This window comes from Apium graveolens, chromosome 9, assembly GCF_009905375.1.
Source record: "Apium graveolens cultivar Ventura chromosome 9, ASM990537v1, whole genome shotgun sequence".
In the NCBI taxonomy this organism is placed as follows: Eukaryota; Viridiplantae; Streptophyta; class Magnoliopsida; order Apiales; family Apiaceae; genus Apium; species Apium graveolens.
The window spans coordinates 273,109,585-273,181,673 of NC_133655.1; the positions used below are offsets into that span (position 1 = coordinate 273,109,585).

General features: G+C 34.4%; 3 protein-coding genes and 1 pseudogene across 3 annotated transcripts; 3 read left to right on the forward strand and 1 right to left on the reverse strand.

Annotated features, from left to right (window-relative positions):
- Positions 1-1,522: 1,522 nt before the first annotated feature.
- LOC141686358 (protein TOC75-3, chloroplastic-like) lies at positions 1,523-3,866 on the forward strand. Its single transcript, XM_074491397.1, has 5 exons — positions 1,523-1,544; positions 1,664-1,677; positions 3,147-3,395; positions 3,542-3,691; positions 3,801-3,866. The coding sequence occupies exons 1-5, from the start codon at positions 1,523-1,525 to the stop codon at positions 3,864-3,866; spliced, it is 501 nt and encodes a 166-aa protein (XP_074347498.1).
- Positions 3,867-6,318: 2,452 nt separating this feature from the next.
- Positions 6,319-7,674, reverse strand: LOC141686359 (uncharacterized). The gene has a single exon (XM_074491398.1). The coding sequence runs from the start codon at positions 7,672-7,674 to the stop codon at positions 6,319-6,321; it is 1,356 nt and encodes a 451-aa protein (XP_074347499.1).
- Positions 7,675-27,066: 19,392 nt separating this feature from the next.
- LOC141687100 (protein DETOXIFICATION 56-like) lies at positions 27,067-28,993 on the forward strand. Its single transcript, XM_074492259.1, has one exon. The coding sequence runs from the start codon at positions 27,300-27,302 to the stop codon at positions 28,821-28,823; it is 1,524 nt and encodes a 507-aa protein (XP_074348360.1). The 5' UTR covers positions 27,067-27,299; the 3' UTR covers positions 28,824-28,993.
- Positions 28,994-39,000: 10,007 nt separating this feature from the next.
- On the forward strand, positions 39,001-45,109 carry LOC141686360 (protein DETOXIFICATION 56-like; annotated as a pseudogene).
- The last annotated feature ends 26,980 nt before the right edge of the window (positions 45,110-72,089 follow it).

The following is a 72,089-nucleotide window of genomic DNA, read 5'->3' on the forward strand; positions in this document are numbered from 1 at the left end:
GTCAATTCAAAAATATAATTATGAGAACGAAGGGTCATGTCATTTATATTCGGGATTTGATTGAGTTGTTACATGTGGTATTAAAGTCGACTCTTAAAAACTTGATTCTCAATGTTTCCATAGGCATATATTCAGAGGTGGGGACACAAAGTTAGTTGCTATTAAAGCGATACAATTCAGACATATGGGCTGTCTATTCAGCCTGAAAAAGACGTTATAAGTTTATACGGGGAGTTTGTAACAACTCAGTCCCACATCGAATAAATTTTAGATGTCTATTCAGATTTAGGAGTTTATTTGGGTCTGTGAACTACGCAAGTTGGCTGCATTGGGGCCAGTACGCTCACACTTTATTTATCAAGTTTTATTTAATGGACCGTGTTTTAAATATTACATTAAATGTGTTTATAGGTATTTATTGCATATGTTAACTTCAACTTTGCTCAACATGTTTACTAGTATATATATATATATAATTATATATAATTATTTAAAATTTAAATATATACCCTAGGTATTACTTATTTACTATTTTAACCAATAAAATTATTAAACCGTAAAAAATACAAATTATAAAATAACAAATATTGAAAGTGAACCGTGCATCGTACATGATTTTTGGTCATTCTATTTAAAAAATAATAAGCAATAGCATTATATTTAATAGTATAATTAATTAATTATCATTTTACCCGAAATATTTTACCTTTTTTTTATTGAAACTATTTTATATAAATAATAACGTTTTTCCAGACTTTTTACACTTTGCACCCCTCGAGGGATGCAAAGTGAAAAAACTTGATTTTTAATGGTTTTCGAACCCTTTTAACAGAACTCCGTTAAAAGGGTGCAAACTGCAACTAACTTTTAAATTTATTGGGTGCAAAGTTTAAATAATTAAAGTATAAGATCAAAACGAAAAAACACCCAAACGTAAGGGGTGCAAAGTGCTAAAAGCTCTTAAAAAATTATATTTTAAAGCAACTATCATATTCTGATTTCGGATGGGATTCTTTTAACTTGGCTTAAATTTCATATCGTCTAATACAGGATAGTTCAACCAAAAATTGGTTCAGCCTTCTCCACATGTGTGTTGTACACACTTACTCTTTAAGCAAGTAAAATATCATGGGAGGGAGATGCATGGAGGACTAGTTTTGGACCATCTTGTCATGCTTTAGGATACTTTCTTTCCTTTTTGACTTCTTAATGCTCCTCTCTAATTTTGTAACCGTTGGTACAAACTCTGCAGACAGATTTCCTCTCCCCGATCCAACGTAATTTTGTAATACACTGTACACAAAGTTTCAATCATTGAATGTCACTTGTTTTGTTACTTATTCCTTTTCCTGAACCTCCTTTTTCCTCTTAAATTTATTATTTTTCCACTGTGAATCCAACATCCAGCTTCCTGATCTTATCGGCCAAGCAGCCACATATTTTTTTTTTGAATTGATTTGGAGCATAATTAAATTAATAAATTATGTAAAGACTACAGAGCATACTAGCGGAGGGTTTGCAAATGGGGAACAAGTGGAACGCAGGTTGAATTAGAATTCTTTTTTTACTAACTGAAACATAAGGAAAATGAAGATTATGAATCATTTTACATGCCCGGCACGGTGTAATGTATGATTTGATATTCTTGTTGTTTTTGTTATAGATGCGAAATGGTTGGTAAGTTGTATTCAGGCCTCTTTTGGAATCAAATTGATTAATTTTCAATTAAATATTAAAAACTTTATATTTATTATTTTAAACCTAATAGGGTACATATAAAAATAAGAGAAAAATGGGTCCTAGTATACTTTTATATAACTCCATGAGATTATAAATTTCTTCAATACAAATTTAATGTCATTTTTATAAATATTTGAGAAAATGTTATAAACTCAGGTAGTACCTGAGATCAAACTCAGTACATGATTTTCTAAAAATAAATTAGATGTACTTTTTAATCATATAAATTTTTATATACTTTTTAACAATATAATGCTTATAAATTTAAATCAAATTAAAGTCATTTTGACTAGTTAAAAGTTAAAATAAATATGTATTTAGGGAAATAATGAATATTTTATGAAATAGGCATAGACATTAGTTATTTTTTGAACTTAATATTACGGTTACATTTTTTTGGTTGGAATATTACGTTACATTTTAAATAGATTAAGTTTAAGGGATTAAGTATTCCTTTCCTCCTATGTTCACTACAAGAAAAATGCAATCAGACAACGGTTAAAAAAAAATACCGCTGTCCTAAAAAATACAACAACGGTGAAATGATTTTGCAAAAAAAAAACAGTTGTGTGAGCTTAAGGACAGACAATAGTTATCTATAAGTTCAAAAACTGTTGTCTTTGTTATGCCCTCCCATGGAATCAGACAACAGTGTGCAAACTAAACTGTTGTCTTAGAATACTAAGACAACACGCTAGAACTGTTGTTAAATAACAACCATTTATCAGATTAAGGCGATGGTTTTGCTGCTTATGTTGTGTAATTTGGACAAGTGCTTATTCTTACCCTTGTCTCATTAAAAATCAAACAACTGTGCGTTTATAACATTGTTAAAAGGAAAGGCCACATATAATGGTGTTTTAAAGCATTATATTTATAAGATTTACACGACGGATTTATAACGCGTTGTCTAAACACCACACTTTAAAAGATACTTTTAGAGGTTGTTTTGAATTATTTATTTTTCATTCTCCCTCCTATTTTAATTTAATCTCCCGCAAAATTTTAACAACTCAGCAGTTTACTTTTTTCATCTCTCAACTAATAGACAACGGTTTGAGATGTAAAAAACTTGTTAGAAACTCAAACACACAATGATTTGGTTCTTCATGGTTTAATAGATTATCTATAAACTGTTGTCTCTGAGTAATGTTAAAATGAAAAAAATGAGTTGTATATATGTTAAATCCCCAGAAAAAAAATACAAAAGTAGCCAACCAATGACTACCTAACAAAATATCATCCAACCAATATACACTAGCAAAAAACCCTCAATCAAGTTGGCAAATCAGAATATTTCCTCAAGTCAACAACTAATTTCAATTGGATAATTCACAAACCAAATTACTTATTAAGATGTTATGTAAGCTTACTTATCACACCCAACAAATAATTACTTATTGCAGAATTTCACTCGTCAAAGCAAGTTCACTTATGGAATTGTGATGGAAGAGATAACAACACGAGATGAAAGCAGTAATATATGTCCAGCTGGGCAAAGGGTGTTGCCAAGTGGAGGCGTAAGTGCTGATGGACCTCCGACAACCCTCAGTGGCACTGGCATTGACCGAATGGCATTCTTACAGGCTAATATAACAAGAGACAACACAAAATTTGTCAATGGAGCAATTGTGGGTGAAAGAAATGTATTCCAGGTAAGCAAATTGATAAAAGTTCATAAATAAGTAAAATATCAAGAGTATTTCTTGAAGAAACTTGATGAGTTGATGTTAGATGATTACTGAGTATTTTCTTCCTCACTGTGTCTTTCTAATACCCGTGTTCTTGACTTTTTCTGCAGCTAGACCAGGGTCTTTTCATTGGCAGTAAGTTCCCGTTTTTTAATCGTCACCAGCTGACTTGGACCAAATTCCTCCAGCTGAAGACAGTGGAAGAAGGTGCTGGTAACCCTCCACCCCCAGTAACAAGTTGTTGGCAGAGAAGAAGCAGGGTATCATATATTGAACACCTTATTCGATCAGAATTCCAACCAAAACCTTGAAAAGCGACCAACTGTTTTAATTAGGCATGTCCATAAAACCAATAATGCAATCAAACAGGCTTTTCCACGAAAATGGGCAAAACCGGGCAATGAAATCCGGCTCAATAATCACATTGGTCACTGAAATAAAAATAAAAAAACTGAACATGGTTACAAATTTAAGATTAACAGGGTTTATGGCCCATCAACACTACTGTCCAATAATTAGATGACACTGAATCCAACATATAAATGCCAGACAGTCCAAACAATCAAGAAAAAGGGAGCGATAAATTAGAAAATGACAAATTCCAGTATGATAAATCATTTATAAAAATTAAAATAAACTGCTAACTTCATATATATTAAAACAGTAATCGTAATTGACACTGATTAATTAAAATTATCAAATTTTGGCAAATAATAATTCGAGAAATAAAAAAGATTTATGAATAAATAAATTATAGAAGGAAGAGAGGTAACTCATGCTGGGGTAATTTTCTAGACAATTTAACTTAAAAAGAAGGTAATTTTTACCATCATGGGAGTTGAATCCATTCATCTTCGTCCCACATATAACTAGCTTTTTCCTCATCAAGTTCGTCAACATTGGGAAATATTGGCAAGTGCAGCTCATTCTCAAGTTCTATTTCTACTGATCCATCATTTTCATCGTCACATTGTTCATAACAGTTCTTTTCCGGTAATTTCAACACGACATACCAATGTTTTTCAAGAGGATCATCAATGTAACAAACCTGCTTAACATGTTTCCCTAGCACGAACAGATCATTTACGAAACCTAATTTGTTCAAATTAACAATTGTATATCCCAAGTCATCTACCTTAACCCCCTGGTTCATATCTACCCAATTACAACGAAATATTGGGACTCTAAATTTGTTATAGTCCAACTCCCATATACTTGTTATAACTCCATAGTAGGTCTGTGTAGTATGTTCAATATTCTTCTCCTTACCCTGTACAAGCATTGTATCTGCAACGACACAGACACCACTACACTGAACTTGTCGAGTGTCATCACGCTCCTTGGTGCTAAACGTAACACCGTTGATTCTATATCCGCTAAATGTAGGGACATTCTTGTTGGGCCCTTCAGCAATCCACCTTATCTCCTCAGGTATGTTGTTATGGTCATCCAACAATTCTGATTCAATCTATTTAAAACAAATTGATAAATATTAATTATGATGTTTGCTTGAATAAACAAATAACAAATACATTTACCAGAAAAATATAAACTAGGCCTATTTATGATGTTTTTATTCAAATAACAATTATACCTTTTTCCTGAACCATTTGTGAAATTCTGCATTTTGCTTGTTTTTAAGCCAGACTTCATCATTTTCATGTTGTTGGTATCTTGTCATCAAAGATGCCATATGCTCGCTGCGAGAAAAATCACTTTCTTTAGTATATTAATCAAAGTGCAGAAAATAATGAAATAACACACACTTAAATATCACTAACTTACTCAAAATATGGTCTAATGTTAGTTGTATTTTGGAGAAAACACAAATGTGCTAGATGCAAGTCCTCATCGCTCGGCTTTATCAATGTCGCACCAGATAGAGGTCTTGCATTCTGCTCATAATTTGCATTTTGAGACACTCCTTCGGTAGATTTTTCAAAATTCACCAAACACTCCACCGCCTCTTCTACAACGTATGCCTCAGCAATACACCCTTCGGGATGAGCCGGGTTCCGTACATATCCTTTAAATGCTTTTAGATATCTCTCGAAGGGATACATCCAACGAAGGAATATTGGCTCACAAAGTTTAACCTCTCTCACGAGATGAACTGAGAGATGGATCATCACATCAAAGAACGAAGGGGGAAAGTGCTTTTCAAGCTGGCACAATGTTTCCACTAACTCACTCTGCATTTTTTCCAACTTGTCTACATCGATCACTTTACTGCAAATTGCCTTGAAGAAAAGGCAAAACCTAATAATTGTGCACCTGACTTGTTTTTGTAATACTGATCGAATTGAGATTGGAAGCAAATGATGCAATATCGTGTGACAATCATGAGATTTCATTCCAACAAGCCGAAGATTTTCCATGTTTACAAGATTCTTAATATTTGAACAAAATCCATCTGCCAACTTCATTTTAAGAAATGATGAGCAAACTGTTTTTTTTCTGCATGCGTTAAGTTCTATGATGCCAACGGTACCTTTTCTTTCTTTCCAGGAGTCTTTGTCTCAGCTCCGTTCTTATTCCCATTTCAGCCATATCAAGACGGACAGATTCCCTATCTTTTGTCTTCCCCAGAATATTTAGTAAAGTTCCAAGCAGGGCTTCGCATATATTTTTCTCGATGTGCATCACATCGAGAACATGCCTAACTGGCAAAAATTCCCAATACTCAAGTTGGAAGAATATTGAAACCTTTTTCCAAACAGGTCGAGGTTCACCTTTCTATTATCGTGGTTGCCGTTGTTTCTTTCCAAATACATGGGCCCTTAAATGTTGTACTCTTTGAAAAACCTCTTCTCCGGTTAATGGAACAGGGGCGACCCCCTTCTCCACAGTGTTATCAAAAGCTGATTTCTGCATTCTATAAGGAAGATTACGGGGCAACCATCTTCGATGCCTCATAATCTTTGTAATTAACCAACCTAGTAGCTTTTGTTTCATCAATACAAATAGTACACGCATTATACCCTTTAATAACATTTCCTGACAAGTTCCCTAAGGCAGGATAATAACTTATTGTCCATAATAAAATGCCCCTAAGCATGAAAGACTCTTTCTTATAAGCGTCGTACATTTGTTTCCCATGCCACAACTCTTGCAGATCTTCTATTAGTGGTTGAAGGAACACGTCGATATCATTTCCAGGCTCATTCGGTCCAGATATTAACAAGCAGAGCATAATATACCTTCTCTTCATACAAAGCCATGGAGGAAGGTTATAAATTGATAGCAAAGCAGGCCAACTTGAGTAATCAGTACGGTTTCCATGAAAAGGATTGAAACCATCGGAAGATAAAGCTAATCGAATCCTAGTCTTTGATGCAAAATCAGGCCATTTTTGGTTGACATCCTTCCATGTTATTGAATCAGTTGGATGCCTCATTTTACCATCCTTTTGTCGCTCGGTGTCATGCCACGTCATGTCCTTTGCAATGTGAGGTGTATTGAATAAATTTCGTAATCTTGGTATCAGTGGGAAATACCATAGAACTTTAGCAGGGACCCCTTCAAGTTCATCTCCTTTTTTGTTCAATTTCCATCTAGAGGCCTTACATACGCGACAAGTAGTCTGTTCTTCATCTAAATCGCCACGGTATAAGAGACAATTATTCGGACATGCGTGTATCTTTTCATACCCCATTCCTAATGCACATAAGGTTTTTTTTGCTTCATTGAAGGAAGAAGGGATGTTGTTGCCTTCCGGAAGTAAAGAGCCAAGTAATAACAGAATATCACTGAAGCATGAATCAGACATACCATGCTTCACTTTCAAGTTGTATAACTGGACAAGAGCTTTCATCTTAGTGTACCTCTCACATCTAGGATAAAGAGGTTGATGTTCACCTTTAACATGGTTGATGAAATCAGAAGTGTCGGTTTTGTCAGAACTTTCATCAGAAGACATATCATCGTCGTCGTCCTCGTCATGTTCACCCATTCTTGAGGTGCCTTGATTGATAGATTCCGAAGTGTCGGTTTCATTAGAACTTTCTACAGAATTATTCTCCCCGTGCCATATCCAACGTGTATAAGTTTTATCAATACCATTTTGAAAAAGATGGTTTTTAACTATCTGCGCTCTCCATGATTTACTATGTGCGCAGTTTACACATGGACAACTGATTTTTTCTGCATTATAACCATTCTCAAATGCAAATATTAACAAATCTTCCACTCCTTTTTTGAACTCTTTTGTTCTTCTATCCGCTTTTAACCATGACCTATCCATCTTTTAAAAGTCTGAATAGAACCACAAATTCAGACTAAATTATGAAATCTTTATATTTCCCCAAAATCTTTATAACTGAACCCTAATTGAAGTAAAAAAAGCATCAAAATGAATTCAAAATAGAGGACTTATATAACCCAAATTCATAAATTAAAGTACTTACCTGTCCTTATAGCTTCTTAAAAATGAATTGTGAAGTCTTTATATTTCCCCCAAATCAATACGAACCCTAGTTCAGAATCACAAAAAAATGAATTCATCAAAATGAATTCAAAAGAGAGTACATATAAACCCGACTTCATAAAAGACTGTACTTACCTGTTCAAGTGTGAAAAGAAATTTAAAACCCGAGTTCTTGATGTCTTGGAATCTTGATGTGACATGGATTTGATATCTAGATTTGAGGACTTGAGGGTATGAGCACGATTTTGAGCATAGATTTGAGAGTATTAGCACAAATTTGAACATAGATTTGAGAGTATTATGGATTTGAGAGCACATGGACATGGATGAACGGCCTAACTACCAAGTAAATAAATGTGTTCTTGTTCCGACAGATACATATGTCTGAACAAATATATGTCTGAAATAAAAAGTAATTAATAATATGTTTAAGTATCAACTAAATTGTTATATAAGAATTACATGGCTCATAAATTAAAATATTTTGAATAATATTAATTTATTTATTTTCTAGGACCACAATAATTTGGATTTTATGTATTTGAATAAATTAATATAGAGGAATAAATTATATAATTTATTAAAAAATAAATAATCACAAATTATTTTAACGAAATAGTATGTCGGTAATAAGAATATCGAATTTATATTACACGAAAAATTGTGAAGTTGTTCTTTAATAGATATTAGTGTAGTTTGAATCGTTTAGAATGTCTTTATTATCATTTTCAATTTCAATATTTTTTATATTATTAGTGTTAAACGATCGGTAAATAAATCATCTAATTATCTTTAGTTTGTTATTTGTTTTTACAACTTGATCGTATCGACAATTGGGAGTTCCGAACTATATATTGTTTTACACAATGGTGTTTTTGAAAAACTATTGCCCAACACTAGATTAAACAGTTGTTTTGTAAACTGTTACATATAACTCACTAGCGATAAGTTCGACTTTTTGGAGTTGATATCCCCTGTTTATCGATATTTTCTAAATTTGTAAAATATTTTCGACGATCCAATTGTACGGATGTTTAAATCACCCTTTCAATGATCCAAACATATGGATGTGCTTCGAATATGAATATGATTATCATATACAATATTGATACCTTTTCTAGAAAAAGATGTTCCGATGTGTTTTTATATTAATCGAATCTTTCTTATTAAGCATATTCATCAATTATTCTAAACATTATACTTTAAACCCTATCTTAACCCCAAATATTTTTTTTATTGTAGGTAACCCGCAGCCGCTACCCTTCAGGTGCACACTGGGTAAACCCTACGGGCTCACGCAATAGCCTGCAAACTACGTGAACCAAGGTAAACCGCATTTAGCGACATACTCTAACTCAGGAAGCATAATCATAAATTCTCCTCCCGTGGGATTCGAACATGTGACCAAGAGGATAGTTATCCCCTCTTTAACCAGCTGAGTCAACCCTTGCGGGCAACCCCGAACAATTTAGAAAATTACTCTTTCAACTACTTTGTTAAACTAATTTGTTAGCCCCTAGTGATCCTTAAATCGTAACCGTAACCCCTTATAAGTCACCTTATCAGTCGACCCTACTTATAAGTTGAATTTATGACTTATAAGCTGATAAGTTGAATGTTAGTAATGACGTACTTAGTAGCATGTTGATTGTATCATATTTAATATTAGTAATTAATTATATATTTTAATAATCCCCTGTTCACTAAGAGAGTTAAATACACATGTTTACATTAAAAATTGGTTCATAATATTAAATGTCTAGATTTTGTATTCTGTGTTGGTTAATATTTTATTTTAATATTTTTTATCCTTGGATTAGTTTGTCAATGAATGTACGTATTAGGTCCCCTGTACCACCAAGTAAACTAAGTTGTCTCTTGTGCATGCAATTGAATCTATTAAATTAAATATATTAAAGGATGAATGTGCTTATAACTAGTAAAAACAAATTGGTGTTAGTTGTGTAATATTTTAATTAAAGGATGAATGTGCTTAAAGGATGTATGTGCTTATGGTAAAAAATGTTACTAAATTTTTTGTAGAAAAAGATGAAGGAGGAGAATAAGGAAGAAAACTTAAAGTTGAAGGTACTAATGATGTGTTAACAATGGCGCTCGGTAAGCCTGAGCACGGAGGCAGAGTACGTGGTCAGGGAATTCATGTGAAGCAGTCGGTTTATTTTGATCTTCCGAGGGAAAAAAAGCGAGGACAGTGGAAGAAAGGGTACGTGAGGCAATTCAAAAGTACATGGCAGAGGAGACTCCAAAAATTATTAAAGAGAGAGATGCATTTTGGGCTGCTGAATTTGAAAAATACAATGCACATTCATCGAAAAATGGTGTACAACATGATGGTAGTCCGAAACCAAATTCCCAGCAGGCAAGCTGTCACTCTAAGGGTGGGGTTGATGTGGATGTGGATGTGGATGTAGGTGTTCATAAAAATATGACATTGATAGATAATTTGTTTGTGGATTTAGCGGTGGAGCTTGAGGATAATAAAAAGGTGGCGGGTGAGGATGATAATGGAAGGGCTGTTGAGGAAATGAAAGTGGATTCTTCGGGTGGTTCTGTATGCCGATTGGCTGTTGGATCGTTGAGCAACATTGTTGCTTGTGCAACAATTGATGAAGTACGCGTTCCCGAAGGACATGAGAAGACTATCCATGGAGTAAGTCTTGGAGAAAAGAATGCAAGGGTGTCTATCACTAAAGTCATTCAAGGAGATGCTAAGATTCCCTTCCCTATCGGGGATGAAATTTTGACTGTTCAAGAAGCCATGGGAACTTTTATTGCATGACCGAGAAACATGATAATTGCAGGAAACAATAGCAGTACTTCTCATGTTTTGGCCGCCAAGGTCAGAATGCTTTTTTAGTATGGTTAATATATGTACTATGTGCTTGTTTAGTCTGTTTTTTTAATTATTTTTATTTGCAATTGTTTTAGAAAACCAAGAAAGCCCATGCTAAGAAAATGAAGAAAACGTATAAAGTAATTGAAGATGTTGAACCAGAGCTTGTTGTTCAGATTGGTCCAAATTATCCTTCTGCAATGAAACGTTTGTGGACATGGGCAAAGGAAGCCTTGAGTGGTGGCCGAACAATTTCTTTTGAGCTAAGAAAAGAAGCATTTGGCTTTACAAAGAAGCAAATCATGTTCTTATCTGATATACATGCAGTGTGCTTTGGAGGTGAAATGGCCGGCTCTGTCATTTGCCTTTTTATTCAGTAAGCTTTTCATACAAAGTTTTTTTTCCGGAGTATATAGCCTTGGAATAAATATGACAATCTTTACTAAGGACTGCTTAATTTAATTTATAGCTTCTTGAATGAATATGTGAAGAAGCATAAGATGGTCAACATGATTAGCTTTGTAGATCCGGGCATAATCGGTGCCATTGGATGTGGCAGTGCAGTGCAGAGGTCGCGTGAATTGTGTACAAGATTTAAAGATTCTAGGAAAGGGCAACATTTTCTCCTGCCGTACAATGATGTGTAAGTATTTTTACTATCCCAAGCTATTAAGCTGTTAAGCCTTGCCAGTTTTTTATTAATTTTTTTCAAGAATTTAGCTTTTATTTTTAAGGAATGGGTTCAATTGTATAGTTAAACTCAATAATATTTGTTGTTGAAATTTATATTAATTGCATTGGTTCAGTATAAATGTAATCAAATGCCTTGACAGTTTTGAAGTTAATATAAAAGTAATCAAATGCCTTACAGTATTTAATTGATTTTGTTACTAGATGTTAGGTTTGTTTCTAAGACGGGGGAAATTGTATAGTTCAACCTCATAATATTTGAAGTTCAAATTTGATGATAATTGTATAGGTTCGGTTTTAAAGTTGATTTATTTACCGGAATTTAAATTTTATCAGTATGAGCCTTCAATTTTTGATGTTATACCTGATCATGTTTATTACAGTAAATTACACTCTACTAGTATCACATTTTGGATTATTTTTCACAATTAGTGAGTTTAAATAATTTTTAGGTTGATTTTAATTCAATAGAAATGTAATTTTTTTTTATGATATTTAAGTTGTTTGGGTGACAAAAAAGCATCAAATTTAGGCTTTACTATTTAACAAGCACCTCTGTTTATTTTTCGTAGCAACCACTGGACCTTAACAGTTGTCAATCCAGACGCAAAGGTAGTCTACTATATGGACCCTCTTAAACGCCGAATTGCAAATGGAGAATGGGTGGATGTTGTCGACAGGTAAGAGTTCACGTTATAAAATTTGATTATTAAGTCTTGACTTATAAATCTTGTCCGACCATATTTTGTAGTGGTTATTTTATGTTTTGATATATCTCATTTTGGTTGCAGTGCCATTAAAATGTACAAGGAGGATTTGAAAAAGTTTCCGATGAAGAAAGTATTGTGGGAGAACATGGCGGTATTTATTTATTTTTGTGATCATATATTAATTATGTTATTAAAGGAGACTGGATATTTTAAATGAATTTTTGTTTGATATTTTAGGGAGTTCCAGTGCAGACCGGGAACAAGGATTGTGGCCTGTTTGTGATGCGATACATGATGGAAATCATTCATGATAAGGAGCTGGACTTTGCTAATAAGGTGATAATTGACTATCTGTGGGCCTTTTCATCCACTTTGTATTTACTCTTATAAGGGCAGAACATGTTACTTATACAAAATTTTGGATGATTTTTCAGTGGCTGCGTAGATCAAACCTGGTTTACACTGAGGATGACATCAACGAGATCAGGGTTGAGTTTGCAAAATATTTTATGAAACATTGTGCAAGCTAGGTCCTCGCCTTTCTTTTCTTTTGAACTTATCGTAAACTGGATATTTTACGTATGTAGTTGGTGACAAGTAGACTCGTTTGAACTTATCATATATTGACAAGTAGACTCGTTTGAACTTATCGTATGTTGACAAGTAGACTCGTTTGAACTTATCGTAAAGTGGATGTTTTATGTATGTAGTTGGTGATAAGTAGACTTGCGATAATGTATTTTGTGTTCGGTGGATTGCTGGTAGTTTGGTAGGTAGATCTGGTTGTTTTGGATTGTTGAACGGATGGATTATGGTATGGTATGGATTATGGTATGGTAGTGAATTGGTTTTGTTTTGGCGGGGGCCTAGATTATGGTATGATTTTGTTTTGGATTATGGTATGGATTATGGTATTTTTATTTTGGAAGGGGCCTATTTTTTATGGTTTTTTATGCAGCTGGTTTTAATTAAATATGAAATTGATATGCAAAATGCATATACCTAATAAGATAATGGTTTTTTAAAACAAAAGTAAGCATTGTATCATTTTCGGACAACGGTTACCTCAAGTACATAATTTTGTCAAAATATAAGTCATTGTCTAAACAACAATTCAATAACACCAGTTAGTTATTAACTGTTGTTTGAACTATGAAGACATGACTTAGAACACAATATAAAAAGAATTGGTTTAAAAGGTTTTACACAACTGTTGCTTTAAACAAACCATTGCTTGAATAATAAGGAATTGGTTTTGAACTTTTTCTTGCCATTGACTCCCTGTTGTCTATTACTTAGTAAACTGTTATGTTACAAATGTTTCTTCAATGGTTCCCGAAAAGTAATCCGTTATCTCTTTTGCATTATAACACTACCCTAAAACTGTTGTCTAAAAGATACTTATATTACTACTTCTGAAAATAACTGTTGTTGTTCAGTTATATAAATAATAGATGGATAAAATAACTGTTGTTTGGAAAAGATATTTAAAATTGGAAAGAAAATTTAGAACTTTCTCTTGACGTAAATAAACCGTTGTTATTACTAAGAAAACTGTCATGTTAAAAATGTTCCAATAATAGTTTTTCTAAAACAACCGTTGTGTCATCCAGATTGTAACCAGTGTTAAACATTGTTGTTGAATCTCCCTTATTACAACTGTATTAACAACCGTTGTCCAACTTTCGATCACACGAGTGTTGGATAGACAACGGAAAAACTACCTTTCAGACAACGAAAAAAAACAGTTATATGATTGCAAAAATGTTGTAGTGGTTCATTGTCAAAATAAACTTTATCCTTCAAAATAAAAAAAATGTCTAAAATTTTAAAGTTCTGACTCTTTTAAACTTAATTGAATTCTCAAATTTCATGGTATTATCAGGATTATTTATAAAAAAATAAAATTTAAATAACAACTCCGTCACTTTTAAAATGGATGGGCGACGAAGGAAGTTACAAGTAACCTTTTTAGAAAAAAAAATCAAACTTATATATTACTTAATGTAAATTTTAACTTGGCTAACACTTGACTTTTGCTTAGTTTTAGTTATCACTTTCAACTGATTTGAAGGTTAGATTTAATACTAAATTATTCTAAACAATTATCTCGAGTTGAAATTTCACAATGTATTTTTTTAATAAGTAACATTAAAATTGTTCTGTATAATGGTCTAAGTTTCGAATCTTGTGAACATGTATAAATTAACACAATAGATATATTCTAGTTTATTAGAACATGTATATATATTTATATTTATATCCTTATATTTGAAAAGTAATACTTGCATATCATTTCTAAATTCTTATTTTGGGTACATAACTTTACTCTTAGCCTTTTATATATGCAGTTTGTTAATAATTTTTTTATATATTTATAATGTTATTATTTTTTTATTTAACGAAAATTAAAATCAAACCAAATTATTGGATTAATTTTTTGTGACATTCTATTTTAAGATCAAAAAAGATTTTAAATTTTTAAAATTTGAAAGCTTGATTTGATTTAGTTTGAATTTTCTCAATCATCCTGTATTTAATCGTAAATGCCATTGGACGACTATTAAATATCTCATTCATCACATCAACTAATAACAAAGAAAATACAATTACATATGTATTTTTAATTTGACCATGACTATTATGTTGTGTCTTTCATATAAATAACAAGACTAAATCACTCTGACAATCCTAATAATCACTTATATGATAATTTTATTATATTTTGTAATTGTATTTCTTGAATCTGTAAAAATTGTAAGTAGATTAGACATGAAGATTTGAATAATGTTTTTTTGAAAAAAAATGTTCTAAGTCATATATCGACAAGTCACATATCAAGGAGTATAGAGATGTATGTTGAGAAGTCAAAAATTATTTGTAAAGAAGTTCAAAGAGATATCGACAAGTCAATCTGCTTGTAAAGAAGTCAAGATATGACAAGTCAAAAAGTCCATGTAGAGAACCGAAGATATCGACAAGTCAAAATCTACTTGAAGAGAACTGAAGATATCGACAAGTCAAAAAGCTGTGTATAGAACCGGAGATATCGACAAGTCAATCAACTTTTAGAGAATTAAAGATCTCGACAAGTCATAATACTTATAGAAAAGTAGAGATATCGACAAGTCATTTCACATATCGATATGTGACTCTATACAGTAAAATAGATCTCGACAACAGTCTCAAATTTTAAAATACAAATAACTTGAAGATCAAAGATTATCAGTCAACAAACAATTCTATCACTGAATTGGAAAGTCTACCAATACAGTTTGAAGAATACAAGATCAATGGCCAAGATAAACTGGACAAAGGAGGGTCACAGACCTGTTAAATTGTATAAAGATTTGCTGCACTTAAAGTGGAAATAGACAATTAGACTTTAGGATTTGTGTTAGTCCATTTTAGTGAACTCTTTGTAACATGTGAATGTTGTTCAATAAAACATGTCACGAGTCCTTTATTTAGTGATAACAAAACAAATCTAGTAAATATTGTATTCTCTCAAGAGAAATAGTTGAGTTCTTATTTTCATCAACATAGATTTGTAACACAAACAAATTTGATTTAATACAAGTCAAGTGAATTTTTGATAATTTACTTGTGTCTTTACATCCATCATTTTATCGCTACAGATTTAATACTAGTTGTTAAGTTCCAAAAGTCAAAAACACTTTCAAATTATCAAGAAAACAAAGAAAACACATCCCCCTTTATGTTGAATTTCATACCTAACATATTAGATATCTCATTTATCGCACCATAAACAATAAATTTTATTACATTCTCTTACTTATAATTATATATTTGTTTGATATGATTTTTAGTGTGTCAAAGAGTATACATTAATAAATTAGATTAATAAATTAGATGATAAAATTTAATTATTTCTTTCTCAATAATAATTAATGATGGACTCTTAAGCACAAAAATCTGCTTAAAAATCTTCACTGGCCATAACGAGCTAAATTATGGTGCACGAATTTAAAGCATTAGATTGGACTATACACATGAACACACACCGGACAATACTGAATAAACACTTATTTAATGATACCCAATTTGTTTAATCACAACTAACTAGATACCTAGTTTATCCCCTCAACTCCCAAGTACACCTAACAAGTTTTAATTGCATTCTCTTTCTAATATTTGTTTGATAATCAATTGATGACTAACTAATTTATACCTTAGCAATGGCTGTAAATCGAATGTTCAGGTTATTTTGATCAAATTTTGTAGCTCCTGCATTCTTTTAGTTTTTATGCATGTGCTAAAAACCGAACAACAAAATTCGACTGTAAAAATGGTAAGTTTCGTTGTTTGGTTAAATAACAGTCAGTTAGGTATAGTCGATTTTGTTCAAAAAACAAAGCACCGAGGTACAAACGTGTTTCGTAAGACCCGTACACGTGCACCTGACGTGGATATGCCAAATCAGGGTTCTGGTTCCTCCACATTAGTTGGACTCCTTACACGTGTCAGGACACGTCACTTTAACCGTCAAGTTAGGTCAAACTCGTTTTCGGTCAATTATGACCAGTTTTTTTCTAAAATCAAAGAGGTTCAATACGAACACCGATTACGGTCGTCTTTAGTTAAAATTGACTATTTTTTACTAATAACTGAGCATTATTACGGTCGATTTAACCTTTTTTCTTGTAGTGTTAAATGCATAAAAAATAAAAAAATTATGCTAACATTTATTATCCAATTGATCAATTAACATTTCAATGTATATATACTTTAAAACTAAACCCAACAAGATTACTCAAACGTGATCATTATCGTAACAAATTATTAATGATTTATTTAACTTATTAAATACTTGCAACCATGATTACAGATATCGGAAATCGAAATTATTCGATTGAGTTATCGATTTGTGATTTATCAAATAATTTTTTTAAAAATTAAATAATTCATCGACAATTTATTGAGAATCAATCAAATTAGATTAATAATTATGATCAATTTTTAAGCAATTTATCGACAATTTTTGAAAAATCGACTGATTTATGTAACAAATGCTTGCAGCACTTGTCATTTTCCTCCTCTTCAAATCTCCGTATTTTGTCCGTTCTTCTCAATTTCATTAAAACCTATCTAATGATCTTATGGACAGCCTACAGTTCAAGACTTAATTGCACGAATATGGCCTCAGTTATAATTTTTTTGCACAAAACTGGCTGAGTTTTAATAATAGGCACCCGCATGACTCTTCTTTAATTTTTTTAACACGCGATTGCATTCCGTCAATTTCATCTAACAGACGTTAAATCAGAAGGGTAGATTATAGTATTTGATTAGCTCTCGAGTCAGTACTGTTCTTGTTCTCTTTGTCCCTTCTTGTATCAGAAGTCTTTTTTGCAGTTTATTTTCTTTTAGACTCTTGAAATGAATGATAGTTTGTACTTTGGTTACCTTGTCTTTAATTACAGTCTGATGTATCTACATGTTAATTAGCATAACTTGAAGCTCCTCCAGGCTGTGAACTTCTTGTTTGTTAAGCTACCTTGATGTATCCCATTTGAATTCACAAGTTTGTGTAGATAGTGACATTCCTACGAGATTTAAAAAAAATACTTAATTGCAAAAGAGTGGGACAATTTCACCACCTAAGATGCAGCTTCAGGATAACAGGTTGAAAGTGGGTTCAATTGCTAGAGAAATGGACTTAGAAAGGGACTTGTTTGGACTTGAGAGTGTTCGCAACCAACAACATAGACAACAGATGATTGGCAGCTTATCTAGTTTGTCTGCTAAACCAATGTGGAATAACAATCGGTTTGGGGAAATGAAAGGGACTAATCTTGAGGTTTTTGTCACCGCAAATGCAATCTCTAACTAGTCATCAGTTGCGTAGCCAAAACATGAATCAACAACTCAAGGCGAGTTACACATCCAACAACGCATCCTCTCCGTCTAGAAAAGTACCTGCATACGGGTTTGATTCTTCGGCTGCAGTGGCAACAACAGTTATGAATTCAAGGTCATCAGCATTTGCCAATCGCAGCCATAGATTTGGATTCACTAACCATGCTTAATTTTCTTAAATGCCCTCTGGTCTGCATATATATACAGGGGTTGTGTGTAAATAATATGATTTTACCAATTTAGCCCTCTACTTAATTTAAAAAATTAGAATATATAACGTCCGTTAAATGCAGTTGACGGAATGCAATCGTGTGTTAAAAAAATTAAAAAAGAGTCATGCGGGTGCCTATTATTAAAACTCAGCCAATTTGGTGCAAAAAAATTATAACTGAGGACATCTTCGTGCAATTAAGTCACAGTTTAATGCCGCATCAATTAATGATCGAAATTTAGGTAAAAAAATAATGGGCCCGGATACGAATTTTACGGGGGCAGCCGACTCTGATGACCAATGGTATGCAGTATGCTGGACTGCAATCCAAAAATTTGGGTGGGGATTACATATTATTTGTCTACCTTTCTATTGCTGGTGTTTATATGTTGAAAAATGCTTGAATGTTTTCAAATGTAGTTGGAGAATTAAATATTTTATGATTATATAATTTGAATAATTTTATCTTATACATCACATATTAAATTCCTATTGATTTTATCAAATATTTAGTCATTTACTTATCATATTTATATATCAATCGATTTTGTAACCCGTTTCTTAAAAAAATGTTAATGATTTTTGTATTATTTTGCATCCAACATTTCTTTGTTGAAAATAATTGATAATATCAAACAGTAGTCGTTATTATTAAAATGATTTATTTTACTACGAAGGAATAATTTTTTATTAGTAATGGATACTAAAAGATGGAAATTAAATAGGAAAAGTACTATTTTATTTCTTGATTTTGCTAACCATCAAAATTCGTTGATCCAACTCAAATCGAACATAATGTTTTGGGTTGATTGATTTGGGTTATGTGTCGGGGTTGTTTGGTTCACCCAATTCTGGAATCAAGTATGAGTTTTAATCATTCTGAGCTCATACCTGGTGTTTGGTTTAGAAAAAAAAATTGATTTATGAATTTTTCATACCCAAGGGGAGAGGTGGGTATTAGAGAGCGGTATGAGAATCAACTTTACAAATCCTATTTTAATTTCTATTTAATCATTTAAATATAATTATTTAATACCAAAATAAATATATTAACCAAAAATATATTATAATAACAATAAAATAATATATTTAAATAAATTAAAAATATAGACTCAAAATATTTTAAATTAAAAATATTCCTTCCAGTACTCAACCAAACACATGATATAACCAAACACATGATATCAAATATGATACCTCAATCCCATACTACCCTAATCCGATTCATATTACAACCTGATACCACGTGTTGAACCAAGCTTTAAGGGTTGATTTAATTTTTCGCGAAAATTGTTACTATGAGATATGATTCCACTTAAAATTTAAACCCCCAAAACCGTACTTAATTGTTGGGTATAATTCTAACTACACAGCAACAATGGACAGTTATATATATAAAATAACAAGAACAAGGCAAATAACCAAATAACCAAACAAAATATGAAGGCAATAACAAACTATAAAGACTGTAATTGACAAAGAAAGTAAAGAAAACTTATCTCTTATCGCTTTCCAAATTCTGATACGAAGAAGAACACAACAGCCGAGTCGCCAAACCCTTCAAGATGACTTAATTTTTCTTGAAGAGATTATTGCCCCCCACTTAATCTGTGATGGAATGCAGCAATATCGCTTCCAGGATAAAACAGCAACAGATCAATCTGGCCACAGAACCGGCAATGATCAACGGCGACTCACACCTCAGTTTGCCCAAAAAAAACCTATGCAACTCATATATGTTTGCGAGGTAGGCACCGAGACTTGTGTTATATTTATCTCAAGTGTACCTCTCAATATATATGCATCTCAAGTTACTCTTCTTCTATTTTACTCGATGTGGTACACCAAGTAACAAAACAGAAAAAGTAAACAAAATGGGTTTTTCTTATTATTTATATTATATCCTGATTAATTAATATTAATATTACAAAATATATTCAGAGTATGATTAAAATAATCCTTACTCAATATATTTTCTATTAATAATTAAATAATCAATATAAATAATTAAACTTGTAATAGAAAAGAAAAATATAAGAGTTCCCACTAGCTCTAGGCCACACAAGCATTCCACTTATGCTAGCAGTTGTAAACAACACTAACACAAGATGCTATATAAACTCAATATCTTTCTTTTACAATATGAATGTGGGACAAAATCCCCATAACCCATTTCAAACAAGCAATTTATCGCAATATATTCATGGATTCCACTAAAAAAATGTCTTAGATCCAAATATGAAAGTTGAAGTCCTCATGTCAAGGAACAACCTCCAAATGTTAGTTTCCGGAAATCATATCAAAAACATATATAAAATATGCCTCGAACTTTCCATTTTCTAACAATCCCCCACAAATCCATAATTAAGTTACATACCGGATTTTATACATGACATGTTTATCAGAGTTGGTACCCTTCCGGGTTTGAACATGATTTTATACCGGATTTTATACCGCAATATGTGTCTCTTTGTTTTAGCATTATAATTTACACTTCTGACTTTGTCAATAGTTATACGGCTATCACAATGAACAGAAATGGCAGGAAACGGCTTGCTTACTACAATTAACATACTCATGAGTCCATGTAACCATTCAGCCTCCGTCCCCGTGGCATCAAGTGCACACAACTCAGCCTCAAAAGTAGACCGAGTAATCAAAGTCTGTCTAGAAGACTTCCAGGACACTGCTCCACCCGCAAGAGTAAACACATATCCAGTCACTCCATTGGAACCAGATTTCTGAGCTATCCAACTTGCATCACTGTACCCCTCGAGTACCCCCGGAAATCTCCGGTAATGCAAGCCAAAGGAAATAGTTCCCTTCAGATATCTAAGAACTCTATCCAGTGCCTCCCAATGAGTCTTGTTTGGACAGCTTGTATATCTGGCCAACAAAGACACAAAATAAGAAATATCTGGTCTAGTCACATTAGCAAGATATTGCAAACTCCTAATAATCTGAGAATACCTTAATTGAGACACAGGAACTCCTGAACTATTCTTGACTAAGGCAGCTCTTGAATCATATGGTGTACTAGCGATTCTATAATTTGAATAACCGTATTTCTCAAGTATAGATTTTTCTATATAATGAGACTGTGACAAAGTTATTTCATCAATTGACTGAGTCAACTTGATCCCAAGAATTACATTAGCCTCACCTATATCCTTCATTTCAAAGTGCCTCTTCAAGAAACTCTTTGTCTCGTTAATAATCTCAATATTGGTTCCAAACAACAAAATATCATCTACATACAAGCACACAATCACAAAATCATTACCTCTAACCTTATAGTAGACACACTTGTCACTTTCATTAACTAAAACTCGAAGTCAAAAACAGTTTCATCAAACTTTTTATGCTAGTCTATAGGTGCTTGTTTAAGGGCATAGATGGACTTGACTAGTCTACATACTTTCCTCTCATTACCAGAAGCAACAAATCCCTCAGACTGATCCATATAAATCTCTTCTTCAAGGTCACCATGAAGAAAAGCTGTCTTTACATCCATTTGATGGATGGTAAGACCATGTACAGAAGCCAATACAATAAGCATTATGATTGTTGTCATTCGGGCAACTAGAGAATATGTATCAAAATAATCAATGCCTTCCCTTTCACTAAAGCCCTTAGCAACTAGTCTAGCCTTGTACTTATCTATTGAGCCATCAGGGTTTAGCTTCCTCTTGAAGATCCATTTACATCCAATAGTAGAACACCCAGGAGGGAGATCAACTAACTCCCATGTTTCGTTTGAAACAATTGAGTCAATTTCACTCTTTACAGCGCCTTTCCAATGCCTTGACTCCAAAGAATCCATGGCTTGACGGAAAGTTAAAGGCTCATCCTCGACATTGTAAGTGATAAAGTCACTTCCAAAGTCCTTGACTACCTTTGCACGCTTACTCCTTCTAGGTTCCTCTACTCCGTTAGGAGTAGAGCTACTACCAGGATCCACCCCCACATTTGTCATCTTTTCCACATGATCAGGAATAGAACTCGATGTGTGAGTGGGATCATCCTCAGAACTACCCAAAGGTATACCAATCTTCATAGGGAATACTTCCTCAAATAAAGTTACATCACGAAGCTCAACTATCGTATTTGCCACAATACCATCTATTTCAGATTTCAATACTAAAAATCTCATAGCAGTTGAGGTTTCAAGATAGCCCAGAAAGATACAATCAATAGTTTTCGGACCCAGTTTCTTTCTCTTGTGTTCAAGGACAAGCACATTAGCAAGACACCCCCACACACGAAGATAACTCAAACTTGTCCTACGCTTTCTCCATAATTCATATGGTGTCTTGTCCATATATTTCAGAGGGACTCTATTCAGAATATGGCAAGCCGTATTCAGAGCCTCTCCCCACATGTACTTAGGTCACCCAAAATTAATTAGCATACTGTTAATCATATCTTTAAAAGTTCTGTTCCTTCGTTCGGCCACCCCATTAGACTCAGGTGTGTATGGTGGAGTAACCTCATGAACTATACCATTGCTTGCGCAAAATTCATTAAACAAGGTACTCGTATACTCACCACCTCTATCAGACCTCAAACGTTTAAGTACTTTGCCAGTTTGTGTTTCAGCTTCATTTTTATACATAATGAATTTATCTAGTGCTTCATCCTTATGTTTATGTAAATAAACATAACAATATCTACTACAATCATCTATAAAGGTAATGAAATATCTGCAGTGATCCTTAGTCAACACACCACCAAATTCATATATGTCTGAGTGCACTAAATCTAACAATTCTGAATCCCTAACAATATTATGAAAAGTTTTCCTTGTTTGTTTAGCAGTTACACACACTTGACACTTAGATTTCTTATCAATGGCGTACTTTGGAATCAACTCTAAATTCATCATATTTTTTAGAGCACCAAAATTTAAATGACCAAGTCATAAGTGCCACAAATCAGATGATTCTACACAATTAACAGAAGGTGCAACACTATCATTAATAAAACCACCCAAAATGGGTTCAACATTTATTAAAAACAAACCATCAGACAAGTAACCTTTGCCAAAGAATGTACCAGTATGAGTAATAACTACTTTATTACACTTCAAAGAAAGTTCAAAGCCGTTTTTAACTAAACAACTTCCACTTATAATATTTCTACGAATAGAGGGAACATGATGCACTCTAGTGAGAGGTAGAATCCGCCCAGAAGCAAACTTCAGGTCCACGTTTCCTATTCCAAGTACTTGTGCAACACTAGCATTCCCCATCGTCACTGTCACTCCATGACTCTGTTGATAAGATACAAACAAGCTAATATCAGCACATATGTACATTAGCTCCAGTATCAATCAACCACTCATGTGACAAATAAGTGGAAAGTAGTACAAGGTGGTAAGTAACATACCCGTCATCGGTTCCAGAGGCAACAACCTCACCAATGACCATGTTAGCTACTGACCCACTCGTGGTTCCAAGTCCAAGCATAGTATTTGGTTGAGCTACCACTCCAGCTTTCTTAGCTTTCTTACTTGGACAATCCTTGCTCCAATGACCAACCTGTCCACGAGACCAACATGGTTTGTTCGTCTTTGGTTTCTTAGCCTTGTTCTTTTCAGGTTTAGTGTTAGCCTTCTTAGTGACTACCTTTCTTTTCTGTCCTATAGTCACTATATTCACCTTCGAGCTCCCATGTTTCACAGGCAACACATGTCCCTGTTTGGACTTGTACTGCTCATGTACAGAAATATCCAACATCAAATTAGTCCTTGTGATCTCTCCTTTCTGTCTTTTTAGGGAGAGAGCAAACTCTTCCCAAGACTTAGGAAGCTTTTCAATCACAGACATCACTCGAAACTTCTCAGGCAAGACCATATCGGACTCACCCAAAGCATGAATCAACATCTCAAACTCATGAACCTGTTCAGTCATGAATTTCCCATCCACCAACTTGAAATCAAGAAACCTAGCCACAAAATACTTCTCAAGACCTTAAGAATCGGTATTATGGGTTTGGTCCAGTTTATCCCATAAGACTTTAGCAGTATAGGCATCTGATGAATAAACATCGAACAAGATGTTCTCCAAGGATGCCAAAATGGCTGCCCTAGCCACCCCATCCTTCTCAGCCCATAAAGCATAAACCTTAACAGATTCAACTTTCTCTTGATCCAACCCAGGAGGATCATACTGTACCACTAACCATAGACCCTTAACCGTTAACTAGAGCTTCGTCTTTTTGTGCCAACGAGAAAAATAAGCTCCACCACTGAATTTATTACGCATACTCGATAAATCAATTGGCTGGGGAAAATGATACGTGGTCCATTCAATGGTAGTAGTACCACCAGAACCAAAACCAGTCTCAACAGTTTTAGGAACATCACTAGTTTCGTTAACCATCTTGCTAATTAACTATATATAACTATAATCTCTTCAAGATTGTTGGGTATAATTCTAACTACACAGCAACAATGGGCAGTTATATATATAATAACAAGAACAAGGCAAATAACCAAACAAAATATGAAGGCAATAACAAACTATAAAGACTGTAATTGACAAAAAAAGTAAAGAAAACTTATCTCTTATCGCTTTCCAAATTCTGATAAGAAGATGAACACAACAGCTGAGTCGCCAAACCCTTCAAGAGGACTTAACTGTTCTTGAAGAGATTATTGTCCCCCACTTAAGCTGTGATGGAATGCAGCAATATCGCTTACAGGATAAAACAACAACAGATCAATCTGACCATAGAACCAACAATGATCAACGGCGACTCGCACCTCAGTTTGCCCAAAAAAAACCTATGCAACTCATATATGTTTGCGAGGTAGGCACCGAGACTTGTGTTATATTTATCTCAAGTGTACCTCTCAATATATATGTATCTCAAGTTACTCTTCTTCTATTTTACTCGATGTGGTACACCAAGTAACAAAACAGAAAAAATAAACAAAATGGGTTTTTCTTATTATTTATATTATATCCTGATTAATTAATATTAATATTACAAAATATATTCAGAATATGATTAAAATAATCCTTACTCAATATATTTTATATTAACAATTAGATAATCAATATAAATAATTAAACTTGTAATAGAAAAGAAAAATATAAGAGTCCCCACTAGCACTAGGCCACACAAGCATTCCACTTATGCTAGTAGTTGTAAACAACACTAACAGAGTTATATAAACTCAATATCTTTTTTTTACAATATGAATGTGGGACAAAATCCCCATAACCCATTTCAAACAAGCAATTTGTCGCAATATATTCATGAATTCCATTAAGAAAATGTCTTAGATCGAAATATGAAAATTGAAGTTCTCATGTCAAGGAAAAACTCCAAGTGTTAGTTTTCGGAATTTATATCAAAAATATATATAAAATATGACTCAAACTTTTCATTTTCTAACATTAATCACTTCTGCTATTGTGACCCCGGGGGTTTACGATCTTGTCAAGTTTGTAGGAGAGTTTTACTTCTTCGTTTTGATTTTAATTTAATGGTGTTCTTTAATTTTGTACGTGTTTATACAAACACTGCAGCTGCCAGGTAGATATCCTCTTTCAAATCCCAATCCCACATAATTTCATAATGTACTGTACATAAAGTTTCAATCATTGATTGTCACTCGTTCTTTCTTTTTCTGAAATGAACCTTCCGGCTAAATTTATCATTCTTCCATTATAAATTCAACATCAACTCCCTAAATTATTAGCAGCCACATATTTTTTTGAATTTATTAATAAAATTAGTAAATTACGTAAAGACTAGAGAACACACTGGCAGAGGCTTTGCAAATGGGGAACAAGTGGAACGCAGATTGGATTCAAATTCGATAATTACATACAGAAAAGTGAGGAGTATGAATCATTTTGCATGCCCCATGCCATACAAATGAGTAAATATTGAAATGAAGAATTTATATTTGAGGAATGCTAGGTAACTCATAGTTGTAACAAAATAGTTACAAAATGAGGTGACATGTGTTAAAATATAATTGGTGGACTCACGTGGGTTTCATATTATTACAAAGAAAATTTGTAATAATTTTTGGGGATTTTAACATTTTCCTTTACATTTACTATATAGCTATATTTAAACTAAGTTACACATAAAATGTAATACTCCTTCTATCATGTTTTGATTTTTTATGGTTAAATTGATCGAATTTTGACTGAGATTTAAGTGTATTATATAATTGAAATTATTTTCAGAAATTATATCATTAAATCTACAACCAATCTATTTCATTATATTATTTTTAATTTTTCAAATAATAAACAAATAGGTTTTAAACTTTGATCAAAAGCTGATCAATTTCACAACTAAAAAAGTCAAATGTTATAACTAAAATGGGCAGGAGGAGTAGTAAGATATGAAATCTTCATTCAAATCCTTATAAGTAAAAAAGAAAGTGGTTAGATTGAAGTGTAAAAAGATTATGCATGTTTTCACAAGAGTTTCTATAAAATGTTTTAAACATATTTTGAAACACTGATCTCACGGAACAAAAGTGTAAAGTGGACACAATGTGTAAGAATCTATAGGACTTCGGTCTATCAAATCCTACAAACATGGTACAAGATACCCTATAAAGGAGATGTAGGCTGATTTGTAAAACCAACAAAAACTATTCAAACTATTCATCTAGCTAGGTAAATAGCCTTTTTGTGTTTTTGTTTTCTTTGGATAAGCACATATGTAGTTTATGTTGCAGATGACCTGTAGTTTACTTCTGGTATTGTGATAAAAGTAAATAATAAAATTTAGGTTACAACTAAGTTGCAGATGAAATGCAATAACTAATAAGATACTAGTAAAATCTTGATAATCTTGCGTGTAGATCATGTCAAAAGTTCATACTCATCCCGCACTAGAGCATTATTAATAATAAGGCACACATCTTATCTCGTTCCAGGCCCTCATGCTTTTAATTGGCCTGGCCGTTACAAATAGCAACTTCTTTTCTTTTCATGCTTTACGAAAACTATTCATGCACTCACAGTGCATTACCTATCCTGTTTGTTTGTGTATAAAGTTTTCATTTTTCAACAACAAAACCAAACAAAACAAGCACCAGCAAAACTAACCAATCACCAAAATGTCGGTAACAACAACAACAACAATTCAAGACAAACCAGAAGAGAAAATCCCAGATTTAGCACCAGGTAAGCCTCAAAAATGGCCCAGATATTTCATGCAAATCGCGTTTTTAGAAATAAAAGAACAGAGAGGTCTAGCAATTCCATTGGTGGCTATGAATTTAGTATGGTTCATGAAGTTGGCCATCACTACTGCATTTCTAGGCCGCCTTGGAGAACTGCAATTGGCTGGCGGGGCGCTTGGCTTCACCTTTGCGAACGTTACTGGATTTTCAGTATTGAGTGGACTTTCGAATGCTATGGAACCTATATGTGGCCAAGCATATGGTGCTAAGAACTTTAAACTCCTTCACAAGTCACTTGTCATGACAACTTTTTTACTACTACTAACCACTCTGCCCGTGTCTGTTTTGTGGATTAATGTTGATAAAATCTTAACTTTTTTCGGACAAGAAAAAGACATCGCCCTGACCGCGAGGAAATATCTCGTCTATCTACTGCCTGATTTGGTAATCACTTCTTTCTTGTGCCCTCTGAAAGCTTATTTGAGCTCACAAAGCCTGACTATTCCAGTTATGTTGAGCTCCACAGTAGCTGTTGTGCTTCATGTTCCTATTAACATGTTACTTATGAAAGTGAAAGGATTACAGGGAGTCTCCATGGCTGTTTGGATTTCTGATCTTATAGTTGTGGTTTTGCTCACAGTTTATATATTGAGGCTGGAGATTAAAAAATCAGGAAAGTGGGAGGGAGGAGGATGGTTTGAGCAAGGAACTAAGGACTGGATTAGTTTGCTCAAGCTTTGCGGACCATGTTGTTTAACCACTTGTCTTGAATGGTGGTGCTACGAAATCTTAGTCTTGTTGGCTGGTTGGCTTCCAAATGCAAGGCAAGCAGTCGGGGTGCTGGCCATTGTCCTGAATTTCGACTACTTGGTCTACTCTGTTATGCTCTCCCTGGCCACTTCTGCATCTATTCGTGTGTCGAATGAGCTCGGTGCTAATCAACCTGGCCTAGCATATCAGTCAGCATGTGTGTCATTAGCTGTGAGCTTCATCACGGGCTGCATTGGTGGTGCAGTAATGGTAGCATCTAGAGGCATATGGGGACCTTTGTTTAGTAATAACAAGGGAATTATAAGTAGTGTAAAGAAGATGGTCCTGCTGATGGCATTAATAGAAGTGGTGAATTTCCCATTAGCAGTTTCTGGAGGAATAGCGCGAGGAACAGCTAGACCATGGTTGGGTATGTATGCAAACCTTGGCGGCTTTTACTTGCTGGCTTTGCCTTTGTGTTGGACTTTAGCTTTCAAGGTTCATCTAGGACTTGGTGGATTGCTGGCAGGATTCTTTGTTGGGATGGTTGGTTGCTTGATCTTATTGCTGGTGTTTGTCGCAAGGATTAATTGGGTCGAAGAAGCTGGGAAAGCACAGCTACGGACCTCACACCTGGAAGAGGACCAAGAAGCTGTTAGCAAGGACCGAAAGCACAATCTTCAGACACCAATTGATGCTGTAAATTGAGATTCTAGTATTTATATGCATACACACACAACATTAAGTGTACATTGCAAGTCATCTGAAAATCAACTTTTGGCAAAGAATGAGAGCTGCAAGATAGAATGTATTACTTCATAGAAAAAGCTGAATTATACCAAATATCGTGGCTGCCATCCGTGCAACATAAGACAGAACTTAGAAAACAATGTACTTAGTCTCAAGTCCAGCTTGATCCATGTACAAACTGTGTTCTGCATACAAAATTTATGGAAAAACAATTAACGAAAATTGAGTTTTGAATAGCCTAACAATACACAAGTATGATTGCAGTTCTCTAAAATGTGTGAATTAAATCAATGCTGACACTTGAAAGTTAACCAAGTAGAAGGTTTTTTTTTGCTTTTCTGCTGCTAAATTCAAGTAGAAGTATTACCTTCTCAACGAATGATTCAAATATTATTATAGCCCTGTGTGGAAGCTCTCGCTTGACTTGCATTTAAGTGCATTTGACATTTAAGAATAACATAACTTTTGGTCATTGACAGCAGAGCTTAGAAACAATAACCTTTAGGCTTTTAACAACCCAGCCCAGATAGTAACAACAATAACCTAAAGAAAGTATCATTAGAACCAACAGAACCTGCAGGTTTGAGATTGAGACAAAGTCGAGACTTGCGAAATTACTAACAAAGCTTGCAACTCTCACTCTCAGTCAGTATTTTCCTTTCACTGCATTACCCGTTTAGTCTCTTAATAAAAATTGCCTTCTATATTTTTTTAACATTTAAGAAAAAGATTGACCCTAAAAAGTTGTAAGATAAAGAAACGAAACACCGTAATTTATTTTTGTTGTTGTTGTTGTTCTAAATCTTCTTGCTTGGGCCACTGTTGGAGGGACCTGATGCCTGTGACATCTTTGCTGATGAAATAGACAACTACCAACAAATTGAGGCACCTAAATGCCGGACAGAGAGGATATAACCAGTTGCTTGCAGGTATAAATTTCATGTTGCATCATTAAAATTTCTTTTTGTCAAGAATGAACAGTCTGTTCAGAACAGAGACCTGTTCATCCTAAGCAACCTCGAATCGCCAATCCCAGCAAATTTTTAAGCTTCTTCTCACATTGTTTTATTTAACATGTTGATTTATGGAAAACATGGATCACTTGACGTATTCTTACTTATTTGTACATAACAAAAAAAATAATTTTCACCTAAACCCCGCTAATCTCAAATTTTTTGCCTACCTATTTCCACTTTCTGCTGCATATTCCAATTTTTGTATAAGAACGTTTAACACAAAAATAAAACAGGATAGTAAACCTCATGAAAGCAAGGACTCATTGATTTTCATATAAGACAAGGTTCTCGTTTAACAGTAACAGTAAAGATCTTATTGAATAAAGAAAACATTTATAAATTACAACTAGAACATTCGAAAAACAAAAATACTAAATATTTTCCTAAATATAGTCTTGGATTGAACTTGTGCCCTAATCTGATATAAATTTTTGATAGATCAAACTATCCAAGCAGCCGGGGAAAAGCCTTTTAGGCAAGGGAGGCTGATGCGACGGACTTACACACTTGATACAGATGGCCACTAGAACCATCCATAGGGATGACCAACAACATCATACTCTCTTTCTTTCAGTGCCATCGTAAAAAGTCTGCTTTTCATCTGAACCATAGTTAGGCACTAATGTCACATGGCTCAGATTATCGCCATTTTTCTCTATCTTTAGTGTCTGCCTGCTTAAACCCTTCTTCAGCATTACTTTTACGTAAATAATCCATCACGCTGCTTTAGAGGACTGATCGTTAAATAAACTACACTGCACCCTTCCAGTAGATGCATGTATGCATACCCGGTGCAAATCTTTTTCTCTAACAACTCGTAGGAACCATAAATATCTATCATGTGTACGGCTTTTTGACAGATCATATGAACATGTGTATGGAATGATTTTAAAATGGCTTTCCGCGTGGGCTTTTAATTAAGAATTTTGTAATATTGGAGATGCTCTAAGCCGAACATTATTTCATTCATAAAATTTCTTTAGCAACTTCTAAAAAATATTTATTTGTTTATAATAATAAATTAAAACATGTATTCAACATAACTATAAACTCTATTAATTATATTGCAATTAGAATCCATACTTGTATACTCAACTTCCTCGTAATTTCGTATTTTATAATTGGTGTAATTTCAAATTCCCGGTGGCCAAATTATAATGTTCGCCCGAATTTTTGAATTTTGACTAGAAAATTTTAAATCGAGCCCATTTTTTTTATTTCTTTGATGCATATGTACAGATCTGTTAATTATGGACGTAATGATATTTTTAGTTGATTTTTTTGAGATGTATTAGGATTGCCCGGATTTTTTTAAGTTCAAGTTTTCCGGTGACCGGATTTTTCTGAGCAAGATTCTGACAGTCGTTAAAATCTCTTTAACGGATGGATTTAATGGGAAAAAATCTAAAAGTTAAATGACCTAAAATACATAATCTGAACTAGTTCAGGGATCCAAAAAATAAAAGAGTAATAGTTGAGGGACGATTCAATTTATTATTCCTTTTTTAACAAATTATATTTCATTGATAAAAATCATGAATACAACACGGAGCGACATAGTTTCCTTCCGTTATAAAATTATATCATCTAATTGAAGAGTAAGCAAATACTCCCAAAAATTAGATAATATCTCCTTTAATCTCTAAAAGGATAACCAATAAAAAAAGTTTCATTAAAACCCTGCAAGAGTAAAATCATATGAGAAAAAACCTCAACATGGAGAAAGAGTGCCCTCTAGAAAAATTACATTCTATATAAAATAAGTACGAATAAAACTAGTGTACTCTGATTGTTATAGGAAATTCATCATGTCATCAAAATTTGTAATTAAATTATCTTGTACTCCGAGATTCCTAGATAGATAATTGTGTTTTAAATTCTTATAAGAGAAAACTATAATTTGTTAAATAATTATAAGGTATTTGTAGAAAGAGTGAGGGTTAATAGAAATCATAAATTCTTTTCTGAATTCGCTATTTAAAATCTGATTAAAACAACTGAAAAGAAATAACAACTATATTTAAAATTTTCAGGTGATTTTTTGACATTCCACCTGAAATTTATATTGAAGAAATAATTCGTAAATTACAAAATAATTACATAGCTGCAAGTACAATGTTTCTTCTCAAGAAATATTCTCTATTATGCTCTTGGAAAGACACTAGGGTTCTTATTTATTATTTCTCGAAAAATAAACACTGCTACATATAACAACCATCGATATGTAAAATTATAATACCGCAAGTGGACGGTTTTTGTTGTTAGCGAAAACTAAAAAGTATGGGTCGAATCCACAAGGAGACTGTTTCAAGAATTTCAGTTTAGCTATTATGAATTATTTCTAGAGGAAGAACGAGTGTTGAGAAGTTTTAACTAACTATTAATGCAAATTAACTATGTTTAAAATCAAATAACTACAAGTCTACGACAGTTAAGTTCCACCATGTTTATACCAAACCACTTATAAAAATATAGCAATTCAATGGGTCAAGTAATTAGAGTATTGTTAATCTTTTCAAGCATTAATACTCACATAATTCCAATAATGCTCTCACACTCACATTTATTCACTCACATTTATTCTACTTATCGTAAGTGTGACTATAGTAAGTAAAATCTCTCGATCTACTACCCATATTTGCCTACAATTTAATCAATGATATTGGCCAATTACATAAATTAAGCAATAAAACATATAAATTATAATCACTCCTTACATATTAAACTAATAACAAATTAATATGTAGTCATGGTGCAAATATGGCTTCCCTTTTGAACCGTGGAATGCAACTACTTACTCATATTAGCTATAAAAGCACTCACGCTCACATTTATTCTACTAATGCTCTCGCACTCACATTCATTCTATTGATTGTATATGTGCCTCTAGTGAGTTAAATCTCTCGATCTATTACACATATTTGCATATAATTTAATCCATGATATTGGCCAATTATATAAATTAAGTAATAAAATATATCAATTAGAATATCTCATTACACATTAAACTACTAAAAAATCAAAACATATTCATGGTGCAAACATGGCTTCCCTTTTGAACCCTAGAATGCAACTACTCAATCATATTAGCTATAAAAGCAATAAGAATAATGAAGAGATCAGAAAATACCTTAAACTTTATATTAGTGAAGAAATCAAGATCCTGTTAGGAGTTGTCCCGCATCATTTGTGGAAGGGGCATATTTCTATAATATAAGCAACCAGTAAACTCCATTAGTATGATACCTTTTGGGAGTGAACCAAAAATAAACCCGTACGGGCTCGGCCCAAAGCGGACAATATCATACTAATATGGAGTTAAACCTACTTAGCAAGCCCAACAAGTGGTAACAAAGCAATGGTTATAGCGGTCCAGAACAATCTCAGATGGGCTTCCAGAATGGACCTAGAAAAAGGCAGATGGGCTAAGCCAGAATAAGCTCAAGGAAAAGGCAGATGTGCCTTGCAGTATGGGCCTAGAGGGAGGCAGATAGCCGAATGGATTTTCAGTATGGGCCAAGGGGGAGTCGGACCAAATAATCAGGAGGCAGATTCGACATGTGTCGAACCCGATATTTGAAAGGGGAGATTGTTAGGATTTTGACCCACATCGTTTTTGGGAGGGGTAGATTTATGGAATATAAGCAGCCATATAACTACATTAGTATGAGGCCTTTTGGGAGTGACCCAAAAATAAATTCGTGCGAGTTTGGGCCTAAAGCGGACGATGTCATACTAATGTGGAATTAGGCCTGCTTAGCAAGCACAAAAAGTGGTATTAGAGATTCAGGTTAGAATGGTCCAGAACAATCTCAAACGAGCTACCATAATGGACCTAGGAGGAGGTAGATGGGTTACCCCATATGTAGGGGAGAGCGTGGGCCGGTTCAACTCGATTTTTGGATAAACCCGAAATCGAACCCATGTATCTTCGGTTTTAGGAATCGAAAACCGCAACCGCAACTAATTTATCGGTTCGGTTTCGGTTTCAAAAATATCGGTTCGGTTTTTAATCGGATCGGTTTTGGTTTCAAAACCGTAAAAAATAAAAATGATAAAAGGTTGCAAGTTAAGTAAATAAAACTTAATAAAAAAAATGATGTTGGTTCGTAAACAAGATACTTATCCTCATCCCCCATTTCAATATCTTCATTTTTATCTTTATCATCACCGGTAATACAACACCCTCTTAGAGACACAAGATTTATATGCTTTAAGTTACTGATAATTTCAACTTCATAACAGAACTCGGTATTACCCTAAAAATCCGATTCTATAATCTTCTTGATAACAACCACACTTCCATCATATAATGTTCCTATGAACTATTATGATGTAAATAAACATAGTACAGGAACTTAAATATTGCATAAAATACTCCTATGATGTTTGGATAAAGACCTACTTTCAGCCAAACTACGCAAATATAGACTGATTTTTCCTTTGAAGGTTTGAAATTATATTTTACAAATTCTAGAAAGTATATAAAATAATTGAATTATATATTATATATCTATATATATTAGTAATTGGTTCGGTTCGATTTTTTCGGTTCGGCTGGAAGCTATAACCGAAACCGAGCCATTTAAATCGGTTCGATTTTTAGTTTTTCGGTTTCGATTTTGGATCGGTTTAACTCGGATCGGTTTTTACCAGTTTTGATCGGTTTCGGTTCGGTTTCGGTTTTTATTCGGTTTTTTGCTCAGCCCTACCAGTATGGGCTCAAGGAAAAGGCATGCGGGCCTTCCAGTAACGACCTATAGGGAGTTAGAAAGCCTGAAGAATTCCAGTATGAGTCCAAAGGGAGAAGATCACACAATCAGGTGGCAGATTTGGCAGGTGTCTAGCCCGATATGTGAAGGGGGAGATTGTTAGAATTTGTCCTGCATCATTTTTGGAAAGGGCATATTGTTATAATATAAGCAGCTAGTAAACTTCATTAGTATGAGACATTTTGAGAGTGACCCAAAAACAAACAGGTGCGGACTCGGCCCAAAGCGGATAATATTATAGTAATGTGGAGTTAGACTTGCTTAGCAAGCCTAACAGATCCAAGTTAGAACAAAATATCCAATGGAAGAGATGAAGAACATAAAACCCTAGTCTGTGGCGAAAGAACGCACTTATATCTATATCTCTAATTAATGATCAAAACTAAAAAATAAAATTTAAACTCCCTCTAATAATAATATCTAATCCTATTTCTAAAAATAAAAGTATTTTTAATGTTCTAATAAAAACAAAAAAAGAATTCCATATTGGAGTAGGATTTTAATGTAAAACTCGCAGCTATTTTTGCTCCACAGTTTCTGGTCTCTTCCGGTTAAATTTTGCTTCTCGACCCATATCTGAATTAAGGAAAATCTCGCAAGCTTCGCATGAACTATAAGATCATTAAAAATGGATATCTGGATCTCAAGATACGGTCCAAACAATATTTGTAGCCCGTGCAACCCAATAATCCAATTTTTCTTCTATTTTAACTCCAAAATAGATATTTTTGCTCCAAATCCTTCCAAGTCAATGATTTTTTATTTCCTATAATAAAATATTGAAATATATTAAATAAATATCCAAATCAATGCAAAATATATTTAATATCATGATAAAATTATCTAAAAAATATAAATATATACTATCAACCATCATTTAGTTTAACTTAGACATCTATATAAGAAATATACAATTTTTTTAAGGAGCTGAGAGGTACTGGAATCTTTAAAAATATAACAACATAAACTCTGGAAAAAGCTAGTAAACACAAAACATTCAATACATTAAACATTGAGCTACCCTTTTTGACATACACCAAAAACTAACTATTACAGTCCTGATAAACCTTTAACTAAAATTAAAAGTTATGATATAATTTAAGTTCTTTATACATTTTTAGCCTACCAGACAATACATATCTTCCATTTTATAAATCAGTCACAAGGCATAACTTTACAACCTTTAAGTACGCTCTTAAGCCATCAGTGCTTAAGCCATCAGTGTTTACATTTTCGTGCTTAAACGGGTAGTCTGCAATAAAAATAAGGAAGAACACGATGATGAGCGAGGAGCTCAACAAGTACTCGATGACGTAAAACAAACACGAAAACTTCAAACATATACTCACACATAAAATTTGGATCCTAACTCCAGAACGAACATTTCCAAAGAATTTAACATTAACACTCTACGGTGACCAAGTTGTTGGGTATACAGAATTGTAACTAGCTTGTATGGGTAAGAAGAAGCTGATACTTTCTTACTATATTCTCCACATGTGATCAACTCATGTTGCGCAACTCCATGGTCATCAACATTGACCTTATGGCCATTTTAGTTCGGCCAACACCAATTTAAACCATAGCAACCAATTTTTCTAACTAACCTGACATTCCAAAAATAATATCACAAGTATACAACTTGATATAATTAACCTTGTTTTAATATACAATCCAAAGAAATAAGTAAAAATAATCTCAAATAGATCATTCAATATGAAAATTCAAGCTTTTATTGGTTAAATCATACATAAGCAGGGACGACAATTGGAAGAGTAAATCGAAAGTCCAACAAGAGTCGATAGAAACAACAGAGCTCAAATATCTATTCAAGCAAAGAAAATGGAGGAATTTTTTAGAGATTGTCCAGGCTTTGTACTACTAGATACTAGTAAAAGTAAGTATTGAATGCACTAGAAATAAAAATTCAGAAAACTGGCTTTGTTCAGTGAGTTCAGTAACAAAAATGGAATAAAAATGAAAACAAGCAATTTCATCGGACGTGATTAATGATTTCAGAAAAATGTTTAACAATCTTGAACGATTTAAGTAATTAAAATGCCAAAAAAAGGGGGAAAAGTGCTAGAACTTAACATAATTCAGTCACTCAACTAATTAAGAGTTCAGAAAGACGATTTCTTATTAAAAATCAAAGAATTACTCAATATAACAACAAAGTAGAGATTTATATTCAGAACTTGAACCATATAGAAGAAATGATAATTAACCTCAAAAGGGTCTCGATTAAATATATTCATTTAAAATAAAGGAAGCAAAGGATAATTTCAGGGGAATTATAAAGTAAACCAACAAGCATCACCAACACCACATACTCTACTATCTACTAATTTATTCAAAAATGAAATCAACAAGAAGAACAAAGTACTTTCCTGCTTCCTTAAATAAACCAGTCCTCCAAACTTTCCTAGACAACGATCACCCATTACAGGTTTTTAATTAACGATGTGCTTCCTGCAAGTTCTCCAGTACTTTTATCTTGATGAATTAGTGTTCGCACTAAAGCACACGAAAAAATACACGCAAGCTCACGTGATCACAAGTAGTATAAGATATAAGTCAAGTTTATTCCCACAGGGATTGGTTTAGGTTAAGTTCAGGTTATGCACTTATGCAACAATGTATGATTACTGTTTACAGCTAAGACAAGTAACAAGTAATTTGATTTGATTAACTACTTAAGAGATTTAACTAGCATATATTAACTAAGAGATTAAAACTGAATTACTTATATGAGAATAAAACATAGGATTCTAACTTCATTAAATACTTTATTCAAAGTCTATGTCTTTAACCTTAGCATGTGATGGTGATGACAACTAATCAGATAACATGCAATTAGTATACGCCAACTTTCGTTATACGTATACCCTACTACTAAGCATCCATAATTAAGATAAAAGATAACATACACCAATTATGCTTAGACCCTATATGTCTATAAGATTTGAAAACATAACGGTTGAAGAGCAAGTTATCTATCTTAATTACATAGGGTGAATAAGATGGTTAAAATTACCCACGAATTATGCATGTCAATTCATACATAATCCTATGCTAGCATGGCAAGTTATAAACCTCTATATTCACTGTCGCTTCAATAGAGATTAACAAACAATCTTAGATGTTAGATATGCATCAAAGACGAATAAGCCAAACTAGGAAATAATAAATCACCACACACTAAATATTATAAAACAATTAACTATTGAAATTTATAGATAAATCCGTTAGAAGCCCATGACAATGATTAGTTCATAATCGAACTCATCGTCACCATGGGTTCCAATGAAAACATGATAATAAACAATATAAGAGTACTAGGGTTCAAAGACAAATCGAAAACAAGCATCAAAGTATCAACTATATTGAAGAATACAAAAGTCTTCTTCTCCGTAGTCGTCTTGTGCTCTCTAGGTCTTCGTATTGCTCTCTCTTGTCTCCTTGTTATTAAAAACGAATTATTATGGGTATATATAGGATTCTGGTGGACTTGGGCTCTCAAAATCTCCAATTTCAACTCAAAACAGGATTCTGGCACAGGGACCCCGCACAGCCGCCCCGCTCTCCGCGCGGGCGCGTGCACTTTCTGCATCTCTGGCACGGCCGCCCCACTTCCTGCGCGGGTGCGCCGCCTTCCTGCACTTTGACTTCAATTTTTATTTTGGCTGCAGTTTGAGTTTCGTTCGTCAGAATTCGATGATTCAATAGTCCACGTGAAGCTATCGAGGTTCTCTACAACTTGAGAATGGTCTTGACTTAAGAATCTGTCTCTTTTCAGCACATTTCCTTAAAAAGCTCATTTATTCATCCAACTCATGCCTGTAATGCAATAACACAAAAACACATCAAAAATATCAATAACTTGAGTCCAAAACACCAACTTTAGCCTGTAATGAAGCGTTTCAAGTAGATATAAATCCATCTATCACACCCCCAAACTTGAATCTATGCTTGTTCTCAAGCATAAACAGACTCAAAAACTACAAAACAAAACTAATGCATGAATGTAACTATGTGAATGCAGCTAAATGATAATACAATCGATCCCCTCAGAATAACCATAACTAAATGAATAAGCCAATGCCTCTAAGAATGCAATGAATTTAAATAAAGTTTGAATAAATCTCACAAATCAACTCACAAACTAGAAACGTGCGTGTGTGCAACGTTTAACAGATATACTCTCGATACTAGATCAAATAACCATAACTTATCTATCATCAAAACAATCACGAGTTTATAAACAGAATAGACGATAAACACATAATAACTCACAACACCTCATTTCTACAAGAGTTATGCAAGGATTCATGCTATTATTGAACAAATCGTGTTTTAGAAATAAAAAAGCAGAGAGGTCTAGAAATTCTATTGGCGGCTACGAATTTAGTATGATTCATGAAGTTGGACATCACTACTGCATTTCTAGGCCGCCTCGGTGAGCTACAATTGGCTGACGGGGCGTTTGGCTTCACCTTTGCTAACGTTACTGGATTTTCAGTATTGAGTGGACTTTCGAATGCTATGGAACCTATATGTGGCCAAGCATATGGTGCTAAGAACTTTAATCTCCTTCACAAGTCACTTGTCATGACAAATTTTTTACTACTACTAACCACTCTGCCCGTGTCTGTTTTGTGGATTAATGTTGATAAAATCTTAACTTTTTTCGGACAAGAAAAAGACATCGCCCTGACCGCGAGGAAATATCTCGTCTATCTACTGCCTGATTTGGTAATCACTTCTTTATTATGCCCTTTGAAAGCTTATTTAAGCTCACAAAGCCTGACTATTCCAGTTATGTTGAGTTCCACAATAGCTGTTGTCCTTCATGTTCCTATTAACATCTTACTTGTGAAAGTGAAAGGATTAGAGGGAGTCTCCATGACTGTTTGGATTTTTGATCTTATAGTTGTGGTTTTGCTCACAGTTTATATATTGAGGCTGGAGATTAAAAAAATAGGAAAGTGGGAAGGAGGAGGATGGTTTGAGCAAGGAACTAAAGACTGGATTAGTTTGCTCAAGCTTTGTGGACCATGTTGTTTAACCACTTATCTTGAATGGTGGTGCTATGAGATCTTAGTCTTGTTGGCTGGTTGGCTTCCAAATGCAAGGCAAGCAGTCGGGGTGCTAGCCATTGTCCTGAATTTTGACTACTTGGTCTACTCTATTATGCTCTCCCTGGCTACTTCTGCATCCATTCGTGTGTCGAATGAACTCGGTGCTAATCAACCTGGCCTAGCATATCAGTCAGCATGTGTGTCTCTATCTGTTAGCTTCATCACGGGCTGTATTGGTGGTGCAGTAATGGTAGCATCTAGAGGCATATGGGGACCTTTGTTTATTAATAACAAAGGAATTATTAGTAGTGTAAAGAAGATGGTCCTTCTGATAGCATTAATAGAAGTGGTGAATTTCCCATTAGCAGTTTCTGGAGGAATAACGCGAGGAACGGCTAGACCATGGTTGGGTATGTATGCAAACCTTGGCGGCTTTTACTTGTTGGCTTTGCCTTTGTGTTGGACTTTAGCTTTCAAGGTTCATCTAGGACTTGGTGGATTGTTAGCAGGATTCTTTGTTGGGATGGGTGGCTGCTTGATCTTATTACTGGTGTTTGTCGCAAGGATTAATTGGGTTGAAGAAGCTGGGAAAGCACGATACGGACCTCACACCTGGAAGAGGACCAAGAAGCTGTTAGTAAAGACCGAAAGGATAAACTTCAGACATCAATTGATTAGAGCTAGCTGAAGCAATTTGATTAGATTTATTTCCTGCAAACTTTACATTCATTGTAATGTTTTCTGGAACAGGACTCATAGGAGTAGAACGTTGTCCTTCCTCTTGCAGCAACAACGAATAAGCTTGACTGAGTGTAGGAAGAGGTTTCATCATAAGCATCTAGCCTCTTATAGCAATGAATACATCATTTAAGCCCATCAGAAACTGACTCAGGCTGTTAATCTGCTCATAAGATTCAAGTTTTGAACTCACACCACAGGCACAAGCATTTTGCACACAAATGCATTTAGGAATTGGAGCTAGTGCATTGAGTTCATCTGTTAGAGTTCTTATTTTAGTAAAATATGCAGTAATGGACATAGATCCCCGGTTAAGAGCAATTAAGTCTTTCTTCAACTGAAAAATGCGTGGAACATTGCTCTGAGAGAATCTGATTGATAAATCATCCCAAATCTCCTTTATTGTACTAAAATAAACCACACTATCTCGAATTTCAGTTGAAATTGAGTTCAATAACCAGGATAATACCATATCATTGCACCGATTCCAGAAAGGATGTAGAGGTGTACTAGTCAGAGGTTGAGCAAGAGATCCATCAATCATTCCTACTTTATTCTTAGCAGATAAAGCTATTTTTACGGAACGACTCCACTGATGATAGTTTTGAGTCGTTAAAGGTTGAGTAACAAGAGAAATTCCAGGATTATCCGAAGGTTGAAGATAATAAGGATGAAACACATCGATAACAATAGTATTACTAGTAGATGCAGTCTGATTAGGCATTGTAGGAGTAGATGGTGATGAAACAACAGCAGAATAAGTTTGTTTACACATATAGAAATTGGATCTAAGTATCAAAAGTTATCATATAGCAGCATATCATTGTAATTATCAAACAGATGCAATTTAAAGAAAAAAACTAGGTGAAACACATAGTAACAATGGCGTCGTATGGAAAATATGAAGAAGATGAAGTAACAATGAAGACGTAGTGGAGAACCTGTATACGAATCCATCGCCGCTCTGATACCATGTCACAACAATGAATAAGAGCTCTGTGTAACAGAGATGAATCAATCAAGCAACAAATTTCATCATTGAAATAAAGGTTGAAGTTACATTCTTATATGAAGATAAGAGAGATATATATCTATATGTTCTGATTAACTAATAAGACTACACTCAGGTTATATATTAACAAAACAGAAATGATAGCTAATTACAACTGTAATTCTCTAACTAACTATCATTGACTTTGCTTGTGAGTTGACTTGTGAGGTCATCAGTTACATTAGCAGCATCTGATGATATAGCAGCAGTGGTATCACATATCATAACATCCCCCTCAAGTTAGGAGGAGCAAATAGATTGGTAACTCCTAACTTGGACTGTAAAGCAGCAAGTTGATAGGAAGGTAAAGCCTTGGTAAAAATGTCAGCAGGTTGCACATAAGTATTTATATGAGAAATGTAATAACCCCAAATTTTGGAATTTTTGAAACCATTATGAATAGTGATTTTGCAGATTATGTTGAATGAGAAAACTTTTCATGCCACACTATGTAGGGGTTCTTCTATTGTTATTCTGAGATCTTATTAGTACTTTATATGGGATATAAGTGTATGTAAAGATCGTCAGAATCCAAATCCGAACACTTTGATTTTTCCTAAAAATCCACCAGATACCGAAAGAATTGAGTATAAGGTAACAGGATAAAAAAGATCTAAATTCAAGGATTATAAGAGAGGATCATAAAAGGGATATAATGTATTGAGAAAGGTTAAGGGAACCTAAGTAATAAGATTCCGGGTATGATCCCTCAAACGAGAAACGAGAACGAAAGTTAAGCGAACCGTATAACAGATCAGCGGTCATTAGGCAAACAATTAGGAGTTAATAAAGGAGGTTAGGGATGATGAGGTCATCCAACCAATAAGAAGAGGGCAAGTAAGGGATGATGACATCACAAGGTGAAATAAGCATGACATAGGGGGGAAGGAGGTGTGGATGAATGATAACCACACAAAGTTCAAGGTTAATAAGGTAATTAACCAAAATCAAAACAAAAACAACCAAGGCAAATCAAAACAAATCACAAAAAATACAAAACACTCCATTTTCTTCATGAAGCTCTCGGCTTCTTTCTTAGCAAAAGGGAAGTCCAAGCTCCTCCACTTGCTAATTTACAAGGTAATTATCCTAGCTTCTCCTAGTTAAGTTACATACTTCCTAGAAATCTTAGCTTCAAAATCCTTTCCTAGCATTTCCTATAAATCATTCAAGAAGATGGTGAATAGTACTTTCTTGAAATTAATTTTTGTGTTCTTGATTTCTTTGAAAGAACAAGCTTGTAGGAGGTTAGATTAAGGCTTCCATGGGCATTCCAAGGATCTTTCATGGATTAAAAGCTTCAAGGAAGGTATAACTCTTCATTATCTTAGCATTTAGTTGTTTGGTATAAATGATTATGATGATGGAATGAGAGAATAAGTGTAGTAGTTGTTTTGTCATGTTGAGATCTTAGTGGTTAAGTGCTTTTGTTGATTTTGGAGTTAAAAAGTAGCACTAGTTGTTCTTGATGATTCATGGTATGATTTGAGCTTGGTTTAAATGGTTTAAAGTGGTTGATGAGTGATATGGTCATATGGTTGTATTGGGATTGATTGGTGATGATTTGGTGTTGAATTGGTTGGTAAAATTTTGGGAAATCGAGTAAACATAGCTGTCGTAATGTCTGATTTACTTTAGGCTGTTTTTGTTCTTAACATTAGGACCCGTTAACACACTGCTAGGTTTTGACCATTGCCATGATTAGATAGTTCATGTTACGAGCTTCGTTTTGATATGTAGTTCGTTTGATTCCGATGTACGGTTTAGGAGAAACGACCATTTTAAGTAACGGTATTTCGCGACCGAACCGTTACCACTCGCCTTACTTTGAAACATAGGTTAAAAACCTTAAAGGACTAAATTGGAGTATGATTCATTTATGTAAAGTGTATTAGGCAGTTGGTAAGACACTCTCGAAAGAATCTCCTTAAAAACCTTAATGGTTAATTTATTAAAAATGTTGGAGCCGAGGATACTCGAGCGACTTAAGTAAATCGTTAAGCGCGAAAGCGAACGTTAGGACTCTAAATGGTTAAAGTCTAGTTTCTTAAGTGACCGGGGTTTAATTCCGACTTATGTTGTTGTTCATAGGTTATCGGACCCACTCTAAGCTTAAGCCTATCCGGGAGCACTCAGGCAAGTTTTCTACCCGTATAACTGTTGTTGTGATGTATATGTGTATATGCATGATCTTGCGATAAATGCATATTTGTTATTAGCAAATTCTTGCGATATATTGTAGCATGTGATATGGTATATATGCATGCCTGGTTCATATTCTTGATTTATATATCTGTTGATTCCAATGCTTATAGTTGCATAATACCTATGCTAGAGATAAGCAGTAGTTGCGTATACCCTTAGTATAGGGGACCCAAAGGCGAACATTTTCTAAACCGGGAGTCGATGTTCCCGAGTATATTATATATATATATATATATTTATATATATATGAATAGTTTTCAAAACTATTAATCGAATAAGGTTTATTCGATAACTTTATATTATTTAATGAATATTATTTGAATATTCATCCGAGGACTTATGACTCTGTTTATTCTATTTAATGATTATTAATTGGACATTCATTTGAGGAGGTATGACTCCGTTTATTTTATTTAATGAATATTATTTATAATATTCATTCGAGGTATTATGACTCCGCTTATTATTTAATAATATTCTTTATTTTATTAAAGAATAATGTTTCGATAATCAAACTTATTTTCGATTATTCAAATAAAGATAGTACTTTCATATAAGTATATTTTTGGTTATTTAATATCCATTTCAAGTATGAGTTTTAAAACTTCTACTTCGATTATTTTTATAAGGATTATCTTTATGAGAATATTATTTAAATAATAATATTCAGATATTTCTAATATATCGGGACTGATTTATTTTAATAAATCAGCAGTACTCCAAACATTCTTAAAAATGTTTTCGAGTCTTCAAAATGATTTCTAAAAGTTAGGGCGGATCCCAAAACTCATTCTTTTATATTTAAGATCCTCCTTTCGAAGGGGATTTAAATACTCGCTCAAAACCTGGGGGATCCGGCTCTGTGGTGTATTTTACATTCGCAACGTGGTTGCTGTTTTGAGAAAACAATTTGATTACTTGCCCAATGTTCGAGAAGTAAGTCCATCTAATTGAGTCGGCATAAACGTCAGGCCGGGGTACAGTCTATCAAAGTGTAAGTGACTGGGTGGTAGTCCATCAACGCGTAAGAGGCCGGGTGGAGGTCCAGCACAAGGTCCTTATGTGGCCAGGGTGATGACCGGTGGGGGATTCATCCATCTACTAGTAGAAAAGGTTACTTATTGGTATCTTTGCATGATCATCAAGATATCAGGTTTATGCCAAGGTTTTCTCCTTTCCAAATTCATTGGATATTGCAACTCTGTTTATAATTTTCATAACAGAGGTTTTCAAGGAGTGTATGAAATGTATATATATATATAGGTGTATATATATCGGGACTTAATGAAGTATCTCGTAACTTCATTATTTATAATGATGTTGAAAGATTGAATCTATTCAAATCTTGTCTTGTAGTCTCATCTATGTGATGAACTTTTGAAACTAATTATAACTTGAATGGTGGTAGTTCAAGTAGTATTTGGAAAAGATATAAGTATATTGGAGTATCTTGTAACTTCATCTTTTAAACTTATATCCAGCAAATGATTATCTTATGCATGTCAAAGATTTTCAGAAAAACGTTGAGACAAGGTTAGATATATGAGATCACCTTGCAACGATATTTTATACAGTTATAAACGGGAACTTTGTGTATATTATACATGTCAGAGGATTGCAAAGATTTTGAAAAGTATATATGTACATATATACTGAATATTTTGCGACTTGGTCGCGATAAGATATCAAACTTGGTTCATTTCTTCTTGACCAAGACTTTCATGAGTAATATGAGAATGCTCATATATTGTAAATCATTATGCATATTATTTTGGTGGGCTTGCTGCTCACCCTTGCTTTCTTCTTTCATCACACAATAACAGATAGAAAAGATGAACAGGACCAAGCTCCCAATTCGCGAGCGGATAGGAAACGTTTCGCAGTTTCCTATAGGCATTGATGTCGCTGTAGCTGAGGTAGGAACTACCAATAGGCTAGGCTTTAACTTTTGATGTACCAGATTTATGTATATTTATGAATTGTAATAATGGCAAAGAAATGTAAATTATTCAGAAACCCTTTTAAGGTGTATTGGCAGATAATTGTGGAATAAAATGACTTGTGATTATTTTTGGATATTCATCTCTGAGACTATAACTTGTGGTGTGTGTGTTTATTGTGGGGTCATAGTACAGAGTAGTTGATTATTTATTAAGATTGGGTGTTATTAAGGGAAATGGAACTCGTGACAACCCGGATCCCCGACCCCGGATTTGGGGGTGTTACAGGAATGGTATCAGAGCTAAGCGTTATAAACCTCAGAGATAATATGACGTTAAAATAATAAGTTCACTAAGATAATAAGAACTCTTGCTAAGTTCATAGTTGGGCTACCTAACGTAGTACTGACAGTTAAAACCCTTATGGGAACCCTTATAAATATCGTGATAGAAGCGTAGTTCGTTATCGTAGATGGTAGCGGGACTCCGAACCCTGAGGTTGAGGAGCAACAGTGCAATGATGTTTTATTACTAATTGGAGATCGGATTGTGGATCCGATAGAGCGTCCTAACGCAGGACCGGATGATGTTCATATTGAGGATGTAGTGGTTGAGGATGTTGTCCTAGATGGGATTGTTGCTGAGGAGGATCTCGTGGAGGATCCTAACAAGAATGAATGAAGGACCATTGAGGAATTAATGACCATGGTTAGGGAAACTACCAGAGGTAGGATTGGCCGGTCATTACCGGAGGTTCGTTCAAGTTTGTAAAGATAGTAGCCCCTTTAACGCGGCTTACTCGTAAGACTGAGAAGTTTGAATGGACAGAGAAATACGAGAAAAGCTTTTAACAACTGAAGCAAAGGTTGGTGACAGCCCTTATGTTGGCATTGTCGGATGGAAAAAGGACATTTTGTGATTTGTATTGACGCTTCGCATAAGGAATTAGGGTGCTCTTATACAGCACAACAAGGTACTCGTGTACGCGTCAAGAAAATTAAGGGAATATAAAATTCGATATCCCCACCCATGAGCTTGGGCTCGTGGCAATAGTTTTGCCCTAAAGATTGGAGGCACTACTTGTATGGAGAGAAGTGCGAGATTTACCTAAGCCATAAATGCTCTAGTACATTTTCACGCAGAAAGAGCTCAACATGCGCCAAATGAGGTGGTTAGAGCTAATCAAGAATTATGATTGGGAGATTCTTTATCATTCAGGAAAAGCCAATGTGGTGGCTGATGCCCTTAGTAAAAAGGAGAGACTCAAGATAATAATGTCTTTGGGAGAGTTTATAAGAGATTTTGAGAAAATAGAAATAGAAGTGAAGGTAACCGGAGCCGGTACCGAAAAGCTGTTTGAGATTGCAATACAGGCCGAATTATTGGAAAAGAACATATTGTGCCAGAAAAAATGATGAATGAAGGCAGAGAGCCAACAAATAGATATGAGATTAGTACCGAGAAAGATGATAAGGGAATAATGAGGTATTCCTATAGAATTTGGGTTCCAAATGTTCAAGAGCTTAAAGATGAGATCTTAGATGAAAGTCATAGTTCAAGGAATAAGATTAAGGGCAAACCCTGAATGTGATAGTCAGGGAGGACACCATCAAGATAGAAGGAACCCATAACATAATGAAGTGGAAAATGAGGATTTTAACGTATAAGATAACCCCAAGTATGGGAGAAGGATGAAATATTTCATACTAAGGAAACAGAAAGTCGAGTAAGGAAAGGAGACCCGAGACGGTACTCCTATACGGCAATTCATGGACCTGTCTAAAAAGGACTTAGACTATTATCCCCAACCACCACCTTGAGGAAATAATGCGGTAGGAAATTCTTTCATGACCTTTAAATCGCTAAGCTCTCAGAGTTCCAAGGAACAGGTTGACCCAGTCGGGGCAAGAGCCTGGCTAAAGGAAATATAGGAATCATTTGAGATTCTAAATGATTGACGAATCACGAAAGACTGTTTTGTCACTTACCCTCCTAAGAGAGAGGCCACCCGCTGGAGAAAGGCAAAGGAAGGCACGGAGCAAGAGATTATAATAAACTGATTTAAGTTCAATCAATTATTTTCAGGAAAGTACTTCCCAAGGTTATGGAGATAGTGTAAAAGCTTTAGAGCCAGAACAAAGGCAGACGAGTATGATGAATTATGAATCTAAGCTGTAAAAGTTATCAAGATTCGTTCTGAGGACACGAATCCAGAATGACGGGATGTTTGAAATCAATGCTTATGTTGTGTTGGTTCATGAAATAATGATAAGAGAAAGGAAAATAAAAAGAAACTGAAGTGGAAAGGAATATAAAGGCAATGGAGTTTGAGGTATGATAAGGGAGTTGGGTATGAGGAAACCCTAAAGACTCATAGCAATAGAAATAGAAAAGTATGTATTCGTCAGGATGAGGGTGATTCACCATGAGTTAAAATCGATGGTTGAAGGCATAAGAGATACATATATTTTATCCCCTGTAAGTTGGGAGGATTCGAGGAAACCTTGAGATAATTCGAAGGATAAATAATGAGACGCGGATAGACTGAGGAGACAAGGAAGTAAGAAATTAGGAAAATTGGATGAAGGAAGTGACCTTCAAGAATGTGAAGTGTAAGACCGGTGGCTCGATACCCAGAAAGGGAGACGCCGGGTATGAAAGATATCCCAACATTGAGGTGACTGTTGAGATAAACAACAAAAGTAAATAAGGAATTATTAAGAAGAGGTTCACGTTGAACACGACCAATATCTTCCAGAACATCCTTGTTATCGTTACCAAATTAGGCAAGAAAAGCGGATAACCGTTGTTATCTTTTGGAGGCCATATTGATTGACCTCATTTTGAATACAGATGTTATTGTGAAATTAGGCATATACTATCGAGGTGGGAATGATTGAATAAGACACCCTTATCAGGGATATATGACTTGATTTATCCATGGAAGGATGCATGTACCTTTTTAAAGGTGGAATTAAGGATAGAACATCGGTAACTTAAAACGAATCCTAGGGGAATGCATAAAGGTTGGCATTTCACCCTTAATAGGGATAGTATGAGTTTTGACAGTATGAATTGGAAAGGATTAAGATAATAACAACCTTTAAGAATCAGTGGAGAAATTTTTTCCAGAAGTATATAGACAATGATTCTGGTATTAATAAATGGTATCTTGATATGCCCTGTATCTAGGGAATACATGAGGAACGATTTAAGGATAACCTTAGAGGTTTTACAAGGAGAAAGGTAATATTCAAAATTCTCAAAAATAGAAGTGTTGATAAAGGAAATATGACGTAATTATAATGATGCCAAGTGGGGCACGTGTTAAACCACGAGAAAGTATGGATCGAACCAGTAATGGTCGAAATTGTTCAGGGAAATTAGGACTTAAGATAAAAGATGTTCTAAGTATGATTGAGATTCAGTCGTGATAGTGATTAACCTCTAAAGACGGAGGCAATAACTTATGGAAAAATGGTGATATTTTTTTTTACTCATCAGATTTTAAGGAGAACATCTTCACATAAGCTGTGATTGAAATGAGGTAGAAAATTTATTTGGAGGTGGTTAAAATGACATTGACTGTAAGGAAATTTTACTATCAGGAAAGGCCAAAGAGGTGGTCGACACTTTAAAGGTAAAAGGATAATTATAGGCGCTTGTGCCAAAGGAATACAGTGATGATGGTTAAAGCTATGAAGGTTGTATTATGGTTTGGAAGATTGACATTCCTTCTGATGACTGTGCAATACCCAACCGTAATAGTAGTTGGTAAAGGTTTAATTCGTGTAATCGCCATGAGCGGGCTATCTATCTCAGAAGATACTATCTTGAGATAAGCCAGGACCATGTTTCAAAAAGGACTAGACGAACCCTTGAGTTAAGTCTTCTATTTAAGGCATACGATTAAGAATGGTATTAACCTGCTATCGTTGCTTTGACTGAAACTCTTCTGCAATTTTATCTATTTCATGTCATGAAAGTACGTCAGAGTTTGGTCTGTTCTTCATGAATTATGATTGGTGGTTATGTTAACTCCTTAGAAGTATTCTATACGACATGTATGGACTCCGTATGGTTAGATATTAAGAATCATGGAAAGTGAATGACGACAGTAGGTCAGTGGTGGACCATAGTAATGCAGCAATGATTCTGCGAGTAATGAGTCGATTACAACCGTGAGAGTTGTATTGGAATGGATGTTGAGATTGAGTACCACTAATCGGGTCGTGGTGGTGTATAAGTTACCATTGAATAGACTAATTAAGTAAATTATTTACCTATTAAATATTTATTCCTCCTTATCAATAGAAGGTCGTATGACTATACGAGAAAGGTTGCGATGCAAGCATAGAATTATAGTAACGATGATATCTAGAATGAAATCTCAGATTCGATTTTCGATGTCGAGGGAGCTTCAAAGGTGATTGTGTATAAGCTCGAGGAAGAGCAAGGGTCCATAGAATGATGGACGGAATAGCAAAAATATTTAAGCATGTGAAATGCGATGCGATAATACTTGATATATATACATATATGTTTTGTTCTCCTATGACAAACCTCTATAGTTCAGAGGTAGGTTCCAAGCCAGATATTTTGTGGCAGTATATTTTTTTTCATATATACAATTCTCTTCAATTCGTTCTTTTCTCTTCTTTTCATTTCATATAAACTGAGAAGAACAACCCTTCCAGAAGGGGAGGTATTGCCGAATGACTATCTATCTGTGTGATAGAAGCCGAGTAGGATACCAGGTATTGTTTAATTGCTTGTCAAGTACTAAAGGCTGGCCACCTTCTGTACTAACTATACAATGTAACAAGTGTTCATGATCATAGTGATCTCTCAATGAATTCTTTTACTTCTATATGATGGATCAAGCTTTCAAAGATAGAAGCAGCTAGAAAGGAGTAGTATCAGTATGGTGGTATTCCGATTCTAACACATTCGTGATACTGAGGTTGACGTGGTTATTAAAAGGTTATAGAACGCTAACGAGCAAAAGTATGACCAGTATAGTATTAGGTACGGAAGATAGTAATGACTACGAACTGGAAAAGAATGGGTATTGAGAAGCAAAAGCTATAATGCTAGAAGTTATGATGAAAGTCTGTGCAATAGACTTGAAAGAATTTGAAATGGTCACTTAACACGGATTGAGTTTTCTTACGACAATAGATCATATGTTAGTATTGAGATATCGCCTTATGAGATCCTTGAGGGAAGACAATGTCGATCTCCCTTATGTTAGGATGAAGTTGTAAGAGCGCAAGATGCTTGGACCCGCAGTAGTCCAAAGGACCAGGGATATAATAGATCTAATCAGAGGACGGCTGGTAGTAACCCAAGATGGACATAAGAGGTATGCTGATTTGACTCGAAAGGACAAAGGGTATGAAATAGGGGACCTAGTAATGTTATAGGTATCCCTTGGAAAGGATTGATGAGGTTCGGAAAGAAAGGAAAGCTAAGTCTACAATTTGTTGGACCCTTGGATATATTAAGACGTATTGGGAAGCTAGCATATGAGCTAGCCCTACCCCCGAATATGTAGCAAGTTCTTAACGTGTTCCACGTATCAATGTTAAGGAAGTGTAATTCGGATGCCAGATAAATAGGGGCATATGAGCACATAGACATGCAACCCGACGTAACCTATATGGAGCAACCAGGAAGGGTTATAGAGTGAAAAGGAACAAGTGCTTAGGAGAAGGGTTATCATACTATTCAGAGTTTGATGGAAGAACCACAATGTGGGAAAATTTACTCGAGAGTTAGAAAGTGCAATGTTAAGAGAGTATCCCTATTCATTTTCTATCTGATTCCGGGACAGAATCCTTTTAAGGAGGGGAGACTGTAATAACCCCAAATTTTGAAATTTTTGAAACCCTTATGAATAGTGATTTTGCAGATTATGCTGAATGATAAAACTTTTCATGCCACACTATGTAGGGGTTCTTCTATTGTTATTCTGAGATCTTATTAGTACTTTATATGTAATATAAGTGTATGTAAAGATCGTCAGAATCCAAATCCGAACACTTTGATTTTTCCCTGAAAATCCACCAGATACCGAAAGAATTGAGTATAAGGTAACAGGATAAAAAGGATCTAAATTCAAGGATTATAAGAGAGGATCATAAAAGGGATATAATGTATTGAGAAAGGTTAAGGGAACCTAAGTAATAAGATCCCGGGTATGATCCCTCAAACGAGAAACGGGAACGAAAGTTAAGCGAACCGTATAACAGATCCGCGGTCATTAGGCAAACAATTAGGAGTTAATCAAGGAGGTTAGGGATGATGAGGTCATCCAACCAATAAGAAGAGGGCAAGTAAGGGATGATGACATCACAAGGTGACATAAGCATGACATAGGGGGGAAGGAGGTGTGGTTGAATGATAACCACACAAAGTTCAAGGTTAATAAGGTAATTAACCAAAATCAAAACAAAAACAACCAAGGCAAATCAAAAAAAAAACACAAAAAACACAAAACACTCCATTTTCTTCATGAAGCTCTCGGCTTCTTTCTTAGCAAAAGGGAAGTCCAAGCTCCTCCACTTGCTAATTTACAAGGTAATTATCCTAGCTTCTCCTAGTTAAGTTACATACTTCCTAGAAATCTTAGCTTCAAAATCCTTTCCTAGCATTTCCTATAAATCATTCAAGAAGATGGTGAATAGTACTTTCTTGAAATTAATTTTTGTGTTCTTGATTTCTTTGAAAGAACAAGCTTGTAGGAGGTTAGATTAAGGCTTCCATGGGCATTCCAAGGATCTTTCATGGATTAAAAGCTTCAAGGAAGGTATAACTCTTCATTATCTTAGCATTTAGTTGTTTGGTATAAATGATTATGATGATGGAATGAGAGATTAAGTGTAGTAGTTGTTTTGTCATGTTGAGATCTTAGTGGTTAAGTGCTTTTGTTGATTTTGGAGTTAAAAAGTAGCACTAGTTGTTCTTGATGATTCATGGTATGATTTGAGCTTGGTTTAAATGGTTTAAAGTGGTTGATGAGTGATATGGTCATATGATTGTATTGGGATTGATTGGTGATGATTTGGTGTTGAATTGGTTGGTAAAATTTTGGGAAATCGCGTAAACATAGCCGTCGTAATGTCCGATTTACTTTAGGCTGTTTTTGTTCTTAACATTAGGACCCGTGAACTCACTGCTAGGTTTTGACCATTGCCATTATTAGATAGTTCATGTTACGAGCTTCGTTTTGATATGTAGTTCGTTTGATTCCGATGTACGGTTTAGGAAAAATGACCGTTTTAAGTAACGGTGTTTCGCGACCGAACCGTTACCACTCGCCTTACATTAAAACATAGGTTAAAGACCTTAAAGGACTAAATTGGAGTATGAATCATTTATGTAAAGTGTATTAGGAAGTTGGTAAGACACTCGCGAAAGAATCGCCTTAAAACCCTTAATGGTTAATTTATTAAAAATGGCGGAGCCGAGGATACTCGAGCGACTTAAGTAAATCGTTAAGCGCGAAAGCGAACGTTATGACTCTAAATGGTTAAAGTCTAGTTTCTTAAGCGACCGGGGTTTAATTCCGACTTATGTTGTTGTTCATAGGTTATCGGACCCACTCTAAGCTTAAGCCTATCCGGGAGCACTCAGGCAAGTTTTCTACCCGTATAACTGTTGTTGTGATATATATGTGTATATGCATGATCTTGCGATAAATGCATATTTGTTATTAGCAAATTCTTGCGATATATTGTAGCATGTGATATGGTATATATGCATGCCTGGTTCATATTCTTGATTTATATATCTGTTGATTCCAATGCTTATAGTTGCATAATACCTATGTTAGAGATAAGCAGTAGTTGCGTATACCCTTAGTATAGGGGACCAAAAGGCAAACATTTTCTAAACCGGGAGTCGATGCTCCCGAGTATATTATATATATATATTTATATATATATGAATAGTTTTCAAAACTATTAATCGAATAAGGTTTATTCGATAACTTTATATTATTTAATGAATATTATTTGAATATTCATTCGAGGACTTATGACTCTGTTTATTCTATTTAATGATTATTAATTGGACATTCATTTGAGGATGTATGACTCCGTTTATTTTATTTAATGAATATTATTTATAATATTCATTCGAGGTATTATGACTCCGCTTATTATTTAATAATATTCTTTATTTTATTAAAGAATAATGTTTCGATAATCAAACTTATTTTCGATTATTCAAATAAAGATAGTACTTTCATATAAGTATATCTTTGGTTATTTAATATCCATTTCAAGTATGAGTTTTAAATTTTCTACTTTGATTATTTTTATAAGGGTTATCTTTATGAGAATATTATTTAAATAATAATATTCAGATATTTCTAATATATCGGGACTGATTTATTTTAATAAATCAGCAGTACTCCAAACATTCTTAAAAATGTTTTCGAGTCTTCAAAATGATTTCTAAAAGTTAGGGCGGATCCCAAAACTCATTCTTTTATATTTAAGATCCTCCTTTCGAAGGGGATTTAAATACTCGCTCAAAACCTGGGGGATCCGGCTCTGTGGTGTATTTTACATTCGCAACGTGGTTGCTGTTTTGAGAAAACAATTTGATTACTTGCCCAATGTTCGAGAAGTAAGTCCATCTAATTGAGTCGGCATAAGCGTCAGGCCGGGGTACAGTCTATCAAAGTGTAAGTGACTGGGTGGTAGTCCATCAACGCGTAAGAGGCCGGGTGGCGGTCCAGCACAAGGTCCTTATGTGGCCAGGGTGATGACCGGTGGGGGATTCATCCATCTACTAGTAGAAAAGGTTACTTATTGGTATCTTTGCATGATCATCAAGATATCAGGTTTATGCCAAGGTTTTCTCCTTTCCAAATTCATTGGATATTGCAACTCTGTTTATAATTTTCATAACAGAGGTTTTCAAGGAGTGTATGAAATGTATATATATATATATAGGTGTATATATATCGGGACTTAATGAAGTATCTCGTAACTTCATTATTTATAATGATGTTCAAAGATTGAATCTATTCAAATCTTGTCTTGTAGTCTCATCTATGTGATGAACTTTTGAAACTAATTATAACTTGAACGGTGGTAGTTCAAGTAGTATTTGGAAAAGATATAAGTATAATGGAGTATCTTGTAACTTCATCTTTTAAACTTATATCCAGCAAATGATTATCTTATGCATGTCAAAGATTTTCAGAAAAACGTTGAGACAAGGTTAGATATATGAGATCACCTTGCAACGATATTTTATACAGTTATAAATGGGAACTCTGTGTATATTATACATTTCAAAGGATTTCAAAGATTGTGAAAAGTATATATGTACATATATACTGAATATTTTGCGACTTGGTCACGGTAAGATATCAAACTTGGTTCATTTCTTCTTGACCAAGACTTTCATGAGTAATATGAGAATGCTCATATATTGTAAATCATTATGCATATTATTTTGGTGGGCTTGCTGCTCACCCTTGCTTTCTTCTTTCATCACACAACAACAGATAGAAAAATGAACATGACCAAGCTCCCAATTCACGAGCGGATAGGAAACGTTCCGCAGTTTCCTATAGGCATTGATGTCGCTGTAGCTGAGGTAGGAACTACCAATAGGCTAGGCTTCAACTTTTGATGTACCAGATTTATGTATATTTATGAATTGTAATAATGGCAAAGAAATGTAAATTATTCAGAAACCCTTTTAAGGTGTATTGGCAGATAATTGTGGAATAAAATGGCTTGTGATTATTTTTGGATATTCATCTCTGAGACTATAACTTGTGGTGTGTGTGTTTATTGTGGGGTCACAGTACAGAGTAGTTGATTATTTATTAAGATTGGGTGTTATTAAGGGAAATGGAACTCGTGACAACCCGGATCCCCGACCCCGGATTTGGGGGTGTTACAAGAAGGAGCAATCAACCCAGCTTTGAACTGATCACGCACAAAGTGACAATCAATGTCAATATGCTTTGTGCGTTCATAAAATACCGGATTGGAGGCAATGTGCAAAGCAGGGTTGTTGTCACTGAACAGGGAAACTAGGACAGGTGTAGCAGATTGAAGAGTCTGCAATAGAGAAATAAGCCACTTGACTTAGCAACAAACATCAACCATAGCGCGATATTCTGCTTCTACAGAAGAGTTTGATACTGTAGGTTGTTTCTTGCACTTCCAAGAAACGAGAGAATCACTAAGAACCACACAATAACCTGTCAATGATCTACGAGTCTCAGCACAACCACCCCAGTCAGAGTCACTATATGAAGTGAGTTGAGAAGAAGAATCATGGGGAAAGAACAAACCTTGGTCAACAGTACCTTTGATATATCGAACCATTTTATAAGTTGCAACAAGATGATCAGTTCGAGGAGAAGAAATGAACTGAGATAAGATATGAACGCCATAGGAGAGGTCAGGACGAGTAATACTCAAATATAGAAGCCTACCAACAAGACGTCTATAGATAGAGATATCAGCAGAGGGCAGAAAAGCTGAAGTATTATCAATCAACTTGTGATTCTGTTCCATAGGAACCACAGAAGGCTTCACTGCAGTCATACCAGTATCTGATAAGATATCAAGGGCATACTTTTTTTGATTAAGAAAGATGCATGTGGCATAATGTACAAGTTCTAAGCCAAGAAAATATTTCATTGGCCCTATATCCTTGATCTTGAATTGAGAATGAAGAAAAGTTTTGACATTTGCAATTAATCCAGCAAAATTTCCCATGATTAAGATATCATCAACGTACACAATGACCACAACAAATGTAGCATCTTTCTCGTAAGTAAAAAGACTGTGATCGCAAGCTGCCTGAACAAACCCATAGTGCAAAAGAGAAGTAGCTAATTTACAATTCCACACCCTTGGTGCCTGTTTCAGACCTTATATAGATTTTCGTAGTCTACAAACCAACTCAGCATCAGCAGGAAAAGTATGAGACACGGTTGATAACTGTTGGAAACCTGGAGGAAGTCTCATATAGATCTCTTCATTAAGCACTCCATGGAGGAATGAATTATTGACATCTATTTGATGGATGTGCCAATTATACTTGGCAGCCAAAGCAATGACAACTCTCACTGTAGTCATATTAGCTACATGAGCATACGTCTCAAAGTAGTCAACTCCAATTGTTTGAGTAAACCCCCGAGCAACAAGCCTTGCCTTGTATTTATCAATAGTGCCTTCAGGAGTATATTTGACCTTGAATAACCATCCGCAATCAACAATATTCTTATTATATGGTCGTGATACTATATCCCATGTCTTATTGTCTTCGAGAGCAGAAATTTCAGCAATCATAGCATCTGCCCATGGTTTATGGACTACAACCTGTTTATAGCTGTAAGGAACAGGAACAGTGGAGATGTTGGATAGAAACTTGATATAAGGTTGTCTGAAGACATGATAAGACACAAATTTTTGCATTGGATGCATACACAAATTCACATCAGCAACAGAATTCTTAGAAACCAGTTCTGGTAAACCAGTGTAATCTTTAAATTTACTAGGGACATGTTTAGATCGTTGAGGTCTGAAAAATTGAATAGGTTGTTCAACCATAGATACAGAAGGTTCTGAAAGAACAGGAGTATGGTCACAGGAAATAGAGGCTGGAATAATTTCATTATTATACTGAAAAGGATGGTTATTCTCAGATTGAGAAGTAAACATAAATGGAGAAGGATCAGTAGTTAAAGTATGAAAAGGGAATATGTTTTCAACAAAAAATGACATCCCTAGAAATATAGCATTTTTTAGTGTCTAAATGCATGACTCGATATCCTTTTTTTTCCAAACGGATAACCAAGAAAAAAACATCTCTAGCCACGAGGATTAAATTTGTCAGAAGCGCTATAAACATCATCTATATAGCAAAGACAACCAAAGACCTTTAAAGAGATATAATCAGGTGACTTCTTATATAACAACTCATAAGGACTCTTAAACTTCAACTGTTGAACTGGAAGAAGATTAAGAACGTGAACAGCGGCCAAAACACAATCCCCCTAGAATGACTTAGGGAGAGATGCTTGTAATATAAGAGAACGAGCAACATTAAGGATATGTTGGTGTTTGCGTTCCACCACCCCATTCTGTTGGGGTGTGTGAGAACAGGATGTGTGATGAATTATACAAGCATTAGAGAAGAAACTTTGAAGATTTTTATTAACAAACTCGGTACCATTGTCAAAATGAACAACTTTAATATCAGCATGAAACTGAGTTTTAATGAGTTGAATAAAGTTCTGGATAATAATTGGAACCTCAGTCTTGTCAGAAATCAAATAAACCCAAGTACATTTAGTAAATTCTTCTACAATAGTAAGAAATCTATTGCATCGACCATGAGTATACACTTTGTATGGACCCCAAAGATCACAATGAATGAGTTCAAATAAGCCATACTCAGACAATGAGTGATGGGGAAAAGAAAATCGGTGTTGCTTAGCTTTAATACAAACATCACAAGTTGTAAACAAAGAAGAATTCTCATTGGAAAGAAGAGAAAATTTGTTTAGAATAACAGCAGGTGGATGTCCCAATCTAGCATGCCAGATTTGATCTTCAAGAGATGGTTCTGAATGGACTCTATTGCACATATAATTTGAAGTAGAAGTAGTTGTATTAGGAATAGCAGTATGAGAGTACAATCCAGCTTTCATTTTACCAATCTCGACCATCTGCTTCAGGGAAGGGTCCTATAATAGACAAGTGGAGTTGGAGAACAAAATAGAAACAGAGGAATCAGCGGTGAGTTTTGAGATGGAAACAAGATTGCATTTGAATGAGGATACACAAAGAACCTCAGATAAAACAATATCAGATGTCAGCATATCATTGCCAATATGATTTATGGAAACAACAGTTCCATTTGGTAAATGTAAGACCGTATTAACAAACTTAGGTTGACAGAGTAAAAAAATATCAGACACAACATGATCAGTAGCACCTGAATCCAATATCCAGGTAATGTTGGATTTGGTATGTATTGTATAAGCATTGTGAGCAGAGGAGACACTGTGAATACCTAACAAGTGTGTAGAAGATGTCCAATTGCTCATAGATTTCATGCTCTCCTGAATCATTTTAGTAAGTTGAACACATTGAGCTTCTGAAAAAGCATCTACACTAGCAGTACTGATCATATTTGTAGAAGAAGATGGCTTAGCAGATACTTGTGCAACTTTTTTTACACCTGCGACCTTCATCTTCGATTTAGGTTTACCATATAGACGATGACAGTCAGGATAGCCATGCAAAAAGAAATATTTATCCTGATGATGTCCTGTGAATCCATCATTTAAGCCCATCAAAAACTGACTCAGGTTGTTAATCTGCTCATAAGATTCAAGTTTTGAACTCACACCACATGCACAAGCATTTTGCACACAAATGCATTTAGGAATTGGAGCTAGTGTATTGAGTTCATCTGTTAGAGTTCTCATTTTAGTAAAATATGCAGTAATGGACATAGATCCCCGGTTAAGAGCAATTAAGTCTTTCTTCAACTGAAAAATGCGTGGAACATTGCTCTGAGAGAATCGGATTGATAAATCATCCCAAATCTCCTTTGTTGTACTAAAATAAACCACACTATCTCGAATTTCAGTTGAAATTGAGTTCAATAACCAGGATAATGCCATATCATTGCACCGATTCCAGAAAGGATGTAGAGGTGTACTAGTCAGAGGTTGAGCAAGAGTTCCATCAATCATTCCTACTTTATTCTTAGCAGATAAAGCTATTTTTACGGAATGAATCCACTGATGATAGTTTTGAGTCATTAAAGGTTGAGTAACAAGAGAAATTTCAGGATTATCCGAAGGTTGAAGATAATAAGGATGAAACACATCGATTACAGTAGTGTTACTAGTAGATGCAGTCTGATTAGGCATTGTAAGAGTAGATGGCGATGAAACAGCAGCAGAATAAGTTTGTTTACGCATATAGAAATTAGATCTAAGTATCAAAAGTTATCATATAGCAGCAAATCATTATAATTATCAAACAGATGCAATTTAAAGAAAAAAACTAGGTGAAACACATAGTAACAATGGCGTCGTACGGAAAATACGAAGAAGATGAAGTAACAATGAAGACGCAGTTGAGAACCTGTATACGAATCGATCGCCGCTCTGATACCATGTCACAACAATGAATATGAGCTTTGTGCAACAGATATGAATCAATCAAGCAACAAATTTTATCATTGAAATAAAGGTTGAAGTTACATTCTTATATAAAGATAAGAGAGAGATATATCTATATGTTCTGATTAACTAATAAGACTACACTCAGGTTATATATTAACAAAATAGAAATGACAGCTAAATACAGTTGTAATTCTCTAACTAACTATCATTGACTTTTCTTGTGAGTTGACTTGTAGGGTCATCAGATACGAAGAAGATGAAGTAACAATGAAGACGCAGTGGAGAACTTGTATACGAATCGATCGTCGCTCTGATACCATATCACAACAATGAATATGAGCTATGTGCAACAGAGATGAATTAATCAAGCAACAAATTTCATCATTGAAATAAAGGTTGAAGTTACATTCTTATATGAAGATAAGAGAGAGATATATCTATATGTTCTGATTAACTAATAAGACTACACTCAGGTTATATATTAACAAAACAGAAATGACAGCTAAATACAGTTGTAATTCTCTAACTAACTATCATTGACTTTGATTGTGAGTTGACTTGTAGGGTCATCAGTTACATCAACAACATCTGATGATATATCAGCAGTGGTATTACATATCATAACAATTAAAATTCTAGTATTTATGTGCATACACACATAACATTAAGTGTACATTACAAGTTATCTGAAAATCAACTTTTGGCAAAGAATGAGAGTTGAACATAATGTATTAGTTCATAGAAAATGCTAAATTCAAAAACATTGTACTTAGTCCCAAGTCTAGCTTGATCCATGTACAAACTGTGTTCTGCATACAAAATTTATGGAAAAACAGTTAACGAAAATTAAGTTTAAATAGTCTAACAATACACAAGTATGATTGCAGTTCTTTAAAATGTGTGAATTAAATCAGTGCTGACACTTAAAAGTTAATTGAGTAGAAGATTTTTTTTCTTTTCTGCTGCTAAATTCAAGTAGAAGTATTACCTTCTCAACGAATGATTCAAATATTATAATAGCCATGTGTAGAAACTCTTGCTTGACTTGCATTTAAGTACATTTGAGAATAACATAACTTTTGGTCATTGAAAGTAGAGCTTATAAATAATAACTATTAGGCTTTTAACAACTCAGCCCAGATAGTAACAACAATAACCTAAAGAAAGTATCATTAGAAGCAACAGAACCTACAGGTTTGAGATTGAGAGTCGAGACTTGCGATATTAGTAATCAACGCTTGCAACTCTCACCCTCAGTCTGTATTTTCCTTTCACTGCATTACCTGTTTAGAGTCTTAGTAAAATTGTCTTGCCACATTTAAAAAAAATGATTGATTCTAAGAGGTTGTAAGATAAAGAAAAGAAAGACTGTAATTCATTTTTGTTGTTGTTCTATATCTTCTTGCTGGGCCATTGTTGGAGGACCTAATGCTAGTGACAGCTTTGCTGATGAAATAGACAACTACCCACAAATTGAGGCAGCTAAATGCAGGACAGAGAGATATAACCAGTTGATTGCAGGTATGAATTTCATGTCGAATCATTAAAGTTCTTTTTTTTTCATGAATGAATAGAGGCCTGTTCATCCAAAGCAACCTCGAATCGCCAATCCCAACTAAGTTTTAAGCTTCTTCTCAGATTGGCTAAACTCAATTTTTTGCCTACCTATTTCGGCTTTCTCCTGCATATGCCAAATTTTGTCTAAAAATGTTTAACACAAAAATAAAACAGGATAGTTAACTCTCATTGTAAGTAAACCTTATGAAAGCAAGGACTCATTGATTCCCATATAAGACAAGGGTTCACATTTGCCAGTAACAGAAAATATCTTATTGAATAAACAAAACATCAATAAATTGCAACTAGAACGTTCGAAAAACAAAAATACTAAATTTTTCCTAAATATAGTCTTGGATTGCACCTGTGCCCTAATCTGATATAAAATTTTGATACATCAAACTATCCAAACAGGCCAGGGAAAAGCCTTTTAGGCACAGGAGGCTGATGTGAGGGACGTGTGTACTTGATACAGATAGCTTCAATGATAACCACAATAAGACCTAGATCACCACTAGAACCATCCATAGGCGTTAATATCAAATGACCGACAACATCATACTCTCTTTCAGTGCCATCTTAAAAAGTATGTTTTTCATCCGAACCATCGTTAGGCACTAATGTTACATGGCCCAGATTTTCGCCGTTTCTCTCTATCTTTAGTGTTTGCCTGGTTAAACCCTTCTTTAGCATTACTTTTACGTAATTAATCCACCACGCTACTTCAGAGGGCTGATCATTAAATAAACTACACTTTACCCTTACAGTAGATGCGTGTATGTGTACCTGCACATACCATCATCAGTATTTTTCTCTGACAACTCGTAGGAACCATAAATGTCTATCATGTGTATAGCTTTTGACAGATCATATGAACATGCATCGAGTATGGAATGATTTTAACATGTTTGTAAATTTTGGCTACAGACCCTTTATTTAGATCGTCTCGTCGCCTTTGCTACATTTCAAAAAAGTATAGGACTCGGATGACTGAACGCCGTTATGTAGTTTAGTTGATTGCTATTTAATTGGTTACTAACTTTTCGATCATAAATCGGTTTTTTCATTAGAACTCGACTAATCTGAGTCGGTTTCACATGGTGTACAGGATATTTTCCCATAAGTTTTTTTAATAAGATTCAATATCCATGATTCTGTATTGACAGACTAAAATGATTACGTTATTAATATTTTTTCCGTCGCATCAAATTTTTTATATTGAGGACCAGACCTCTTATAAAATATAGTTATCCAATTTAACTAAAATATAAATATTTAATATTTATAAAAAATATTTGAAAATAAATAATATAACTGTATTTTGTATTAGCTTTAAAATGAAACAGTAAAGAAATAAATAGAACGGAGGGAGTATAAAATATTGAAGGCGGAAGTGATTGTACTTCAGCGGAGTTGGTTATAAGGGTTAACTATATTTTAAAAAAATTATGTTATCATTATTTGTAAATGGTAACAAATGATTTGGTACATTGATACAGAGGTTCAATAAATATGGCTAATATGGGGTTGGCTAAAATTTTAGCTAATAAATTTGTACAAGTGCATAATAGTTTTATATAATCTTTATAATTGTAATTATGACTTGCCACTTAGACTCTTAAGTAAAAATTTTGTAATGTTGGAGATGTTCTAAGTGAAACATCATTTCATTTGATCGGTTGGTTAACAGTTTCATAAAAATTCTTTATAATAATAAATTAAAACATGTATCCAACATAACTATAAACTCAATTAATTATATTGCACTTAGAATCCATAATTTTAAACTCAACTTCTGCCTAACTTCGTATTTTATAATTGGTGTAATTTCAAATTTCCGATGGCCAAATTATAATATTCGCTGGAAATTTTGAATTTTGACCGGAAAATTTTAAATCAAGCCCATTTTTTGATTTCATTGATACATATGTATAGATCTGTTAATTGTGGATGTAATGCTATTTTTAGTTGATTTTTTGAGATGTAATAGAATTTCCCAGATTTTTTTAAGTTCTAAGTTTTCCGGTGACTGGATTTTCCTGAGCAATATTCTGACGGTCGTTAAAATCTTTTTAACAGATGGATTTAATGGGAAAAAATCTAAAAGTTAAATGACCTGAAATACAGAATCTTTAGTTCAGGGATCCAAATAATAAGATGGTAATAGTTGAGGGACGATTCAATTTATTTTTCCTTTTTAAAAAAATTATATTTCATTGATAAAAATCAAGAATACGACTCGGAGCGACATAGTTTTCTTCATTTATAAAATTATATCATCTAACTGAAGAGTAAGCAAATACCCTCAAAAATTTAGAGAATATAAAATTTAATATTAATTTAGAGAATATAAAATACCCTCAAGCATTTATGAGTGCCCTCTAGAAAAATTATATTCTATACAAAATAAGTACGAATAAAACTAGTGCATTCAAAAAAAAACTAGTGTACTCTAATCGTCACAGGAAATTCATCATGTCATCAAAATTTGTAATTAAATTGTCTTGTACTCGGAGATTCCTAGATAGATAATTGTGCTTTAAATTCTTATAAAGGAAGCCGTTTTTTGTTAAATAATTATAAGGCATTTATAGAAAGAGTGAGGGTTAAATAGAAATCATAAATTCTTTTATGAATTCGCTATTTTAAAATCTGATTAAAACATCTGAAAAGAAATAACAACAATAGTTAAAATTTTCTGGTGATTTTTTGACATTCCACCTGAAATTAATATTGAAGAAATAATTCGTAAATTACAAAGTAATTACGCAGCTGCAAGTACGGTGTTTCTTCTCAAGAAATATTCTCTCTTATACTCTAGGAAAGACACTAGGGTTCTTATTTATTATTTCTTGAAAAATAAACATTTCTATATATAACAAACATCGATGTGTAAAATTATAATACTGCAAGTGTACGCCCGCACAGTTCTGTTGTTAGCAGAAACTAGAAAGTACGGGTTGAATCCATAAACAGACTGTTTCAAGAATTTCAGTTTAGCTATTATAGAGAAAGAACGAGTATTGAGAAGTTTTAACTAACTACTAATGCAAATTAACTCTGTTTAAAATAAAATAACTAAAATTCAAGAAGAGTTAAGTTCCACCATGCTTATACCAAACCACTTATAGAAATATAGCAATTCAATGGATCAAGTAATTAGAGTATTGTTAATCTTTTTCAAGCAATAACACTCATAGAATTTCAATAATGCCCTCACTTCCTTTATTGGTGGAGCTTGATTTTCCGGTGTATGCTTTGATGCTTCCTTTCTACTCTGGTGATTTGGACTGAATCCCTCCATTAAAACCTCTTGAAGATTACTCCCCTCCTTCTAGCGCCACTGTTGAGCCTAAGTATCTAATCCTAGTCTAAATAACCAACCCTCTTACAAGTAGTCTTTCCCCTATTTATAGTAAAGTCAATTGGGCCTCTTTAGCTTATTGGGCCTGGTGTTGGGCCTGGGCCCTAACAATAGTCCCCCCATGGAGTTAGAAACATTTAGATTTTGGGCTTGTCTTCTATTGAGTCCAAAGAGCTTTTGTTTTTGATGATTTGCGTTCTTCTTTTTTTATTTGCTCTTCCTGATCTTTTTTTTTAATACACACGTTTTCTTCATTATATATATATATTGAACTTTAAGCCACTTTTTGAACTACATAACTGCCTTCTCTTCTTTTTTGTGCTCATTTAACCTTGAAAACCCAAAGATTTCCCCTTCGTCTCTTCATCTTCTCTTCATCAATTGTCGTGGTATTTAATATAAATGGCTGATTAAACTTCTTTTGCAGGGTGTTTATCGGACGAGCTTGTCTTCTCCCAGAGTTCTTTTCGTAGGTATTATAATTCTTTCTTTTCTTCTTTTTTATTATATATTTGCTTCTTCTTAGTGTTTTCCTTACTTCAAATATGAGTCAGTCTTCCGGTCGAGTCAATAGTAAAAAGGGGCTTCAATCAGAGGGGTCAGAATATATTTTTAGTGGGTTGGATCTGTTAGGTCATGTGTCCATGCCTTTGTCTGGTTCTGGGGAGTTCTCTCGATTTTGGGTTGATTATGAAGCTGAAGATTACGAGAAGGGTGAGTTTGCTAGTGGCAATTCTAAAGTTGAAGGTGTGGGTGGCTCTGTTTCTGGGTTTGATACTGACGTTGGGGCCATGGTGTTGGATACTCATATAAAGTTCTTCAAGTCTCAGAGGCCCTACAAAGCCCCGAGTGTGTATCACAAGACTCATCTTGATCTTGGTGTATTGTCAAGCTATTGTACTTTTTCTGATGGATTCGCTGTTTTCCCTCCTAGTTATGATGATCGAATATGGAGATCTCCTCGTGAAGGGTTCCAAGCGATTCCCGACCTGTGGTTCTCTTACGGGTTTCGTCTGCCAATACATTCTTTCTTTCTCCGTGTACTGAGACTTTGAACTGTGGAGTGGGTTAGATGTGACACCCTCAATCTCGGGATTAGGAAATGAGGACTCACACACCTCTAATCTAGTAATTAAATAAGCATAAACCTCGATTAACTACTAACAGGATCAACAGGATAAAGTATGAGACAAGATTACAACTACCAATCATAAAATATAACTTACAACCCAAAATATTATTAAATAAACAATATCGATTCCGGCTGGGAACCGACAGATAACCCATTGTATCTTTAAACATTTCCTTCTAGGCACGAGCTCACTCTTAATTACCACTACCTGCTCTGGCAACTGGAAGCCCTCAACACAGTAAGGACCACCAGGTACGCTCTTACGAGCAGTGCGCCTAAGCCTGGCCATCTTCTTGCTTAACTGCCATGGTTAGATTAAAACAAAACAAATGAGTATAAAACTCAGCAAGTAACTATATAGCAGTTCTACAATATCAATTCACAATGTGCTTTACCAAACTCAGGGCATTCTACTTTATTTGTTCTAGGTGGAAGATTTCCAGCTTTTGGGTTAAGGAAAGGTTTTGAAGGATAATGTGGGGCTTTCAAGGAACAAGGCTCAAAGCAGGACGAAAGCCGACCTTCATCACAAATCATTAAAGGATCATAATAGATCTTTCAAAAGAGGAAAGCAACAGTATTTCAATATATTGAATCAATCATATGATCAACAAATTCAAGAATCAGGGTTCTCGAGCTTTAAGCTTCACAATAACATAATCAACTCTTTTCAAAGCAATATAAACCATTTTCATTTTCAAGAATCAATTTACTGAACAGAAAGTTTCAGTTCCCTTTTTAAATAATCATTTAGAACCCTTGATTGGATCACTTTATCTTTCCATTTCATTATATACGGGTGATCAGCCCGTACCGACCTCCATTCCGGTCTTTAAGGTACCAATCGGCATAATTTCAGCCTTAAGTTGGACTAGCCCCACTAGCTTCTTACCATAACTGGACTAGTCCCACTAGCCTCTTACGTCCCAATCCAATCCATCAGGAATTCATTTGGAAAACCTTGAGTTGGAAAAACAAATAGGTTTCCTAAAACTCATTTTATCATTGCCAAGAACTTGAAATCATTCGGACTCTTTCAAGTCGAAACTCATTCTTAATTCAGATTTTAAGGAAACAAAGTTCAGGGAGTAATTCAAAGATAAACAAGGAACAATTCATAAGGATTCTGTATCAAGGATAACAAGGCACTTAGGTTAGAAGGATCAACATCTGTTTAGGGATCAATAGAGTGATCAGGAAAACAAGGTATCATTATATAGGGTTAACAAGGATAATCAGAGGGTTCAATATGATCCATGGCTTAATAAATAACTTGAACAGAAAGAATAGATTATCAAAGGGTTGAATCATTAAGCTTATCAATAACTGTTTATCAAGAACAAAGGCAGGGTATCTCAAATCAATATCAAGGTTTCATAATTAAACAGTTCAATACTCTACATGGTATGAACAACATTCTCTTTATAACCATTTATACAAGTAATCAGAGTTACTTGCCTGAATTTGCTTTCCTGAAGGTTGAACTACTGCCACCTAGTATATCATTTCCTTTCCTAGCCTGAATGCCCTCACGCTCTGAATCTATAATAAAACCAAAACCTTAATCAATTTCTCAACTCTCGTTCCCGGAACGATCACTCAATACGATAACTCGATTATATCCTTGACTCGAGTATATGATTATAGCTTATACACATAAGTACATAGCATATAGCATATCCCTTTCTCGTAACTTTTATATCTTTATATACTTAACAATCAAAGCATACTTGCTTATCCTTATTTTCTCAAATCACACTAATATAATTCTTACGAGTACATGATTTATTTACAACTAAACCTTTACGACCATAATTATCACTTATGGTTTTCAAAATCAATCAATCTCCACTTAGCTCACATAAACATATAACATAATTAAAAATCTTTAAAAAGAATCATTTTCTTCTCTTTTAACATCAAAATTCGAACCCAAACAATCATATAAATCACAGAATCTCTAAAATTACTCATGCATTGACTTAGCATCAATTCAATTCCTTTTATATCTATATTCCATTCGGCTATATCCACAAAACACAATTTCAAGGGTCGAACATTGACATGCAAGCATTAGATTTGCTTAAAAACTTGAGATTATTCAAACACTCATCCTTTTTAGCTTATTTTTAACTTGACATTTACATGCAAGGCTATACTTTAACATGCATCACTAATTCTTCTTGCAAATCAACATGCAAATCTCGAGACTAGCTAATTAACCAAGAATCAAGTTACAAAATTTTAACTCCCTTTTTCATTAGTACAAAACTCGGACCAAAACTTAGCATGCAACAATAATTTCACTCCTTTTAATCCATTAACCCTTCTAACAACAATCCCTAATTATTTTATTCAACAAGAAAAATCAAATTAATCACTCCAAGGATCAAAACCATTCGGGTTTTTCAAGAAAACAACACATGCAAAAGGTTTCTCTTAATCCTTCAATCACAAATCAATCCATAATCAATTCATCACTTATTTCTAATAAACACTTATCAATTTAACTTTTAGAAATCCAAAACCCTTTTTGAAATTTCAACGATCCAAGCATGCAGACATCAAAATCAAATTTTATGGTATTAGAGTTCAGTTTTTCACATCACAACTCACCACCGGTTCACCGGAGTTCATCACCGGTGGCAGTGGTTTCTCGGTGGTGCCCAATTTCGGGGTTTCCAACCTTGAAACCTCCGATTTATGTACACACAAGGCACATGCAAGACTCACTTGGCTTTGAAAATCATTTTTCAATCATAAAATCACCTCCTTAAGCACATATTAGACCATATACACACACGTGCACACGCATCAAGCATGAACACACACACACACACACATCGAGCTTGCATGCAATAAGATATTCACACATGCACACTCCAATAACCACTTATGTATGTTTAACAAGAGATTTTGAGAAGGATTGGTGAGAGTTATCAAAGAAACAAGTGGTTTACCAAGAGAAAAGAAGAAGAACCGGGAGAGAGAGAGCATAGCCGAGAGAGAGTGTGAGAAAGAAAGAGAGAAGAGAGATTGATGTGCTCAGGAAAAAAAGAAAGAAAAGGGGGGAGAGAATGAGTTTTATACTCAATCAAAATCAAGGGCATTTTAGTACATTACTAATTCCCCTTTTATTCTTATTTGTTCCTTCCTTTTTACTCAAATGAAATAAGAATTAAATATAAAATATATCTCTCTCGGAAAGTCGAGAATTATTGAAAATGGCAATTTTAATACGTAGATCTCGAAATTAGCTTTTTAACCATTACTCATAATAAGATTTTGAGCGGACGGTTGATTTTATATGATTTCGCAAGCTCGCCTTAATAATATCATTTTCCACATAAAAATCAATTTAAAATGCAAGGACCACCAAATAAATCCATTCATCATTTTTAAAAAGTCTCTAGGACCACTATGAAGATAACAGAACAAATCCCATGTTTTATCTTACTCGGATGATTTTATAAAAATATGCGAAGATTAAATAAATCCTTACATAATTCTCTTAATTCCATAAAAATGTCACAGAGCACATAGTCATGCACACAGTCAATGAATCACACATATACAATCACATAACGACTCAGGTCTGATCATAGAATTTATCCCTCTTTAATCTTTTATCCTTTTTACGCATACCGGGTCACGTTCAGCCTAACGGCCCGACGCTCAGCGTTTCGATTACGCTTCTCATTATCATTATCAATCGACACGTCACTTAGGACGAAATACTTTATTTAAACATTCATTTCATTCAATCACACATAATTCATATTTTATATTCTTTAACTCCTTATTAGGACGGGTTCCGTTCTACCTGACGGCCCGAAACCACAACTTAACTTCTAAGCTGACTCTTTAAATTGGAACGTTTTTATCTACGCTCCTATATTCTAATATACAGAAAAGATAATTAATCAGCATTTAGTCACATAATTATAATCACATCACATAACACATACTTTATTGACTTAATTATGTCGCAAAATTCTCAGTCATCACATCAGATATCCCCGAATTTGGTTTTGTAGATAAACGGGATTATTGCTCGATGTAGTGAACTCGAGATAGAGCCGAGTCTGAATCTTCTTTTTTCATTGTATCGTCTGAAATCTGTTGGTGCCCAGGTTTATTTTGATGCGAATCCCGGTTGTCCGAAGCTCGTTAGTACGCAGTTGTCAAACTCCGGATGACATTCGAGATGGGCGTGGTATGAGGGTTATGAGCTTATCGATGTGGCTTTGTGTCATCGATAATCTCCGGAAATGTTGAAAGCACTAAATGATTCTGGCTCTTTATCAGCCTTAGATTTAGTGAAGTTTTGTGGTCATACATCGCAGTTCAAGTCGTCGTGTTTTGCTGATATCCGGTTTCTTTGTAATCATAGTCATAAGATATTTAGTTTGCCTCTAGGTTTAATATGCTTTTGTTTTTGTCTTACTCTTATTTTTGTATGCTCTTTTCAATGATTGTTCCTTATAATTGTTTTTGGCGTAACGAGTCTTATATTTTTTTATGCTTTTTGCAGTTGCGGGTCCCAAGCTTCGTTTGTTGGTTAATAAGCAGAGAAAAATTCCCTCGGAGAATTTTTTGAAGCTTCTTGCAAAGAAGAAGCCGGGTGCTGGTGCTTCTGAGGCTTAAAGTGATGGTGGGGAAGGTAGTGGAGCTGACCGGATTCCCGTTGATGTTCCTGTCGGTGATTCGTTGAGGTGTTCCGAAGTTGAGGTGACTATTGCAAAGTTAGACTCGACTTTGAAAGAGCGGAATAGGCATCATGAGCACAGCTCGTCTCGTTCCCATCATCATAAAAAACACAAGGATTCTGTGAAGTTGTGCTTCTGGAGGACAGTGGCAAGGCTTCCCCTAATACTTCTTCGACCAAGAATGTTGATTCAATTGCCTGCGATGGCGATTCTGCTGAGAAAGTGACTGGAGAAAGTTACAGATTCTGCTTTTGTTGAGTTGAAGTCAGCTAGATACACATTGCCTTTTCTTACTCCAGTAAGAACTACTTTGTTGCTTTTCTTATTTGTGACAACACAGGCTTCAGAATTGAAAGTGGCTGAGTTGCCTTTATCACAAAGCTGGCTGATACTCAACAAATTATGTTTGAGTCCATCCAATAGGGCAACCTCCTCAATGATGACATTATCCTTTGAAATCAAGCCATATCCCACAGTATAACCCTTGTTGTCATCTCCAAAAGTGATACTTGGGCCAACTCTTTCCTTGAACTCAGTGAGCATGGTAGAATCTTCAGTCATGTGCCTTGAGCAACCACTTTCCAGATACCAAAGATTCTTTCTGTTTCCCTGATTGCTTGATGAACTTGTCTCTGTTTCATCTGATTTGCCATTAGGGCTAGATTGACATAGTTGATTTCTTCATCATCATCCAATCCATCTGCAGCCCAGTCATTCTTCTGTGTAATGAAAGCCCTTTCCTTTTGTTTGAGCAGCTCAAAATATTTTTGCTTGTAATCAACAGGATCAAACTTTTTCTTGCTAGAATCAGACTTTCTGCACTCACTAAAAAAATGACCAGTTAAGCCATATTTGAAACACTTGAATTTAGATTTATCCACCATGTTTCTATTTGACTTAGCAGCTCCAAAATTCTTCTTGAATTTTAGCTTGGCAAATCTCCTGGATAAGAATGCTAGATGCTCATCTATATCATCCATGTCATCTTGGCTCAACTGTTCTTCATTTTCAGCTATCAGCCCTTTACCTTTGTTCTCACAAAACCTTGAGTTTGATGCAGATTCAACAACTTCTACCTTCATCTCTTTCTCCTTCTCTAACTCAGCAACTAGTGTAATGGAACCTCCCTTCTTCCTTCCCTTCTCCATATTTTCATCTTGCTCTATTTCAAGCTCATAGGTTTTCAGAATGCCATAAAGTCTTTTCAATGTGAACTCCTTGTAGTCTTATGAGTTTCTCAATGAGACTGTCATTGGCTTCCACTCCTTTGGGAGAGATCTAAGGAACTTGAGGTTAGAGTCTTCTGTTTGATAGACCCTTCCATGTAGTTTTAGAGCATTCAGAAGTTTCTGAAACCTACTGAAAATATCAGTAAGTGACTCACTTTCTTCACAGTGAAAGTGCTCATATTGCTAAATCAGGAGTTGCATCTTGTTCTCCCTTACTTGCTCAGTGTAATATCCGGGATATA

Coding starts and splice junctions, on each gene's coding strand:
- LOC141686358 (XM_074491397.1), top strand. CDS start 1,523: ATGGGGAACAAGTGGAACGCAG. Junction 3,396..3,541: donor GTGAAAGAAATGTATTCCAG/GTAAGCAAATTG, acceptor CTTTTTCTGCAG/CTAGACCAGGGTCTTTTCAT. Junction 3,692..3,800: donor GTTGGCAGAGAAGAAGCAGG/GTATCATATATT, acceptor GCAATCAAACAG/GCTTTTCCACGAAAATGGGC.
- LOC141686359 (XM_074491398.1), bottom strand. CDS start 7,674: ATGGATAGGTCATGGTTAAAAGCGGATAGAAGAACAAAAGAGTTCAAA.
- LOC141687100 (XM_074492259.1), top strand. CDS start 27,300: ATGTCGGTAACAACAACAACAACAATTCAAGACAAACCAGAAGAGAAA.